Below are 60948 nucleotides of genomic sequence, written 5' to 3' on the forward strand. Positions count from 1 at the left end.
AGCTCTTGACCCCCTCCTGCCAGGCCCCCAAACCACCCACCCACACCAGGAACCTCTGGACACTCCGATACCACCGTGGTGTGCCAACATCCTTCGATGGGAAATAAATGATGGGATAAACGAGGCTTCCTGGGACGCCGCTGAGGTCAGGAGACATGAGCAAGCCTCTGTGGCCCCCCCGGGGCATCCCGTCCCTCCCCACTGGCTTCCTGCTTGGCTGAAATGGGGAAATCATTTCCCTCTTAGAGGAATCCATTTTCACATTGTTGCGTACTCACACCTCAACAGGAAGTGGAGCTAACTGTGGCTAACGATGGCTAACGATGGCTAACGATGCAGAAATAGCACCTGGTCGATGGAGAATGCTGCTTCCACTGAGCTTTGATGATATCGCTGATATTTTAGGGGTCGTTTTCAAAGGAAAGTTCATGCTGATTGAATTATCGGGTTCGCTAATTGATTATTCACTCTTTCCCAGAGTGCTGCCACATTTTCAGAACAGGTTTCAGCTCTTTGGTTATTTCTAATCATTATATTCTATCAACCACAACGTATTTAATTGTGTTTTTTTATGAGATTTGTGACAAAAACACAGGTTTTTTTAAAGGCCGATGAGGACGGATTCATCCAGTGAGAACAGGAGCTGAGAGGAAAGGAGAAATCTGCCCCGCAGACGTCAGCGTTAACGTTTTCATCATCTTTCATCATCGAGAATATTCACCCTCGACCACCACTAACACACACCAGACCTTTAGCCTTGATCTTTTTTAGCTTGTCTCTGTAAAATGCTGCTGGGTTGTTTTTTTTTGTCAATTCCAGTTAAAAACTGAGCAAGACACAATAAAGCAGGATGCAGGAAAACAGTAATTCATTATTTTTCCTTCGTCACATGTAATTCTGAACACAATCACGAGCACCCATGGGTGACAACGGGGAGCTGCTGGAACAGATCTGAGCCGGCTTTGTTGCCTTTGATGTGTTCCCCAGCTCCTGAAGCCTGTTAAAATAATGAGGCCTTGCGTTGAACAATACAGGAGTATTTTTCCTCCCAATCCGGGTCACATTCCCAATTACTCTAAACTGTTGTGATGACACGCTCCCTGTTTTCACTGATAATATTGATCTTATTTCAGATCATGTGTCCTGGTCACTGCGAGCAGCAGCAGAAACGAACCAGAAACCTTCTGCTCGGTAACGAGATCTACTTCCTGTAATCTGGCCGTGCCTCTGGAAGCCAGCGTGCGCATTCACAGGATGGCAGCCAATTACATGGAACCCTCTCCAGTTTTCCCAAATTAAAGAAAGGCTCTCCCTCCACTGTTGACCCTGGATCGGTTTTCCATTTCTTATTATTATTAGGTTATTAACACAAACCCTTGAAAGTATCTTTTAAAAGTCCAAAACAAATTCGATTAGCCCTCTTTACTCACGCCGCTGCAGCCGTATCGTTGTCTAACTCTTTGTCTGCTCCCTATTACCTCCGACACTGGAGTCAGCGAGGGAGTCCGGACCTGAAAGCCTATACCCCCCCGCTCACCGGCTGAGGCGGGTGGGGGGGGGCGGGTTTGCAGCACATTACTGCTTTATTGAATTAATTACGATAAGGATCATAACTTTAAACGTGGGGTGAGGCGCAGGGCGTTTTTGGGTCCACATCGCTCGGAGCGATTTCTCCCCTGAATGACGGCGGACGGGTTATTGGATCTGTCAGGCCTGAACTCTGCGGCTACGTAACGAGCTCCATAAGGCAAGCGGAGGTTGGGCACAGTTCGTTGATCCTTATATGCCTTCGACATTGGGAAATTTGTACTACACACTGAACAAATAACAAGAGAGAAGAGAGCGGAGGGAAACCGCCGCCATGACCTGGTTTTTTTTGGGGGGGGTGGGGGGGGGCGGTTTTCTTTAAAGGTGCCTCATTCTCAGAGCCAGCAGGTCATGCGGGTTATCCCGAGGTCTGGTGCCATACGGAGTTAGACGCAATGAACCGTGTCATTGTACCGGAGGCTGCAGAAACGTGCTGCTCTTGTTTGTGGTTCAGGCGGGTTTTTGATTGGCCCGCGGGGCTCCTCGCACCCCCAGACGTCAGTGGTGAGGGAGGCCAAGGAGGTCTTTTTAGGAAACATCGCCCAAATTTGAAGGAATCAAGGGGAAATAAAGTCGGCCCAACATTTGTGTGGATGAACCTGAAACCCTCCTGGGCGTCGCCGAGGCAACGAGAGGAGGACGTGGGGGCCCAGTTCCCTGTCAGCTGAGCGACGTCTGCTAATGTGCAGATCGTTTTACCGCTCGGAGCCCCGGTAAACACCTGACAGCAGAGCGCGCGCACGTGCCTGCACACCAAACGTGCACAGACGTATCACAATATTTTCACTGTAGCGAAGCGTGTTTGAGAGACAATAACCTGCAGCTGAATCAGCGTGTTGCCGCGCTGCGCGAGTGCCTTTCATATGAGCCACCCAAATATCTGAGGAATGAGCAGCCTCGCTGGGGTGGGGTGGGGGGTGGGGTGGGGGGGGGTCGCTTTCCCTTTGATTTCTATTTTCCGTGCATCATCATGGAACGTTGTGTTTTTTTTAGCAACACACACCGGACCCACCCTCTCCACTCACCTTTTTGGCTCACAAGCTCCCGAATTCACACGTTTAAAAGAAAACAAGCCGATTGGATCCAAGAGAAGATGTCAGGGGCGGGGGGGAGAAGAGGCTGCTGTGAGGGTATTTTGGGGCAAACTGCAGGGAGATGAGATGCAATCACTGGCTTGTACAGCTGCGCCTTGTTTGGCCTGTGGGGGGGGGGGGGGGGGGGGGGGGGGCTAATTCCCAATCAAAATACATCAGCATTACAGAGCCTCCAATAAAGCCCTGAGAAGTTTGAGGCCTAAACCCAACTGAAGTTACGGACTCCTGAGGAGCTGCTATAGTGACTGTAAAGGTGCCTCTGCTTTAGTTTCAGTAGCACAAGAAACACACAAGATAAAGATAAAGATAAATATTTGAAAGTGTCCATAAATATGCTTTGGTTTGAAGGCGATATTTTCGTCTTCTCTTTTTCAAATAAATAAAGATAGTGAGAAACAAAATGTTAAGACGGGAATCTTTGGGAGACACAAGCTGACAGACGGTGCTAATTATAACTGGGGAGGAGCCTTCTCGAGGATAACGATACCTTATCTATAGGAATTGTCCCTCCCTTCTCCCACTCTGCTGTCTTCAATACAGATGTTCATCAAGGCCGATCCACGCACGTACGCATGCACAACAGGCCATTGTATAAAGGTCTAGTGCTCGTTGTATCAGCCAATAACCATTTTGAGCCTTCGGTTCATTCCAAAAGTGCAGTTTTTTTAATCAATATCGTTTGCCACCTTTTTCTATTGACAGTTTTCGTCTCACTGCCTGTTTGGAAAATGTCGCCGTGCTCCCAGATTTCTGCCGCAACCTTGTCGTGCGCCACGATATCGTTGCTGATAGCAACGAGGGCCGACGCTAACCCAAGTATGAGGCCGAGGTTGAGCAACAATAGAAGCCTCCAGGGCCACCGCTGTGTCCTGTCCACGTCCAGATAAGCGGACATGGACAGGACCTGTCAGTCGCTGGAGTAGAAGAAGACCTTTCTGTTGTCCTTGTCCGTCGATGGCGCCCGTGTCTGGACGCCCCTGTTTGGTCTGCCTATCTTCCAAAGGGACGTCTGGTCTCCACGGAGCATCAGGGGACCACTCTCCTGTCCCCTCGCTCGTCCCTCTGTGTGGCTCCGCAGCAGCCGTATTTATGTTTTGCTCACTTGTCACATTATTGTTTGTTGTGGAACGGTACAGTAAATGTCTCAGATGGAGATAAGAGCCGCTGGACAAGCACTCTTTCATTTGTTTGGTGTTTATTTTGTTATCCTTCCCTCACTCTCTCTCTCCCTTCATCTCTGGGAGGCGAGCAGGGCCCGGTCTTTATCTAGTAGCCAAGTTTACACACTGGAAGGGGAGAAAAGCTTCAAACAAACAGCTTCACTACTCTTTGGGCAAACATCAGCTCTTTAACCAGACTAAATATTTACCTTTTGCTCCCTTCGCCCCCACGCATCCCTCTCTTTAGCTTCTCTTTCACCTCGCAGCGGCACACGCCTGCAGATGGATATCACGCAGACAATAATTTCATGTTTTTCTTGAAACCTGATCGTACGATTGATATTATTTTTGCAACAAATGCACTCATTCTCAAAGGTAGGAGCCGTGTTGGAGGCATGCACCCGTGCACGCAGGTTTGGACCAGCTAATTTTACTCTGGTGCTACTCGCGTGCCCGCTCACTTCTCTCAATGCTCATTGTGTGGCCATGTTTTCTCAGGGCTGCGGCTTTTGTTTGGTGCTGTCAGACGCCTCATCACTCACTTCCTGCGCTGTGTGTAGCATGTGCGCGCGCACTGTATCCTCAGGCTTTGGTTTCCTTGCAGTCAGGTGAGAACAGAAGGAGTAAATATACAAAGGTACACAACCTCCAGCTGAACATCACAGAACTGTTTTAAATCAGGGCAAAAATCAAAAAGGGGAAGAAGGGAAGCTCGTTTCTGACTCAATGCTTTAAAAGGATGATGGATTTTAATGTGAATGTGGCATAGAAATGTGGCACCAAACTGGCATGAGCGTGAACAACCCCCCCCCCCCGAGGCGTCACCGTGTACGGCTGTGGCAGCAGGAATCAAAACATGAGGCCTCATGAGCCAAACGGCTGAAGGGCGAGTGAACACCCACGCAGAGGCGGCAGAAAACCGCCACAATGGGCCCATTCTCCCAACATTCCCCGATTAGCTATACTTGACTTCGCACCGTTTTCACGTGGGTGGTGGGGGGGGTGGTTTATACGTGAAGGCCTCGCTGAAGAACAGCTGCGAGTAACAGCAGTTGAACTTGGAGTATTAGTACTAACCGTCACCTCACACTTGACCCCAAAGCCCCCCCCCCCCAGTACAGCTAGTACACTCTTTATGAGCGTGCACAACCTCTGAAACGCTCTCAGACTAAAGACCTGACACAGACATGAGGTCGGGATCATCGCCGTCCACCCAGGAATCCTCCAAACAAAGAAAGAAAACAGCCTTTGCACCATGTTTTTCAATAAGATGAAGATTTTAACGGATGTGGGGATGAACTGCTGCAGTCCGAGGAATCAAGTCAAGTAAAATAGTGCTTTTTTTTCAAACTGCCTCTTTCCTGATTGGAGAGATTAAGCTAGTTGTCAGTTACCACCATTCCCTCTTCCTCCAATCCCGCCCCGGCACTTGGGAGCCTCTCACGAATACCAGCATGGGCGAGCGTGTCCCAGCATTGAACCCCGACTCACCTCGCCGGCACTGTTCACACACGCACACACACACCCCGGCCCTTATCGCCAGCATCGCGCTGCGGAGCACTCTGCTTCCTGCCTCGCTGCCGTGCACACTGGCACTGGCAGAATCAGAACACACACAACGTGCATTCTTGCACCGTCCCACCAACAGCATCATCCCAGGCTGGACTTTATCTCATCTCCTTGGATTCAATCTCTCACAACTTTATGTATCACACCGCAATGGTGTGTGTGTTTGACTGTGTGTGTGTGTGTGTGTGTGTGTGTGTGTGTGAGTGTGTGTGTGTGTGTGTGTGTGGTGATGCCAATCTGGATCCTACAAGATGCAGCAGACACCAGATGAGGAGACAGAAGAAGTTCACGCATGAGTCAGAGATGCTGAGATGTTTTATCTTTAGCAAATTCAGCATTTTGGGGTGTTGACTGGTCCAGAGCATTAGTGCACGTGCGTGCACGTGTGGGGGTTTAGAGCACACATGTGGGGGGTTCCTGGTTAAATCTGACTGAAACCTGTGGGGTGGAGAGCCACCAGTGATGGAGCTCTTTTGAGACTGACCCTCCCCTCCTGGGCAGATGTTCAGCAAGGCCAGTCCATCGTGCGCATCACGTGCACAACAACCCATTTATTAGAATACGATAAATTACAATGAAAGCAGGAATCTGAGGACACGGGGGACTGAGCGCTTCCCTTTGATACAAACGGCCTCTTTTTGACCTGAGTAACAACGTTTGAATTCACTGTTATTGATTCTAAGAGACCTTTTTTTGCTCCTCTGAGCTGGTTTATTTTATAACGGAAAATAAAAAATCCAACCTCAAAGGCTCTAAACTACAGGCTGGAGTTGACTAAATCATGTGTAGATCTTGTTAGAAATCCAAGGCTCTTTCTTTCACAGACGGGGAGACGAACGACAATCAGCAACGGTTTTGCCCGGAGGCGGCGAGGCTCAGTCATAAGTGCTTGTTGATGTTTTCTAAATCTGACTAATAGAAAAAGTAAACAGGGCCTAACCTTTTAATTGAGTGATGACATGATGATGATGGAGAGATTGTTAAGCACTAAAGAGGAGAGTCCTCCTGTTCCCTTCTTTAATTTCACCCCCCCCACTCTGACCGGTTCCTGTTTGTGTTCATTAGCGACTCAACGGCCTGGCCTGGTTCTGTCTGACTCACTGTCACTGTCTCTTTCCTGCATTTGCCTTCAGATTTGGACCTTGATCGTATTTGTCCTGTGTTGATTCTTCGCTGTGCAAAGCTGCTGTCAGCATCAACAATCGATCCCTGCGACCTCCATCTCTTTCTTCTTCTCTTTCTTTGCATTTGGTCCGCTGTGAGTGATGGATTCAGGACCATCTGTGTCGACCATCTTGTGCCCTTTCCAAGGAAAATGAAGCTCTAAAAGTGAACAACAAGAATCTTCTTAGCTTTGTTTCCCTCTGCTGTATGTGTGCTATACGCTAATAATCTGCTCTTGCTAACGTTCAGTTCCATTTCCTCTCAAAGAATAGTTAAAAAAAAAAGAAAGCATTGAAAAGTAATTTGGATGTTATGACAATTTAATTGCTGAAATGTCACAGACATGTAGAGTTGCTGGGAAACCTCAAAGAGATTTGGTTTTAAGAGCTTGCCGAACAAGACGACTTGTTCATGGACCTTTGCAACTCTGTCAACATGCCAACGTGTAGGCAGCAAATCAAGGCGAGCGCCGCCCGCCGGCATGTGTTAGCTTGGGTTATATATAGTGGCTTTGCATTGTTTGACATCCCAAACAATCAATAACTGTGTTTCTCCCTAATACAAATCCGACCGAGGCCGTGCCACATAAAATGAAATTACAGCTTCCAATTAATCCCACATGCACGGCTGCTTTGGGACGGTTGCGTTGCTCAGCATGTTGCTCCCACAGGATGCAACCGTGACCTGAACCAGCCCGGAGCTTCTCCTCAGATCACAACAAGTGCTTTTATTCCATCTCGCTGCCTTTTTTTTTTTTTTCCTGCGTTGGTCTTGACTCAGCTTTTTCAGGGTTTTTTATTTTTTTTAACTTCACATGTGTACGCTCACTTGTGTCTGCATCCGTGCACCCCCATCCCCTCTCCCCCAGGGAATCAATAGCAGGTCAACAGAGCGGGGGAGGGGGGGGGGATCCTGCGTGATCCTGTCGACTGACAGAGACGTACCACAGCTGCGAGGCTCCACCGGCTCCCCCAGCCGGGTTTCTGCATCCTCCAGCCCTTTTCTCCTCCTCGGCCACCTCCAGCACTTCCTCCAGCTGAATCTACTTGGTGAAGCGGTCACTAAGAGGCAACCGCGGACAGATGTTTCTTTTTTTTTCCTTTTGAGGCAAAACTTCCAAAGACAAATGTTTAATTCTTTAATAGATAATGAGAAGCACCCCCACTTTATAAGGTTAGAAAGAGAGGAAACCATGTGAGGTTTGCTCACTCGTCTTTGCCCTGATTCTGACCTACATTCGCTTTTAGTCCTTTTTTAGCCTGAACACGAGTGAAATCCCCAGATTACTACCCCACATGTGTAGATAAAACACACACCCGTCTTTATGTTTCAGCACATCTGGAGGGTTTGGAGGAGTGAGAGGTGTGTATATTGAGAAAAGAGTGTGTCACACACACACCTACTGTTTGTCTTGGCCTCAGAGGAACAGGCACAAGAGGAGGGGACTGAGGCATGGGTGTGTGTGTGTGTGTGTGTGTGTGTGTGTGTGTGTGCGTGTGTGTGTGTGTGTGTGTGTGTGTGCGTGTGTGTGTGTGTGTGTGTGTGAATCCAGACGCCACATTCTCACCCGTGTCCGTCTGTGCTGTGACAGGAAGACGGGACAGATCGGGCCCGTTTAAATCTTCCTCTCATTGGTTTGTCGTGTAAAAAGTGTAAATCTATGTTAGAAATACACCGAACACATAAACACACCGTGACATCGGGTCTCTGGTCGGCACACGGCTTGATTGACAGGCAGGAGAGGAAGGAGAGGAAGGAGAGGAAGGAGAGGAAGGAGAGGAAGCGAGGCTGACGGGGCTCTTGGGGGGGGGGGGGGGGTGAACTCCTGAGTGACAGGCTGCACCTTCACTGAGCCATTAACTCTTGTTTACCCAGACTTGCTCTCTGTTCGTTATTGTTGTTTTCACCTGCAGAAGCGTCACATGTTTGCGCGTTTTTAACACATCCGTGAAAGTTCTGGAAAGATTTAAAGGCGCTTTCGTAACTTAAAGGAGCCGTTTGTGTTGTTGTTGGCTGATGTGACCTCATTTCGTCCTTCTTGAGCAGCTTAACTCTTCTGACATGTTCAACCTTATAATTGCTGCTTATTGATTGTTCCGCTTTTCTACGCCCCCCCCCAGCACCCCCCCCTCCAGCACAGCCCCCCCCCCCCCCAGCACCGCCACCCTCCACCTCCGTGCTTCTCTTTCTGTCTCGTTGAGCACTATCTTGCATCTGGCTCCTTCTGTCTTCTCCTGTTTCTCTGAGTGTTTCTGCTGATCCCTGACTTTCCCTGCAGTTCCCCAGGGTGTGTGTGTGTGTGTGTGTGTGTGTGTGCATGTATGTGCGTGTGTGTGTGCAAAACCAGGTGCCTCTTCTTTGGGCGGTGTCTGTCAGTAGTGCGTGTGTGTGTGTGTGTGTGTGTGTGTGTGTGTGTGTGTGTGTGTGTGTGGGAGCTGCTGGGGCACTGTGACCAGGAGTGTCTGGGAGAAATTCTCCACATTCCCAAGGATCTGCCTGGGATAAAAGCTCTCCAGCAGTGCCATGCACCTGGCAGAGAGGGTAAAACAGAGATAGAGGAGTGCAGCCTGAACCGGGATGGACGTGCACATGCAGAGAAGCGTACGTGCACATGCACGCACACAGGCATCACTTCTCTAACAATTGAGCTTGATCTGTAAAACTACACCACGGGTTGCAAAGGTCAAATAGAAAAATGGAGCCCGAGGAGCACCGGTCATCAGGAGCAGCGAGAAAACCCCCACAGACGCACGGGGAAGAGTGCACGGGGGGCAGATCTGTGCTTTTTGGGGTAAATTACATTCATATCATTAGAGGTCTTCTACTAAAGTCATTAGTCCGGTTCATGGAACTAAAACCAACCTTGGACGTTGTGTTTGGATTTAAAAATAAAAGTGAGTCTATTTTTAGATGCACCTCACTCACATTGATTAATTTGTCTCGAGATGGAAGAACTTTTAAACATAAACAACAACGGTCTCGTCTCTCCTGATGAAGCTCTGGGTGAAGGCTTTCACCTGTCACGGTACAGGTGATTCTGACCGTTTACCTTTAGGTTAATGCAACCTAAACTCGCTCCCATGTTGCTTTGGTGCTGGACAGCCTGCTTTAGCTCACATGTAGCATCTCTTTGATGCAGAACAAGTGTTTACTTGTACTCCCCCCCCCTCACCCCACCCCACCCCTCCCTTCTGTCTCTGTATGTGTTGAAGTTCATGTGTACGCGCTGGAGCATCTTCACGCGCGTGTGCTTGTGTGTGTGCACATGTGTGTGTGTGTGTGTGGGGCTGCAGGAATGTTGACCCACATAGAAAGAAGGTGAAAGACTTCCCAGACATCAAAGGGCAGGTAGCTGACAGGGGGGAGAGGGGCCAGTAGGTCCAGTTGGATGACAATGGACCCCAATGCACACCTGGAGTGTATGGAAAGGCAGCGATGTGAAGAGAGCGTCACACACACACACACACACACACACACAGTCGCTGCTCAACACGTTCTCATTCACTTCCTCCTGGTTGTACCTGAAACCTACACACACACACACACACACACACTTGCGCTTCACGCCTCCGAGCACTTAGCTCGGTTACCAAGCATGTCTCCCTCACATTCATGCGTTCCGTCCATGTTATCCACACACACACACACACACACACACGCCCCATCCCCCCCCCGACCTCTGCACCCACAGGTGTTGGGGCCTTTGTCCTCGGACATGTGCGAGCAGCCCACTGTTGTGACGAGCCCTCAGACGCTCAGCCGTCTCTCAGGTGCGGTGGGGTCTAAGGTGAGCTCTTGTTTTGGGGAGGGGGTGGCAGCAGGCAGACAGATTAAGTTAACTGCCCCTTAAAAGTGGTCGGGTGGAGCTCTGCCGCACTTTTAGACAAGAGCAGAGTTTAAGTCACGCGGCGTTTCGTTATCGTCATAGCAACACATGCATCTTTGCCGAATCTTTGCATGTGTCTTTAATCTTTAATCCCTTTTAGACACAGTTTAATTCCTGTAAATTAGAATTTCCTCCTGAAGGCACCTTTAAACATTACACGTGTCAAATAAGTAACGTTGTTTGTGAATAAGGTCAAGAACTGTGACATTTATCTGGTTTCCCTTCCCAAGTGTGAAGGATTCTTTAGTGGGATCACAAAGAGGAAGAGAAGTGCACAAGTGCACAAGTGTAGGGTGATTAGGGCTCATTGCAAACTCTTGAGCCAATAAATGCTCGTCTTGTGTTTAACACACTGCTCTCATTGTTTGGATTCTTTGGGCTTGATAGACCTTTGAATTTGTCTTCTGGGTGAATGACTAAGAATTTCGCCCGATAACTAGTCCAAGGACTCGGAGGAATTGGGGAGATAACAGTTGGATACATGCGGTCAGATTGATAAAGACCTTCAGTTTTACACCAATGTGGGGGAGGGGGAGGCAAAGGTGAAAGGTCAGTGGGGCTGTGCGCTTAAATCTGAGCATTGTGGACAAATGAGAGCGAATTTTCGATACTCCTGTGCTGGACTCTAGTGATCACAAGCATATTCAGAACAAAAGAAGGAGTCACATATGTCCACCAGCCACGTTCACGTCATGTTTATTTTAAGTGACACGTAACCATTAACACCAGCCACCCAGAATGAAAGAGGGGAAGGGGGCTGCACGCGAGCGAGGAGGGGTCCAATCAGAGTTACTCCTTGCCCACACTTCCTGTTTTTCCTGCCGGGATGTCCCGTCACCTTGGCGACCCAGCGGCACACGCAGCCTTTCAGGACCCCTCTTCTTCAAAGAGGTCCGTGTGGATCAGGAAATTCATTTAAGGTCTCTTAAAGGGAATCGCTCCATTTCCTAATGGGCGCTCATTAGAACAATGGTCCGCTGCCAAGTCTGCTCCGGCTTCGGTGTGACGCGTTTTCCTCCTGGCTGATTTTGTTTGATTTTCCCTGTTTTTAGCTTCCCTTTCCAAAATGTCTGATTAGCAGCAGCATCTTCCGTTGTCAAGCTCTCGGGAGAGTGAATATTCATCTCTTAAATGTGCAAAAACCTGCCACAAACAACACACTTTGTAAAATTTACAAAACTTTCAAATTAGAATAAGTAAAGTAACAACAGCAATGCGTAAAAAGCAGATTTTTACCCTGTTTAATATTCCTTAGCACTGAATAAGCTAATGCTATGCTTGTTACTCCCGCTAAAAGCAGGCATGCCAACTCATTTAGGTCATTTTCTGACACCTTTGTGGCTCTAGATTCTAGATCCATTCAGTCAAAAGGATGGATGAAGGTCAAAGATGTGTCATTTCAGTCCATCATCACACTGAGGACAGATGTTCTTAACATCAAGTATGATTGGCCCCTCCGTACACACTCTGGCTAAAATTATTATTGTTGTAGCTGCTTAAATATTAGTGTGAGCTGACATGCTGACCTCGGGGACTCGGTACCGTCAGGTCCAGTGTTCTGGAGGACTTCCTGTGTGTTAGGTTGCAAGTGCCAGAGCCCAGAACTACAGCTGAAGATTGCATGTAGATAAGAAGTGTGTGTGTGTGTGTGTGTGTGTGTGTGTGTGTGTGTGTGTGTGTGTGTGTGTGTGTTCCTCCACAGGTCAGGATGGAACCTCAGGGAGAAGTCGAGGCACACGTGCACCTTGCACCCCTCTGCCCCCAGTCGCCACATTCCCCTTTCATCTACACAAAGGTTAATTAGATCTGTCACCACCTTGTCCCACGTTTATTATGAGTAGGCTCTTTCCTGTGTCAGGTAAAAATAATCGAGCGCTTCCACGGGGCACGTTTCGTCCACTGGGGTCCGAGACGGCTGATTTGTTTTGCTTGCGGGTCCTCCAGGGGCAGCGTGCTGGATGGAGGGGGAGCCGGAGAGGAAGCGGCGTTCGCTCTGTGCCTGTAGGCAGGAATGCTGCCACCTCTGACTCTTAGTGGCACTGAGAGATTACAGCATAAAACATTTCAGAGGCAGGAATAAAAGATTTTATCAGCAGCAGAAAATGTATCCGGTGCCTGAAACATGGAAAACTAACAGGAGCGGGAGCTAACGAGAGACCCCAGAGGAACTCCTGTAAACTCCTCACAGAAAGGCCAGAGCTGTTGTTGAGCACACACACACACACACACACACACACACACACTGCACAGGAGCTGTTTACGGGGGCAGAGGCGGAGGTGCATCCAGGCCAATGTCAGTGCTACGAGAATGAAAATATTTTGTCATTGCCAGGGTATCTTTCTGTGTCAACAATCTGATACGGCGGTGGGCAGAGATAGGCAGTTCCCAGGAGGCCTGCAGTGGGAGGGGGTGGAGTGGGGGTGGGATTGGTTGTTCCCAGATATCAGGAACATGTTGAGTGTCAACACCTCCGGAGGGGACAGATAAACGGAGGTCAGTTTGTGACAGACGGCTGATAGCTGCTCTGATACCACCAGTTGCACCAAACAGAACTTTCTGTGGTGGCTGCAGAGCCTCCACCAGCATTTCCCTCAATATTCCTCTCTCTCTTATGTTTATAGGAATATTTGGATTCGATGGTGCTGTAGAGAAGAACAAGAACATTCATCGTGTCTTAATCATTTGGATGGAATAAACTTGTTGTTGTGCCCTTCACAACTGTCCTCGTTAGAAGAATCTGGTCTTAAATGACCCAACTGCGTGTATGGAAGGATGAAAAGCAGCCGAATCAGGTGGACGTACATTCCTAACGACATTCCGAACTCTACTCACGCAACGTGGAATAAAAGGGATTGAATGTGCAGATTTGTCTCCCGTTAACTGGAGAACTCTGAAGAGTCTCTTAAACACTTCAGAGTTCTGTCATAATGTTGGTGTTCCGTCTGTCAAAACACACAGTTGTGTTTCCAAGCCGACGTTTCAAAGACTTTTCGCCCGCTGGGTTTAACATTTGGAGTGTGTTTGTTATAAAATAGAGCTAAATGACTAAATTAGGTGTGATTCAACTACCAACAAAGGCATATTTTAAGTTAAACTGTCCAATAACCTGCATTTATTCTGAGTCTGAATTGAAAAAAAGACGATTTAACAGTAATTTCTGAAATAATCACTTATTGGAGCCGGTGCTTTAGTGTAAATAACTTGGGCGTTTATTGTAAAGGCCCCTTTATATTCGTGATACCCTGAACCGGACTAATAAAAAGAAGGTGTTTCAGATGGGAGGGGAAAATGGAAACTGCAGGAAAAGATAGAAAAGGTTAGGAAGGGGTTAGCTGGAGGCAGATGCAGGAAGAAGGAAGTTCATCCACCTGTGTCTGATTTAGAGCAGTCACACAGAATCAGCGCCAGCTCAGAGACACACAACTCTTTTCCAGATCGATATCCTCACACAGGCTCTCAGAAGGGTCCCTGCACGGAAGAGCTAATCAACAATTAGTGATTAGCGATGCCGTGCCACCAACGTAAACCCACCGCAGCGACATTTCCTCCGCTGACTGACGTCCTCCGGTTCTGCCCGCTCCAAGATGAAGCGAACGTGGCCGCTCTTTACACCGTGCGCACGCTCGCCGCGGCCCCTTCCCTCTCCGGACTCTCTAATCATGAACCAGCGAAGCCGAGCTGGGCTCCCACAACAAAGGCGCTGTTTGTTTTCTTCTGGGCTTTTTTACCTCAGGCGTGTTCCTCCTCGTGTGCGTGTGCCGGCCTTTGATGTTGAACACGCCAAGGTTTGCCTCCGCCACCCCGCTACAGAGAGGCGTGAGGAGGGTTGTGGCTCTGGACCGAGCCAGTCACCTCACATCAGGATGACCTTTTGACCTTGGGCAAAGCACACCTTGTCCATTTTGACAATGGTCAGAATAATAATAAGCATTTATTCCTTTATTGCCTAGAAGGCGGACAGGCCCGTGGAATACACGACCATTGGTTGGCAGCGGCCATCTTTGATTTTACTCTACTGTTAAGGCGCGTGCACGTGTGGGTTCTGTTGACAACGTTTCGGGCCGAACCCACAACGACGTGCACTCTCCTGGAATGTGGAGGCGCAGACATCTCCAGGGTTTGATCCTGGAGGTGTTTGATACGTCCCCTCGGTGAGACAGATGGATGATGAAGGGGCAGAAGCTGATAAGGTGGTGCGACATGAATGAGACTCCCCGAACACACACACACACACACACACACACACACACACAGATGCACACTTCTCCATCGTCTGCTGAGCTTCTCGCTTCAGCTGAGACGGAGAATGCCTCCTTTTCATGTGTGTGTGTGAGCAGAGAAGGTGTGAAAAGTCTGACTTCTAATTCACCTTCTTCCACATACGGGTTAATTCTTCTTTTCCATCCGGCCTGCTTAATATTTCAGAACGGAGCGTCTGCGGAGGCAACACAACTGCGCCCGTGTGCATTACAGAAGGACCCCCCTCATTCAGATTTAAAGGATTTTTTTCTACACCCTCCCCTCCCCAGTCTCATGCCCAGAACCTACAACCTCCCACCACCACCACGATGTGTTCTTTTAGAGAAACTGATGGAAATTTCTCCTCTTTCTGTGTGTTTTTTAGGTCTCTCTGAGCAGGTAGAAGCTGTTCAGAATGACTCCTCTACAAAACTAACAAAACATTGCGTAATCAGGCCGGGATCAGTCATCCAGAGCTTCTTTTAAGGCTGCCTGCACCCTGTGAGGCTCCACAAGGGGGCAACATTTGTAGGTCAAAGACATGGATGGCATGTTGGTACAAACTGCTGCTTTACCAGGATGTGAGACGTGCACAGCTGGATGCATCGAGCCCTCCTTTAGCAACGGACCCGAATCAGAACCTTGTTCTAGTTCATTCTCATCAAAATGATTCATGTTCAAACGTTTATTATTCCTCTCGGATTTGGTGATGTCATAATTGATTGGAGCTCTGTTCTCGGTCAGACTGGTGACCATCTGGGCGTGAAGCAACACAAACATCCAACGACCAAAGCTTCTTCTCTACCTTCATCTCTGCTTGCTGGTAGCCGGTGCTGGTAATACCAGACATGCCCCGCAAAGGCTCATAATTGCCAAGCGCTCTTAGATGGCCAAATGGGATTATTTCTTCAAAAGAAACATTAGCTGTCTTTAAGAAGGACTGGGAAAGATTGGGACTTACTTCTCCCCCTTAATCTGGCAAAATATCCCCACAGTCACACTCCTCCACCTGGCTCCCATTACCCTTCCACAAATCCCTAATCCCCCCGTTTGTTTTCCCGGATAGAGACCAAGAAGACTGGAAGGAGGGAAGAGTGAAGAAGGAAAAGGAAGGCAGGAGTTGGGGTCCTGAATGATGCTGATAATGGTGATTTGCCAGTGAAATTCTTTACATTGATAAACATTGAGCAGGAATAATCACGTGCATGTGTGTGTGTGTGTGTGTGTGTGTGTGTGTGTGGCTTGCTTCAGTGGTCTCCGATCTTTAATAAAAAATATTGTTTGTGTTTCTCCTGATTGGTAACACATTGGACCCGGGTAGGGAACCGCCAGGGCTGGGGTCCAGGGTCTTGGACAGACCGGGGGTCCTGTTCTCCAGGGGTCTCTCCTCTGGTCCTTCTTCTTCTCTCCTCAGAAGTCCTGCCTGCTCAGGGGGCCTCGAGGGGTGGCGGGGTCACCCCTGAGAGGTGTCCTGCCGTGGGATGACCCCGCACTGGCTCTATCGGGGGGTAACCTTAGTCCTTTCCTGACGCACCCCCTCCCTTCCCCACAGGGATGTAGTACACGCACACAAGCCAGTCAAAGAACAACCACACAGGACGATGAAATACACGTGCAAACTCAAACTTCCCATACCGCACTACTGCTGGTGGGCGAATCATACTGGTTATAGTGGGAAAGAGAGGCTGCATGAACTGGTCGACATAGCTAGACAATATCGCCGCCCACTTTTTCCGCTATTAGGCTAATGACACCTGGTTATAGTAACACCTGAACTTATGCACACACCTATACAGACGTTACCGAAGAGACCGTCACGCAGGCTCCATCCCAGCTGCGCCTGCCTATTTTCATCTCTGTTGTCTTGACAACACCTCGGATTTGAGACTCGGAAACGCCATCGCGAAGGTGAAAAAATAAGGCAGCGGTGGGGTGGCAACAGGGTGGCAAAGAAATCAGGAATGTTGGGAAAGTGGGACAACAGCGAAGTGAAGGATGAAGAGAGAGCGAGCCAAACCTCCAACACATGGACCTTTTATTAGCTCATGGAGTTAACAGGCAGCAGCGACACTCTGACATGAGCTCATGTGTTTGGACAGATCTGCTGAAGGTTTAAGACCAGTACCGAAGCCTTATCTGATCCAGAGATAAAGCCTCTTGCTAAGAATGAGAGGAAACGCACACACACACACACACACACACACGGAGCAGCAGCTATAGTGTGAATGAACAGCCCAAGGGGAGTCGAGGAGCGACAGAGAGCGAAAAGATGAGAACGAGCGTGTCCGGTCCTGGATGGAGGCTGAAAGAGGCTGAGTGAGTCCTGGGAGAACGTTTAGTCGACATGGGTGTGTGACGGTGGTGATGTCAGCGTGAAGTCAAAACGTGTGGACAGATATGAGCATGAGAGTGACCGCGCGTGCTCGTGGATGTCTCCGTTTTATGAATGGATAGAGCAGAAAGCTTTAGCCATCCCATCAATATATTGTTTCATTTTAATGGTATCAGATGGCAAAATCCAGTCTGGAGCCTCCGACTCAGTGAAGCAGCAGCTCCGATGAGGTTTTAATGGATAAAAATAATATTTTTTTAGTTTTTTACAGAAAGCTACTTTGCTGCACTGTTCATTTAAATACTGTGTTTTGTTTTGAATCTATAATTTGCTTCCGTGTGTGTTTGCAGCTGATTTACTTCATGCGTAGAATATTTCTTTAGCATTTAAATTCTGCCAGCTTGGGAGAATCGGCCCGTCTCTTCATCAGCAAGTCAACGCGGACGCTGGAAAAGGCCGCGGGATTATGTGTTCGGAGAAGTTTTATATATGAGAGAATCCCCGTCGCTGCCGGTGTAATTCCTTCCATCATTTGTTTTTCATCTTCACCTCCCGCACAAGCCGTCGTGTTGTCTGCGCTGGGACGCCGGCGTCCACCGTCAGCGCTGTTTAGAAGCCCCCCTGAGCACTTATGTGTAGTATAATTAAGGTACATTAACACTCATTTGTTGTCCTTGAAGCTACGTGTCTCTTATCTCTTCCGTGAGACGGGTTTCTTCATCCGTGTGGCGGTCCGGCCGTCGGTCCAGTGGATCGCCACAGCTTGCCAAGGATTTGGTGCCCAGCGTGGTGTTGCTTCCTGCAGGAAGAGGGAGAGCAGGGAAAAAGCAAAACAGGACATCTTCAGATCTGTCAGGGGAGCAGCTCCAGTCCTCCTCTCTGCCCTTGGGGGGAAAAGGCTCCAGAGGAAGCGGTCTCTGCGTCCTTTTATCCCCCCTTCTCTGCCCCGGCCCTGCTCTGCTCTCTGTGGGACATGTGCTCCTTTCCAATACTCCTCTTTTCCCTCGTGACATTGAATCAAACGGCGTCTCGATCTGCCGAATTTGGGAAGTTTTTTTTTGTCTTTACGTACAATTTGCAAAAGTAGAAAACTGCCTCGTTTATTATTTATTCCAAGAAACTTTTTACTTCTTCTCATTTTTGACATTTGCGTTCATTTTAAATATTTCCACGCACCTTTGCACAACATGTGCGTTATTCTGGATGTGCTTTGCAAGAGTCCATTTCCTCTTCTCATTTTATTTGCATGGATAATAAATTGGTTCCACTTGGGTTTTACTTTTTCTGCCACCCATTTTCAACTCCAACCATGTGTCGGACCTCCGTGAAGAAGGAAGACGGTGAATTCTTAATTAGATTCTCATCTTTTACGTCAGAAAGAAAGCTTTGTTCAAACACATATACAATTCAAATATATGCAAAAGTATGAAAAAAGGAGGTCTATGGAGTCCAAACATTTTTGAATAGCGAGCTCGGATGTGTCAGTATTCCTCTTCCTCATATCTTCCTGACTGATCCAAGTGCAGCCCGGAGGATTCTGCATCTGCCAGTTGGCAACAGCAACCAAAACCTCCCATCAAACCATCTCATCCTCCGCTGTTAGTTAACCTACTTAGAAACTTCCATCGTGGCTACCAAAACCACCGTGGTGTGTGTGTGTGTGTGTGTGTGTGTGTGTGTGTGTGTGTGTGTGTGTGTGTGTGTGTGTGTGTGTGTGTGCGTGTGCGTGTGTGTGTGTGTGTGTTCCTCCATTTCTTGTTTGTTATTGTGGTCATGCTGGAGGTAAGGAGGCTGGAATTGGGGCGGCTAGCGTGGTGTGTTGTGCGGAGTCGGATCCAGCGGATCTGGAGGAGCAGTGTGTGTTTCTGGTGTGTTTAGGGCTTCAAGATTCCATCTTCAAAACACGTGCGCATCTATCTGAAGTGGCCTCGGACGTCATGGGACAGGTGCAAAGGCAAACTCCCAATCTGTTCACGCTCAGGTGTTGTGTTGTCCTTTTCCTTTCAGATTTTACTTCCATTAACAAAGATCATCTCAGAAGCTGCCGAATTAATCAGTGGAAGTCGTCCGTTCTGCTGCCTAGTGGGGGCTGTAATCCCCCAGGAACCAATCCGTCCCATTGCCATTAGCAAAGTAGCATAGCATAGGCTTTGACCTATACATGCGCTTAATGAATAATAAAAAAGATGTGGAGATAATGGAGCAAAAAATAAAAGAACAATAGACAACGCTGATGAGAGCGAAAGAAAACATGTGAGGATAAAACAGACAGCTGGTGTTCAGCGGCGACCGGCTTCCCGTTGCTCTTTTTCCATGCAGTGTTTAGATAACATCGCTCACCTTATTCACTGCAGCCCACATGCACTCCACTATTGTGGAGGGAGGCTGGCACGTCGGGGAGAGGAAGAATAACCCCGTCCGGTTACCCTAACAACACTGTGGTCGGGTGCAGGCTGTGCAAGAAAGAGTGTTGAGAGACGTAGGCACGAGTAAAAATACAGTCAGCTCGCGCCGTCGTGATGGATGAAACGCTGAAGTCAGACATTTTTCTGAAAGTGCTACACAGAAATGTGAAAATAAAATCCAAAACTGTATGCAAATGTCCAAAAAGTATATAACATCTAGCTGGTAGATAAAGGCTTTTGCACGTGGGGAAAGCCATAGTTTTAATCCCATTATCGGTGTTGTTTTGGCTGCAGACGGTAATAAATGAGTCATGTGACTGAGATACAGGAACTATTCCTGTACACATGGGCAGACATGTGCACTCCTGCTTCAAAAGATCCTATCAAATCTGATTATGTGGGCTTTTTTTTTTAGGAATTTACCTGGAAAGATCCAGGTTACGTGAAATGATGGCTGCGTGTGTCGCCATGGCAGCAGCTGAACTCATGCTGCCACGCTTGAGTTTACTTCCATCTGTTGTACGTCTTATCCTACACGTCAAGTCTTTTTGGCAAAACTACACACAGGAAAGTTTAAAAGACGAGACGACGCCACGATGTGAAGCTGGAAAAAAGGCGAGTGGGGCGCAGACGTGGGTCGGGAATAGAGGCGAGCAGCTCTGAGGGGCAACACATCCTCCTTATCTGATGTTCCTCACCGGGACGGACCACCAGAGCACAGCAGTGCCCCCAGACAGGCGGTGAAACACACCTCTGCTGTTCCGCACCATTAACACACACCTTTCTCACATGCTGCTCAACTGTAAAGGTCAGCGCCCCCCCCCCCCACCCCCCCCACCCCAGAAGACGTGCGTGAAGAAATATGACGCCCGCTGCTCTGAACACATCTATACAGCTACAGGGTGAAATACGCGCGCCAGAGTCGGAGCGCTGCTTGTCAGGGCCACGCTTTGATCTGTCTTCGAGGTGTCAGTCGGCGGCCATGTTTGTTTACCCAGCGAGGTAGGCTACCTGTGTAATTACCTCTAACGAAGTGGCTTGTTTTGATTTGAGCTGAAATCCAACCCCCCCCCCAAGGCGGGATGAAGATGTGGAAATGGGTTTGAGGTTGTGGATTTGGAAGTGTGAGCGTGAGGCTGGGACTAGTTAAGCTCCTTCTGGGGAGGGAGAGCGAGGCTCTGCCAGGGAGTTCTGGGAGTTCAAACCCTGGCGGAGGCTTTGTTTGATGTCCTCTCCTCCTCCTCCCATCAGAGCTCACCTTTTTCCCTCTTTACCCATCATCCGTTCCTTCTCCTCCTCGCACGTAAACGTGCTCCCCGTGCACAAACGTGCAAAACAAAGCCTTATTGACTCAAGCGCTCGCCGTCGCACGATCAGAACGCACAACCGCCGCTGCTGCGAATCATTTAGGCGCTGGCGCCGTTTCAAGAAAAGCTCAAAGCGAATCTTGTTGGCGGGCGGCCGCGGCGCTTCACCTCCGCGCAAAGGTTAGCGCGAACACAATGTGTCTCCGCTCTGCTGCGCCCTCTCGCCTCACCTCTGTCCTCATCATGACTTCCCCTCCGCATTGTTCCTCTTCTCATCCACGACTTTCCGATTCCCCGCTCTTATTGGAATGATTCTTCTCGCCCCCGGGTGTCGTCATGGGCTGGACCGCATGTCGCCCTCGTGATGATGTTCCCATCATAACTGCTCCCTCAATGCAATCCCAACACATATCGTAATTCCCAAATTGTACTTGCACTTCTCTCTTAGCATTTTCATTTTTTGGTGATTTTGTGATAATAATAATAAAAAAAAGGTACTTTATTGTTGCTGTTATTGTGCTATCAGCATAACGATAATGGCGATATTCAAAATACCCAGTCTATGCTCCAGTCTGGTCCTGGTGACAGTCTGTTGTCAAACTGGGACCATGTGTGCATGATCCATGTGTGTTTGTGTTGCTCCATCTGCATCCCTGCTCAGCTTTAATCCATGTGGGCAGGGGGAGCTGGAGAAGATGGGCGGAATCTGGCCGTCACTGTTTATTTGCTCTATCTCTCTCTTCTTTTTGCAAGGAACAAGAGCCATGTTGGAGACGCCACATGAGCGCTGAGGGTACATCCTTCTCCTTCCTCCTCTTTCTTCCCTTTCACCTCACCCCCCCCCCACACACACCCCCCACCAGCCCTCAATCTGCAATCTCTTTCCTGCACCTAGCGCCGATTCCGCTGAAGACACGTCTGCGTTTTTGTTGTTTCATCACCCGAGCTGCTGAAAATGAAGCAGGAATGGGAAGGAGCCTTTTCTCTGGGACAGAGCCTCATCACACCTTAGCGCTCCCAGATGTAAACACGTCGCTATCTTCACTGAATTTAACTGAAAACAACCTAAAGTGCTCAACGTTGCTAATAAATCCTGAAACTTTCTAAACTAGCTACAATCCTTTGACTTTAACCTCATGGTTTAGAATCATTAAAACCACCTCATTTCAGGACTAAAACACAAAAATCATTCATGTACTTTTCCTATAGACTCTCACATTATCCACTCAGAAACTGTTATTACCGATATTACCGAACTAACCCTAATAATAATAATAATAATCATAATAATAATAACAACGCCACTCTCGGTCCAGGCCCGGATGCGTCCGTCGCATTCCAGCCTCACGCGCTATCATAAACATCCCAGCTCCAGCTCCGCGCGGGCAGGAAGTGTGCGAGGACAGGAATTCCACTCTTTCATATTCCATTACGGACTCTACCATGATGGCGCTCCGGTTGGTTCCGCGTGTGAGAACACACAAGTGGGCCTGCGTCAGATTAAACGCGTGTTGTCGAGGCCACAGGTCAGATTCCCGTGTGTGTCCTAACGTGAACGCACACACGCACACACGCACACACGCAAAGCGGCTTGAAAGCGTCTTTTCTTTTTCTTTCTGTGTTTTCTTTTTTACATTCCCAGGTCGCGTCTCATTCTGCACCGAATCTTGTTTGTAATAAAAATCGAATTTATTTCATGTTGCGTGTAAATGACTTTATGTGCGTGTCTCAGAACTCCGATTGGGCCTCGTTTGTTCGGGAGAATACTTTTGGAACTTTACTACAATTGTAACGACGGGCAAGGTGTCACCTCAGGAACGGTAACAGCCACGCGCCTCCGTGCGTGAGGCCGCCAACCGAGCATTCCTTGAGGCCAGTTTGTGTCTCAGCCTCCTGATTTATTTACCGATCTGCGACGTGTTCGTTTGGATTTGGTGGGATGCGCGTGAGTGCGGCTCAGACGAGCACGTGTACGTTGGCTGGAAAATGTTTCACTTTGTTTTTATTTTGCATTTATTGCACATTGAAACTGTATTTTTTTTTTTACAAATATTTATCCTGGGTTCTCGGTGGGATGCGCGATCACACGCACAGTTTTGGTCACATAAATGTCCATCTCACGTTGCCCGTTTCTGAATATCTTTAAATATCTGAATTTATATTAGTTGGGTTTTTTGGTTTTGTTTTGGGGTTGTTTTTTTTTGCTTAAACTGACTTTTAAAACCTCTGATATAGTGAGAAAAACACTACGAGAATGCTGAGATCGACCGATTATTTTTTTTAAATGAAACTTAAAAATAACGGCTGTTAAAAATTGAGTTTCATGCATGTGCGCATGCGAGAGGCCTGTAGAAACCCACCTGCATTTCTACGCAAAAAAAATAAAATAAAATCAAGATCCTTCATGGCAATAGATTAATATTATTTGGTCACTGGATCGTCGCTCTAATGAACGTGTTGAATGATGTAATATTTCCACTGAGTGAAACTGGCCTCTTAAAGAGCTGAGCGGTGCTGAGATTATCAGGAAATTCTCTCCGCCATAAACACGCAGGAACGAGACATTGAAACAAGGAGTTACATCGCGTTGGAAGGCTTGAAGCTGTGGCTCTGGGATAATTGCACGTTGAGAGATGCTTGGCTCTCCCCGAGGCTCAGCTGCCCGGCCAGGCTGCGGACTGGTGCAGGGTGATGACACACACGCCGGTGCTGCTCCACCTGCACGGACCCCCAGAGCACGGAAACACACACCCGCAGAAAGCCGAGGGGACCCGCATGGGTGGCCGGGGAAATGGATACCCCACTTACTTCTAGCAGAGCTAATTAAGCAGCCATCTTTCCAATTTTTTTTTAAAGACAAACGCAGAAATTCTGAAAGGGTTTGTTGTCCGGCTGCACTTTTCTTTTTATTTAATTTGATCAAATTAGAACGAATTTTACGAGGACAGAGGAAAATACAGTATTAACACATGGGGGGGGGGGGGGGGGGGGGGGGGGTGCTAATCAACCTAAAAAAGTATGAAAAGAGAAAAATGATAGACTGAGACGAGGTTAAAACTTCACGTTTCGTCATAATCAGGATGTGTTTGGTTTTACGCTGATTCGAATCATAAGACCGAGTTTTATTTACAGCCTGTGACCAAAAAAAAAGAAAGCTTGTAAATAACAGCAGCATATTTTTTTGATTCACTGCAACACGCACTCATCGCGACGCGCTCGGCTGCCTCGAGGAGAGCAAGAAAGGAGCACGCAGGCTGCCAGCGGGCCTGAAAAAAAGAGAGGAAAGGGTTGGGCTTATGCGCTTATGGTCTGGGAGCACAATTTGGGTTGCGCCTTCACCAGAGAGCACTCAAGAAAATCTCAGCTGAAGAGAGAGAAAGGTCCACTGCCTGTGGGAACAAATCCAAGATTTCTGCGTGCACGGTTTCTCGAGGCACCTTCCAGCTCGCCGTGCATCCTGCGGCTCTGCAGCTTCGTGCTCGCCGAGTTTACGCGAGCGACCTTTAAAATTCGTGGGGTTTTTTTTGGCGTTTGGACCGCTCCTGTTTTGGTGCACGCGATGATGGCCACTTACCAAAACCCGGAGGACGACGCAATGGCCTTAATGGTCCACGACACCAACACGACTAAAGAGAAAGAGCGACCCAAAGAGGAGCCGGTCCAGGACAAGGTTGAGGAGAAACCGGACCCGTCCCAGAAGCCGCCGTACTCCTACGTTGCTCTCATCGCGATGGCCATCAGGGAGAGCTCCGAGAAGCGCCTCACGCTGTCCGGCATTTACCAGTACATCATCAGTAAGTTCCCGTTCTATGAGAAAAATAAAAAGGGCTGGCAGAACAGTATCAGGCACAACCTGAGTCTCAACGAGTGCTTCATCAAAGTCCCGCGGGAAGGCGGCGGCGAAAGGAAGGGGAATTATTGGACCCTCGACCCGGCCTGTGAGGATATGTTTGAGAAGGGCAACTACAGGAGGCGCCGGAGGATGAAGCGGCCGTTCAGACCCCCGCCGACTCACTTCCAACCAGGGAAATCCTTGTTTGGCGGAGACGGCTACGGCTACCTGTCCCCTCCTAAGTACCTCCAGTCTAGCTTCATGAACAACTCCTGGTCCTTGGGCCAGCCGCCCGCTCCAATGTCCTACACGTCCTGTCAGATGGCCAGCGGCAACGTCAGTCCGGTGAACGTCAAAGGGCTGTCAGCTCCCACGTCCTACAACCCCTATTCCCGGGTACAGAGCATGGCGCTGCCCAGCATGGTGAACTCTTACAACGGCATGAGTCACCACCACCACCCGGCGCACCCGCACCACGCGCAGCAGCTGAGCCCGGCCACCGCGGCCCCCCCGCCGGTCTCCTCCAGCAACGGCGCGGGCCTTCAGTTCGCCTGCTCCCGTCAGCCCGCGGAGCTCTCAATGATGCATTGCTCATACTGGGAACACGAAACTAAACACTCGGCGTTACACACGAGGATTGATATTTAAACATTTCCACGCTGCTCTGGGCCGAACGAGGACTTTAATTCGAAAAGCGAAACCATTTCCTGTGATTTCAAACCTGAATCAAGCATCGCGACTGGCTGCTTGGCTCCAGCTGACGCCAGAAATACCTACGTGGAGGTATCACCACGGACACAGTTGACCCAAATGGAACCGGGAGGTAAAGCAGCCATGGAGACCCAACAGGTAGCACAACATCTGGAGCCATTTGGTGCGCCTGCTTTAGGACTCATGGCCGTAATTCTGTATTGCAGTCACCATTGAAAGCAACGCTATTATAGATATGTGGCACGCGTAATGATTTACGCACGGTTTGCCTTGGCCAAATGAAGGCCGCGCTTCAGAGGTCCGAATGAAGCTCGAGCTTTAATTGAGTCCGTGGTCAGTTTTGTCTCACTTGTAGCCAGCGAGGCCTGCAAAGCTCACCTCAAATCCTTCTTCTAACTTTCTGTAGGTTAGAAAGTGAAAGTGTGTTTAAAGACTGTCAAAACAATTCAGGGTTCTTTTCATATTTCTGCATCCAACATGTATGTGTATCATTTCCAATATGACAACAGCCAGCCAGGTTTTCTTAATCTTTCTGATTATTATTTTTGTAAATAACCTGATTAGCCTTTTGTTTCGTTGATCTTGGGGCCATGTTTCATTCTAGCACTTTTTCCTTTTTTCTAGGTTTGAATTTCTTAATAAACTTGTTTTTTTCTTAAAGTGGCACAGCAGTTGTGAAGTTATCTATTTTGCGCTCTAATTTAAAAACAACAACAACAATCGACTAAACAACTGGAATGACGGCCACGCAAAATAAGTTTTTCAGAAACTTTTAATTAAAAAAGACGTTTTTCGTCAGGTTTTCTATTTAACATGCTGCGTGCTAACAGTGTTAATGAGGCATATCTCAATAATATGACCTAATGTTTAATGCTATCTATGATTAACAGGCGATGTGTGGAAATTTAACATCGTTGTATTTTCTGTTTTTAGATATTTACTCTTACAGCTGTATAATCAAAACAAATTGTACGAAAATATATTTAAATTCACATTCACATTAAATATTTGTGACCGATAATAGCCAATAACTTCTGTATTAATATTACGATAAGAAAAAAACAGGTTTAATTGCTCGTTTGTTCAGTTACTCAAGTTACTCGTTTCAATGAAGAAAATTGAAGTAATTCAGGGGAAGAATTAGGAAACCAATGCATGATTTCTTGGCTTAAATCATCGTCAACAAACATAATCAGGTCCGCATTTGATTTGTTGAAGGCCATCGGGTCGCTCTTACGGTTCTCAGCCCCCAGAACATCCCAGCCCCGCCTCGGGTCCGCTTCATCTGGAATAGATTGTGACGATAAAGGGAGGATTTGTACAGTAAACTCACCGTTTTGACAGCACAGAACTAGCGTGCACGGCGAAATATGGTGATGAAACCAGCTATCTGCCAAATATACGGCCCAAGGTTTAGCAGCTTGTAGTGGAGTGAAGTCAGAGGTCATTATGCTGACGCACGTCCAGGGCAAACGTGGAGAAAGTGGAGGTGTGGAGGCCACTGTCAGACGCCATCCCATCACCCTGAAGCACATAGAAACGTTCAAAGCAAGTTCCAAAGACGAGCTCACGTCTAAAGCAATGGAGCCGACCGTCAATGTGTGTGTGTGTGTGTGTGTGTGTGTGCGTGTGTGTGTGTGTGTGTGTGTGTGTGTGTGTGTGTGTGTGTGCGTGTGTGTGTGTGTGTGTGTGTGTCTAAAACGAATCCACTATAATATTCTAAGCCAGTGTTTGTCCCACAGAAATAGGAAAGCGACACAAATATCTCCAACTTTACGCGCTAAGGTTTCGGAACCTTGACCCGTGACGGAGTGACGACGCTTCCGGTCCGATCGCGGCCTGAAAATGTGGCTCTGTATCCTTTCTGCTTCCTCACATTAATGCTTCGTAAACACATTGAAGATCAGGGGGTGTTCGAAGCCAGGTTTACCAAAAGCAACACAGACCAGCCCCGCGGCTGGAGCGACACCACCGATTCACTGGTTCTTCACACAATCTCTGGATTCGGTTTATTATTTGTAACAAAATCGTTGCTGGTAAAATCAGAGCTCCGTGTGTTGTGGGGGACGACGCTCAGGTCTGAATCATTAGCTGATTTTAAGCCTATTTCGGTGCACTTGGGCGCGGCAGGTGCGCGTTTGCGCAGCAAAGTTGTCAGTTGAGTTCCCGGGAACAATGGGCCTGCATACAGGATGTCTCGGAGATAAGAGCAACCTGGGTTCACGGCTCCAGCAGCTTTCAACTATATTCCTCTGTGACAGACGCTATCACGGGTCGCCGTGCTCGTGAATATGCATCAGGGACGCGTTGGTGCCCAGGGTCTCAGCTCAGAACATCGGCGGCTGTTTCAAATGAACCAATTCTTTTCATTTAATCGATTTAGTCGGAGGTGTTGTGGATATTTGAACGGTTGTCTACAAATCATTACAAATATTTTCGACTGTAATTCAGATCTAAATGTCCCACGCCCGCTTTGAATCCCCAGAAGGGCCGATTAGGAGATGTTATTGTCTTATTTCTTCGCCATTTTCTGCTGGAGGTGAAAAGGTTCGGCTTCACTTCCGGGCGCCGTTTCCGCCGAGCGCGCTCCGAATAACCGTGATTGTATCCTTTGTTGTGCTTTCGCGGATGACAGATTATGATCAACAAGACGAATGAGGTCAACTCATTGTGGAAGCAACGCGCTTGGCTCCCTCCGCCTTGCCCCCCCCCCCCGCACGGAGCGCGTACCTGTTGTGTTCCGGGTTTGACGGCCTGCATGCTCCACGGGGCACCGGCGATGCGACCCGGCCGGTCAAGTCACACGCAGGTTGCAGGCTTCCCAGTGCCGACACACAATTGAATTCCTGACATTCCCGCCGATGTTTGAGCCCGAGCAGCAACAGTTTCCACCCGGGAGCGGCGCGCGTCACCCCGAAGCCATTGAAAGCCCGAGTGGGGGTCACAACTGTTTGGGCCACATCTGCTCCAAACAGGAAAATATGCAAAGATTTGATTCGCAGAAAATCCGGGAATTGTTCTGATGGCTGCCGTTGCTTGTGCCGGGTCGGAGCAGAACCGCGGAGGGATCTGATTCTGGGCTATTTCCACTCATTGCGGGAGCAGCTGTTTATTTTCGGGGGCGTCCTCGGGTGAATCTGCGGTGTCATCAACCTGTCACGGTGATCTACGTGATGTTTCCACTCACTCCTGATCGCTATCTTAATGACAACCCAAAGAACAATGGAGGACATGTAATAATTTTCTGTAATAAGCCAAAACAATTTGAATAGAGTGTGTTGATTACATGGTCAGATTTTATAAATACGCCCCCCCCCCCCCCCCCCCCCCCCCCCCCGGTCAGCGGAGGGTCGCCACAAATACTCTGTCTATTAATACGCACAAGTGGCATCTCTTCAACATGTACTGTCATCAGAAAAATCATAACTTACTGACCCCTGGATGCCCTGAACCCTCGCAAGCGTCACGTGCGCACTTACGTTAGAGTTTGAATCCGGTAAAGAAACGAGATTTTTTAAAACGTTCGTTTATTTCGTTCAATAATTTCCAAAAAGTGATCGGCAATCAAATTAAATATATATATATTTAAAATCGTGTTAAAAATGAATAAAACCTATAAAGTTTTTTATTATTATTATTATAAAAGTACCTTCCCGAAACAAACGGTTAAAATGCAGCCAGTGCTTTCACAACAAGAAATCTCTCAAAAAGTAAAGATTAAAACGTAAACCTAAAGCTTATTTTATTATTATTATTATTATTATTATTATTATTACTATTATTATTATTATTACTATTATTATTATTACTATTATTATTATTATTACTATTATTATTATTATTATTATTATTATTATTATTCCGTTCTGTGCACTCAGTCGTCGCTTTCTTTGCATTTGATAAAATAGTTTCCAGCACCGTCGGAATCGCAATATTCAAATGTCAGCAAATTATTATGGAGGCATGAAAAGAGTGACATTATTTCTTATATTTGCACTATTTTTTAATGAGAAAATGAGAGTTGATGGGAGACAAAAACACAAGATAATACAATTTGAATCTAACGCGAGACAGCAATCAGAAGCCACTGTCGTTTAAAGGTGCTGCTGAATCAAATAAAGCAAAATATTTTTGTATAACCGCACAAAATAATCTGGGTTATTTATATTAAAAACCTGCTGTTGCACGAACGCGCACTGTTCTCTTCTGTAACCACTGCCGCCCTGGAATCCAGTGTCCCAACACCCTAAACATTTCTTATATCAGAAGACCTCTCGACCCATGTCTGCGGGCGTCCTACATGAACTGGGGGTCTCCCACAACGCGCCGGGGCGCGCGCGCAGGGCCACAGTTTGGCTGACGTTAATTTCGCCTCTTGTCAGCGGAAAAGCGGCGCTTATACTGCGAAGGGAAACGCGATAAAACGCTTCCGTTCCCTTGATTATGAGCTGCAAATTGCTTTGTCGGGATTTAAACGGCGGCTCTGTTCCCATCGCGCACTGATGGCGTCTATTTTTAAAGCCCTTTCCTTTCGTGCCCCCACTAAAAACTTCCGCAGGCTTGGCAACAAGAGGCTGTTACAATAACGTTTTCTCCTGTTAACATTCCAATTAATCAAAGGTGGAACCCGGTTCCCTCTGGGATCATTAAGAGCCTGCACCTGTTCTTTCCTTACAGTCTCATAAACTGGAACAGCGTATTGGTTGGACTCTGGGGACAGCCAGATATAATCACTGCAACCAATACCACGCACACATTAGCTCCAAAAGACGCACAACATCAACATTAAACACTCACAACTGAGCTTATTCAGAACATTCCCAAACGTCCCCTTTCTTTCTTACAAAAACCGCGCAAGTTTATTTTGACACGGATTTGATCACGAGCTGAAAGAACTATAGGCGGAATTAAGCCCATTATTTTATCCCAGTTTGGAAGCGAGTGTTACATCTTATCCTTCCCTTTGCTCCGCCTCGGCGGCCCATTCCATTTTCATCCATCTATCAAGCAATTACAGAGCTCTTGGCGACGCCACACAATTAAACAAATGATATTTTGATATTCGTAATTACACGCCTCCACGTAAGGGCTCCTTTCATGTTAAACGTGCTTTTTATTACACGGTCATCATCTGTGATAAGATTACGCACAACGTCGCTTTGGAATGAGTTAGGGTACATTTAATCAAATAAGAGGGGCAGTAATGGAAGCATGATGGATCCAGGGCGCGAGGGCCAGACAATTACAGCGTTATGAGGGGAACTTTGAAGGGGAACCTTTAACCCTGTGACACAATTCCAATGGCGCGTCTGCAACGTGGAGCCTGAAGAGAATTGAAATGCACGCGTTTCCGACAGAAGAGTCGGTGGTTTATGGTTTGGATCATGACGCCATGTGTAAACACGGCCGTGTAATCGGGAGATACGACACCGAACAGCGTCACTGGGCCACATTAAAACCAGAGAACCGTTTCAGACGAGCTGGGGAAATCCCAGCGCCGACATGTGCGGGGCGATGCTGCCCTCTCCTGGATTAGCGCCGGAACTGCGCCAACCCATGTTAAATTAACCAAGGATCCTTTGGAATCTGGCAATAATCGAAAACAACAAAGGACGAAGGTTGAGGCCCCTTTTAGATGAAAAGAAGAATCCTGGAGAGGAGCCACAGACGAGGTGTCCACCAGACATGCAATACTGTAGATGTCACATACTCAGAGAACATGACACACACTGACATTAGTGATATATCTGTTAATTATGGAGTAGTTAGTGTCCAAGAAAGTATCACTGGAAGAAGTCCAGTCACAGGTCACAGCTGCACTTTCAGGAGCTCGAGTCAAATTAAATTAAATAACAAAAAGAGCAATACTATGTTTGGACACTAGATGGCAAAGAAGCTCTTTATTTTCTGTTTTTACTCTTTGGACGCGGCTGTGACTTGTACAGGCCATTTATTATTACTGCATATTATTGTCAAGATCAAAAAAGGGGGGGAAAACTCCATCGTTTTAATCGAGAAAATAATTCAAAACTGCCCCGAGGAGTTTGAAAAAGCCAAACTCTAGAAGTAAATGGCAAGAATTTCAATAAAAACAGTTAAAAGTCTCAACTTTTTCTTACTTTACAATTAACATTGTAATTGAATCGAACTGTAGTGACATAATTGTGGAAATTAAGAATAAACAACAGGCAAATGAATTGTGTGACCATCATTTTACTGACATTTGTAACTAAATTCAATGAGTCAACCCGTCTACGTTTATACTTTGAATCTTTTACTCTAGTTAAAATAAAATAAAACTATATATTTATAATTTTTCCCCCGATGGTACTGCTAACCGGAAGCAGAATGCTTTTATTCTGAAGACGCGCAGTTGCGTGGGAACTGTTTTTCCGCTTTTCTCGCTTGACTGTGGTGGCGGAGGAAGCGGGGGGAGAGCCGGCCGGCGGAAGGAAAACGAGCTGCGGCGGCGGTGGTGCACCTTCTGAGACAAACAGGAAGCGACGCGCGCTCCGCTCCGCTCCGCTCCGCGCCACCTGCGAGCCGTGCGCGTCTCCGACGGTCGTGCGAGCAGAACTTCTGTTGAAACAACTCGCAACCGTGCCGCGTTCCTCCTGCGGCCCATCACAGAGAGCGTCCAAAGGTGAGTCCACGCACTTTTAACGCGCTCAACTCCGCGCATCAATCTGTCCGAGTTGTCATCCGAGTCACGGGGGACGAGGCGTTGGAACCTGGCTCGGTGGTCCGGTACCGACCTCCTCCTGCAGGTTCCTGCTGACAAGAACCGAATGAACTTCACTAATCAGTTCTGTCGGCGTGGCCGTGATGGGCAGCGGCCGCGTCGCGGTGCAGAAATGCCCCAAAATCGTCAGGAATGCCCCGATAACGGTCGTTTCTGGCGGTGGGTTCGAATCTCGACCACAACAAAGTTGTTCCATTTCCAAACAGGGTTGTTTTGCTGCTGTGATTCAGAGACAAGGGGGTTCTTTTACAAGCCTGTTAGCCTCGTCACAATTGTGTTTGATGAACGTGTGTGTGTGTGTGTGTGTGTGTGTGTGTGAGTGTGAGTGTGAGAGAGAGAGACAAACGGTAAACTGTTATTTTAAGCATTTCCACCATGGTTGTGTCTCCGAGGGTAGGCTGATCTGCATCATTCCCATTATTCCCGAGGGAATGCTTCTCCTTTTATTCCTGACATGGAGACTTTCCGTGCGTCAGCCCTGACAACTGTGTCCGTTTTATTGAAAGAGGATGTGAAACTTGGAGAAATAGACGATGATCTGTGGCTGCTAACGTTTTGTTTTTAGTCTGTGTGGCGTTCAGGACCAGGCGGCTCCGCTCGGGTTTGGCTCCAAGGTTATTGGACGAGATTCCGTGCAGATTCGGGACCAAATGAAACATTTTTTCCTGGATCTGACAGAGCCGAAGTTCTCTGGCCTCATCGGTGTGTTTGTAATGGCTAACACGAATCTCCTGAGTTAGTTATTGGGTCAGATATTGGGTCAGATATTGGGTCAGGTGGCATCGTCAGCATTCTGTCTGAAACAACCGTGGGCTCAGTTTCTCCCCCCAAACTGCCAGAGGTCCACCTCAGAGGTCTCCTGTCAGAACTGTTGACAGGTCAGAACTTTATGATTGATGGTTGATCCTCTAAGGAGGCTTACGTGCTTCTCCAGAACCTCTTCTCCAGACAATAAACCATATAGTTTGAGTTTCTATCCTGTTCTCCACCATCAGAAGTTGGTGATCTTATTGTCAGTCTTGCTTAACCATTTGACTACCGGTAATTACAGTTTGCCTCTCAGGGCTGTTATCTACCCCCCCATCCCATCCCATCCCATCCCCCAGTGTGATTGAGACCCTTCAGACTTTCCCAATGAGATGAGTCCATTTTTCTGCTGCTAGTTTAGGGCTTGGCGCCTGATTCTGAGCGAGGTGTTTTTGGTCAGGCAGTGCGCTGGACCGCCCTTCTGCTGGGTGGGGACCCCTGACGGGCCTGCGGAGAATTCGACAACATTGATAAGACTAACTGACGTCACTTTACCAACAATGCAGCTATTTAGGCCAAGCGGGCCTCCAGTGAGGCCGGGCCCCCTGGGTGTGGAACCCCTGATACTGTGTCATACGTGCACGTTTCCACAGCTAAACTGACATCCAGTATTTTGTGTTGGCTAATTGTGAGAGCTCATTTTGTCATGTCCCCATTTCCCTCTCCTCCTCTCACTCCCACTATCATTGTCACCGTGCACATCCTGCTGTTGCATTACACACACACACACACACACACACATGCACGCGTCATGGCTCCTACTCATGGAAGGTTTGCGTAACGCTCCGTCACAGGGGAGGATGCTGATTAGTGTGTGTTTACTGCTCACTTGTGCTTTAGTGTGTTTGGATTTCACCCAGAGGACGGACTGCTGCTCCCTGACTCTCTCTTCTGGTGCTCGCTCACTCTTTTGGGGGGAAAATGGCTGTAGTAGAACCCGACTGAGGTGAGAGTGGTTTGCTGGAATTCTTTAGTTTGCAGTCCAGCAGGCTGAGACCTGCTGAGGAATGCAGGGAAGAGAGTGGGAGAGGGATCCGGAGACACGCGTTAACAGGGAAAACTGCTGGAAGTTCATGAAATACATCATTCAGTGTTTATTTAACTGGGGGCCTCGAGGAAACACAAGTCCAAACCAACGCTTCTGAAGCAATTAATGAGTGAAATTGCGATTTGAGTCAAAAATGACGAGGAGCCGGTGTCTGGAATGTAGATTCCTCGATCTCCGGCTGACGTCGGTCTCGGTGGCGACTGAATTGGAAGAGAGCAGAATTTAGGCAAATTAAAGCTAAGCTCAAACCTGTTTGCCTAAACTGTGAAAGTGAACCCTGCCATCGCTGTAGCAGGTCACATTTAAGTCTCATGACCGTCTGTTCTGGTTAATCATGCACAGTCCTGAACCTCAGGCTGTAAAACAATAAATGAGTTCAAACAATAAAGTCACGCTGATGCCGATCATTTTAATATCGCTGTTTTCTATATTTACCTCCGTTAGGTCACGTGACAGTCGGATGTTCTGGGTTCCAGATTGACTTTAGCCTCTGATCATCCCGAGAAACTTGACGTCTGCTGTTATGCTGTCATGGTCACATTTCACAGTTCCCTAAATTAGCAAAGGCTTTAAGGTCACCGTGAGGTCGTGAGGGCAGAGGCGAGGAAATGTCCCCTCCGTCGGAATATCGGACCAAAACTAGCTTGATTTAAAGTCACTTAAAGATCCTGGGACTCATTTCACAGCCCCTGTTTAGAAGCTCCGAATCGAACCCATCTTAGTCTTAATCACATCCTGATCTCGGCTAAGATAGAAAACATGACTCCCGATAGAAGTGCTTGGAATAATTACGAGCAGAACGTCGGCAGAACGTGCAGCGGTAACGTGCAGCGGTAACGTGCAGCGGTAACGTGCGTCTCCTCAGAAACGGGGGGGCCGGCACGTCACCGTCGGTGGAGGCCGTGTTCTCTGCACACGTTGTGATGGAGGCACATGTCGCGCCGCGTGACGCCGCCATCAGCATCTGCTGCGACACGTTTGTGGGCGACAGGCGCCTTTCACACTCGCGTTCATGTGCCGCTCTTCCCAACATTCCTGCTCCCACACTTCCATGTCTCCGTGCCTGTGACTCACCTGAGGAACCCGACGTCGTCGTGTGTTTACTAAAAACTGTGAAAATGGAGGAAAAACGCGGAGATTCGTCGAGAAGGGGGCCGTTAATTTAAGGGAGGTGTTGCGTAATTTCATCACGACTTCATTAGATTTGGAAGTCTGGGCAGGATTTAGACTCGCTCGTCTCTCATCCTCCCTTCTGGCATCCCATAAATCTAATTACAACACTACGTCACCGCTCCCCCTGCGTTCCGTAACGAGGGCGTTGCAGTCCGGTCGGACATGTGGGAGTTCCTCCTCTCGGATACCTTTGCACCATCGGACAGTCTGAGAGTAACTGATTTACAGCATCAGCAGTTTCACACACACACACACACACACACACATACACACACATGCATTTTCACTCCAGCCACTACAGAGTGGCCTAAAAATAGGCACTGAAGTAGTTAAATAAGGGGATGAAGAGGAAGTCCAGAAAGGTCATGGACACATGGAAATAACACACTCATTGAAATTCTTTTTTATTTTTTTTTAATGCAAAGTTAACAGACAGTTTTCCACAAATCCAGAACTCAAAGACGCAGCAAGTTCTGGCTCAGATGGTCCAATACGGGGAGAACATTGTGATAGTGTACGATACTGCGGCCCAAAACTTCCTGCTCTACTCAACGGTGCCCTGCTGTTTAATCCCAGGACCGGGATCCCAAGCTCCTGCTCCCCAGATGATTGACCCACTTATCCAGTTCTGTGGTGTGTGTGTGTGTGTGTGTGTGTGTGTGTGTGTGTGTGTGTGTGTGTGTGTGTGTGTGTGTGTGTGTGTGTGTGTGTGTGTGTGTGTGTGTGTGTGTGTGTGTGTGTGTGTGTGTGTGTGTGTGTGTGTGTGTGTGTGTGTGTGTGTGTGTGTATATGTTCCACGCTTGTCATGAGGCTCATATGCTTAATGAATTTGAACCCTCGCATTCCTCACATTCCGGTTCAGAGCCTGGGTGGAGGCGAGGAAGTGTGTGTTTATGGGTTTTGGCTTTAGAACGCCATCTTTTTGGGCCCTTCGCTCTCTCTTTGATGTTGAGCCCAATCAGTTGTGTTCCATGTAAATGAGAGATTCCGATATATGGAAAATGTGTTGCTCCTGTGGATTTATGGGAGTTTCTAACTCTGGAGAGAGTTCCAGAAGTCCAGACTCACTGGACACACATGGGTGCACGTCAGCGCGCTCGTGCGTGCGTCCTCCTGGAAACGCTTCCTCGTGCTTTTCCCTCACTGTTTCTCCGTATTTGCTGTAGCAAAGACGTGCAGCCATCCATAATCACAGCAAACCTGCTGGTTATTTGTTGCTCAGCATTCGTATTATGGGATGTCACGCCGCGTGTGCCCTTTAGGTGCCTGTCTTTGATGTTCTGATCCACCGGGCCCTTCAGGTCACTTTCATGTTCTCGGTAAGAGACGATCACTCCTTACACATTTGGATTTTCCCCTTCCCTGGAAACTCAATCGGCATGAACGTGAACCTGAGTTTCCAAAGGACTTTATTAAGAAATCAGCCTTTGAGTCACAGCTGCGTTTAAATAAAACCTTCACCTGCTGTCGCGTTCATAATGTTCTGTATATTCTAAAAAAGAACTTTTTTCCCCTCACTAACATGCAGTTGCGTACACACACACACACACGTAGATACACACGCACCCACGCACGCACACACATCCTTGTATTTCAAACTACTGTGTCACACCCTGGTAAACAAGATAAAACATCTTAACCACAGAGGAGCAACAGGAAGCTAACTGATCCTAGTCAGAATGTGTGTCATCAACATGCATGACCTCACCATGTGTTGGGGGCCCACATTATATGTGTTTACTGGATCTATAGAACGACGGACTTCCTATGGATGCCCTCAGCCACAGGAACGTCCTCTTCAAGGTTCTGACCTTCGCTCTCTGATAAGCCCACAAACTGAATGTTCTGGTCCTGTTCTGGTCTGGACTCTGCTGAGGTGACCTCCAGGGAAATGCATCGCTTCTTTTAAGATGAGCTGCACTTTCTAACGACCAGAAACGTCGTTTTAGTTTGACTCTTTGTCTCAGGAAGGACAACAGCTCGTTCTTTTCTTTCTCTTGTTAATACATCATCCATCAGCTCTGCTGAGCAACTTGGTTTTGATTAAATATGTCGGAGTTGTGGGGATGTGACACCGTATTAACGAAATCATTCTTTTTAACGGTGTAACAGTGTTTGTCTTTGTGTGTTTTGTGTTGTTTTTGGACTGCAAGGTTGAGTGAAGAAGGAATTCTGTTTGTTCACTCACAATCTGGAAAAAGTGAATCATAACGTGTTTTTCAATCCCAGTTACTCGTTCAGAAATTGTTGTTGACACATGTGGTTGTTGTTGTTCCAAAGATATTGTCAGTATTCGGGGGAAAAACGAGAGAAAGATCTACCAGATGAGCGTTCTTACACGGGAGTGACACAACGGCTTTTCTGTGAGACGCTCAAATTCCTGTTTTGTTCATCAGATGCAGGATCCCAGCTTCCATCCAGATGCTGTGAGCAAGAGACAGAGGCAACAGCAATAGCAGACAATAGGAAACAGCAGGTAAAGTGTGTGTGTGTGTGTGTGTGTATGGGGGGAGGTGGCCTGACATCCCTGGAATCTGAGAGGGGGGCCCTCGCCCAGGGAATGTGTAGATGTCTGACTGGGTCGTTTTCTGTGCATGTCAGGAATCCAGAGTCCACATCCGTGGCCTTAAAGTCTGCAGGAGGATGGGGAATAAAGTCGGAATACTGCTGGTGTCGTTCCTAAATTCCCCGGCGTTTTATCTGATTTGGGCTGTCGCCGCACTTGGCAGTTGTTTCCTGGTCACGTGTGCTGCTTGTTTTCCCATATTTAGCCAGTCTGTAAAGTCTTGATCGGCCCTTATCAGACGGGGAACTGTGCACGTCGGCGTGCTCTCTGTCCTCTGGAACACGTGTGTTGGGTTCACTTTAACAGGAGATTGGAAATAAAATAAATAGATATATCATTGATTTGGGTGCAACCATCTCTGTATTTGATAGATGCACACACACACACACGCACACACACACACACACACACAGGTGGTGGTTCCTCCGGGCCCTTTGTTTACACCCCTCTTTATCCCGTTGCTCATTATTGGGTATTTGCTGGTCACTTTCCCCACTATTTCTTGAGTAAAGGATGGTTGGACTTCAGATTATTGTCCATAAATCACTCATGCTCGGTGTTCTTTGTTCTTGGTTGTAACCTACTAACCCTCCGAATCACAATCCTCGGAAGCCCTGCCCAGGGGCTCATTAGGGTGGCATTATATGTGTGGCACTGGCCTGTGCGTGTGTGTGTTTGTGTGTGTGGATACGTTACCTTCTGTTTGCAGCTGGACAATAGAAAATGTCATCTAATTATAGACGGAGGGGGGGAAATGTTCTTTCCCCGTATTTCATCTCCCATTGAGTTCCAGAGGTATCGTTGGCTTTATGGGCGACGTTCCAACCGTGTTTGTTAATGTTTAAATAGAAGCGATGAACAAAATGTTTCCTCCCGCACCGTTGCCCAGGTACAAGGTCACAGCTGGACCTTTGAAATGGCGCCTGTGCACATGCGCCGTGCACATGCGCCGTGCACATGCGCCGTGCACATGCGCCGTGCAGTGCCTCTGCATGTACCTTCTGTTTGGGAGGATCCTGAATGACCCCGTGCTTCTGCAGGGCCACCAGACCTTTACGTCAGCCTCGATCTTCCACGGTGTGAAACATGACACAGTGTTGACGGTTTATGTGCGAAACAGTTAGGAAACGTAAATTACCATTTAAATTGTTCCCGTTCTGGGATTTCCAAGTGTTTACACTGTGCTGCTCAAAGGCCTTTTATAGGCGGATGAAACTTGAGCCCTTTGTTCACCTTGAAGAGCAGCTTTGAGGTTCTGAACAAGAGCCCCACCTTCAGTCTGATTCTGCCTAGAACTTTTATTTGTGAAGTACAAGATTTGCTTCCCCCTTATTTTTAGTAAGTGTAAGAGGATGGTCAGCTTTTTCCGTACGTGTTATTTTTCCAAACCTGCGCTCACCTCCCCCCACAGAAGATGAATATTCTCTGTGCTGTCAGGTCTGTGCAATCTAATTTCCTCATTTCCTGTTTCTTAAACTCTGGTCTCGCACTGTGCCTGTGTGGCTGCATTTTTTTTTTTTTTTTTTTGCTCTGTGCCGCCTGTTTAATCTCCCTTTGGGAAAAGAGATGGTAAACAAGCTTGAAGGTCTGTTTGACCAGCTGATATTTACTATAGTTTTTGGCTCGTGGGCTGATAGAAGCAGCATATTTAACTTGGCTTTGACCCTCGCAGGTGTTTGAAGGCTACCTAAGTGGCAAGTAAACCCCCAGAGGAACATATTCTCCAAATACAGTAGGTCACATGACCATGTTTACTGCACAGGGGCCGCTGCATGAGCAGCTCCATGTGACCCCGTTGCCCCCCCCAGCCACAGTGTTCTTAGTGGAGCTCAGTGTGTGTCCTGTCTGTGGGGCTTTGTCTGTGTGTTTTAGAGAGAAATGTTGTTGTGAGGGTTGATGGGGCAAGGGCATGACAAGGCTGGTGTTTGTGCAGTGCACAGGCCCGTCCTCGCTGGCATGTGCACACACACCAACGGGCAGAAACAGAAGCGTATTGTGTCCACGGGCCCAGTTGGGCTGTGTGCTACAGTAACTCATTGTCACCGTCTCCCTCTCAGCCTCTTGCTTGTTCTCATCTTCCTCTCTTTACCCTTCATCTCCTTTTCTCACTTCCTCCCACACCTCTTTAAACATTTAATCCAATTCAGCTGTACGTCGGGAACCTGTCCGAGCCTCACCGTGATCACCTGCTTCGTCGTCATTCCGTTTCTTTCTTCCATTGATCCGTCACCATTGGTTCTCTCGTCCCTCCTGTTACTGGGACAGAGGTGGTCGTATAGATAAATGTGCTGATGTTGCCGTTGAATTGGATGGATGTGGAGCTAGTTTTGGAGTTCTATTTAACCTTTTTGTAAAGTGGATCGGTGTGACAAATCACCTCCCCAACACACACACACACACACACACACACACACACACACACACACACACACACACACACACACACACACACACACACACACAGTGGAAATGTAGCACCTTAGAAAGCAAAACTAACAGACTATACTATAGCAGACTATACTATACTATACTATAACAGACTATACTATACTATACTATAACAGACTAGACTATACTATACTATAGCAGACTATACTATCCGTTCCAGAGCTATTTCAGCCATAAGGGTACATAGAATTATTTTTATACACCACCATAAATGAAGCGTAGCAGCAGTAGGTTAATATTAATATTAACCGCATACATGATTGTACATGACGTAGGCAACCATTGTATGGAGGGATGGAGTGTTGTTGACCACGGGTGAACCTTAACCCTCATCCTATAGACAGACGTATAGACAGACCTGTACTGTAAATACAGACAGAGATGTGTTATTACAGCCAACCAGTGAAAAGACCTCTTTGGCAGGTTGCTGGCAGCGTCTGAGTCAGATGATATTTTAATGAATGACAGACGGGGACTTTTGCTCTGCTTCCTGCTCATCGCTTGTATCCCCAGCATCATGATTTCCTTTCTGAGAAGCAGGCGCGTGTCAGCCAGGTGGTTAGCGCGGCACAGTTTGCTCTCCGGATGCGGTCGGGTCACACACAGTTCTCACCAAATGACACTCCCACGCACACTTCCCCATCTCATTCACTTCATTCATGGTTTCCTCGCATGATTGGTTCTCTGGCGCCTCTCAGAATGTCGCTGCTGAGGGGTTCGGTTACGGAGCACTTCCCAATTCCTGAAGTGGCTCAAGGAAACAACGGCAAGATTATTCGAATCTAAAATCGGTTTGAGCTGATCTTTGTAGAGGAAATAAGATAACCTCAGTGTCTCAGTCATGATGACTCGAAAGTGTGTGTGTGTGTGTGTGTGTGTGTGTGTGTGTCGGTGTGTGTGTCGGTGTGTGTGTGTGTGGCCACCACCTGTATGCCCACTTGTAAATACAGTAAATGCTAGTAATCCCTGCCCACCCCCCCAGACCCCTGGGCGGTGATCCATACACCACTCAGACAAACTCTCACTGTTGAGCTCAACAGCTTTCCTGTTATCTGACACACACACACACACACACATGCAAACATTCATCCAGATCACAGTAGCTTTATTGTACAGGAATGTAAAAGCCCTGTTGGTCTCCTGTTGGCTGGTTTGTGCGCTTCATTTCTGCTCCTGTTAATCTGAGGCTACTCGGGCTGTGCGATGCTGTCTGCACACACTCGACGGGCGCCAGCTAACCAGTTGGATTGGTTAAATGTTGGAGTAGTGTGTTTTCAAGTAGTTACCACTAGGGTTTATGGCTGAAAGTGAAACGAGGTGTGTGGCAGCAGCATCCACACGGAGGATCCGTCTGCAGGTGTCACCACAGCATCTGTCCGACGTTACCGACCCGTCTGAACAGCGAAAACCTTCAAAACAGACCAAAATATTCACAGGATGTGCCGCTCCACCCTCTCTGACAAACCTGTGGTCAAAATAGTTTTCAAACTAGTCTTTCTTTAGTCTTATGGGATGGCTGGTTGATTTGTAGGTCGGCTTGATGCCCCCCCCCAACGATCAGACGCGATTACTCACTGTTCCTGTCTGGCGTTGGAAACACTGACTCAGGCTCTATACTTTATAATTTACTGTTTGTCGTAGGAAGGCTTAGATCCTCTTTGTGAGCTTTATTTTTAGCAGAGGGAAGAAAAAGTGTCACGGGATTCATAACCGGCCGATAGACGCACACGCTGCAACTTATCGGGCTTTTTAACGTGCTGCCTCAGTTGTTGTTCTTGTGGTGACGACACAGAGAGGCTGAGTACGTAACGAGGGCTCCTGCACACGTCCCTTCAGGCCCCTCCGCTCGCCACAATCGTCTCACAGTCCCAGTCGCTGTCCTAACCGAGCTGAAACCCGACCTCCCGGCACACCTCTGGCTTTCTGCCACCATTTCCTCAAAAACGCAGGTCACCTGCGTGTTGTGTAGAGACAGAGGGGCGGCTGTGTGCTGTCTGAAGCTGAAAGTGTTATTGTAGCTGCATGGCGTCAGTGTGTGTTCATGTTCGCACCACAGTTTAGTGGTGCGTCCCTGAACACTCAGACCTGCTGGTATTGTGTTGCCTTGTGTCTGTTGTGAGCTTACAGACACACCATTGTCTGGAAAAGCTGCTTCTTGCCCCATCAAAGTGTGCGTTGGGGCGTAAAGTGTTGTCTTTGTCTGTTGTGCGTTATTCATTTTGCTTGTCACCTTTTTTCACGCGCAGCAACACTGAACCTTCCGTGTGAGACGTTGGGAGGGGAAGAATAGATGCACGTCATGGAAACGAGATAATTTCTGTTTGCAGCACTGAGCTGAGTGGCTGAGTTTGTGGTTCCAAATGCAGCAACAGAAACTGCACCATCACTGGACATGAGGCACAACAACACTCCAGCACTTAACTGGGAGGGAGGACGGACCATTAGAAGCCATCAGGCCTGTCGTTTTTAATGGCTGGATAGCAGCAGAATGCTGATGGACCTGTGGTGGAGGGGAAGAGTTAACGTCTCAATGTCCCCCTCCTGGACTGTGTGATGATACAGCTGGGGTCCAGGTACGAGCTGAGATGGAGACACTTCTCACTGCGCCCCAGTGAAAAAGACACCTTTGCTTTTCCTCAGGCCGACTCATAAATGTGTAAATTTGAATCAACAAGGTGGCGACAGTATACAGATTAAGGCGACTATAGACCAGCATTCGTCCTCCCGTCTGTCCTGATGATCAGGCTTACAGGTGAACGGGGATTTTTCTGATTTTTATAAACATTGACTGCGTTCATGTGCGTGTTTTTCTTTGCCAGGGTGACCAGATTGTTAGATGAGGGAGTGCAGGCTGACCTTTTGTTCTGTTTGCTTAGTGGGCATTCCTCTGAGCACTGGCCATCACCCAAGCTAAAGCCTCTGGGCTCCGCCTGGAGCAGCACACTGCTGCCTCCACGGGGACATGTTGACTTTGAATCACTTGAGCCCGACAGTGTGCGTCAGGTGTGACTCCACGATTCGGAAACGTTCCTCGATTTAAAAAAAAAAAAAAAAAAAAAAAGTGTTTCCTGTTGAGTCCGAAGTCGTGTTTTATCACCGTTTCAGCAGAGTGATTTATTGATATCTAACGCCGTCAAAATAATCCCATCAACTCTGGTTAATCCATCCTCACGATTAATCTGATCAAAAGGAGGATGACCCGGTAGGTCACTGCTAACACATTTTAACACAGTTGAATCAGCAGCTGATCCGCCCAGCTCGTGACAAATCACCTTCCCTTCATTCGTGAGTCATGTAAAACTAAACACCATTAATATAGAGTAAAAATGAACTGTGGGTAATTGTGACTAATCAAAATGATTCCGCAGTAACCCTGTAATTATTGTTAACATGTATCTGTTTTGTTTGAACTCCTCATCAGGTCCCTATGGTTGAGGTGGCTGGCGGTGCCTCTTGCCATGCCTCCTGCCATGACAGACCTCCTGGACATATGGGCCACCCACGCTCCCCTGGCCGGCCACGATCCGGACCAGATCACCATGGATTTCCTGCTGCCTACTGGTATCTACATCCAGTGTGACGTTCCACGCGTGGCTACTATCAAGGAGATCAAACAGGTACGGGGCCAATGTTGGGATTTCTCGCAGTTATTAAGTTGCTGATTAACCATCCAGGAGTTTTGTTCTTACAACAGCGTTGTTGCGTTAACCAGGAGAACCCAGGACCCAAACCCACAATCATGCAGCGGGTCAGACGTGATCTAATGCCTGTTGACAGGCTGCTGTGGCTGGGGGGCGTTCCTGCTTGCAGGTGCTTCTGTGTTGTAGCACAGGTGAACGGGTCATGACATCAGATGCCTATCCATGTGTACGGACTCGGTGGCCAATCAGAAATCCTCTACAATAACCCAACAGCATGTTTACAGTGGTAGATCGAACTGTTGGGTAATAGCCGACACTTCTCAGCATCGATTGCATCAAAAGTGATTCATATCTTTACCGTACTGGGATGTGAGCACGTGAGAAAGAAACTATTCAAGCTGATGTTCCCACAGTTATTCATAAGCATCCGTGTTTAGTAATATATATCATGCCTTTTACAAATGTTTTCACATGTCTTGATTTATTTCTTTGGAATAAGGAAATAAATAACTGGTGACTAGTGACATATTGTCCTGACGTCCTGTAACTTAAACATGTTGTTTTTGGAATACCTTTACAGTCCTTGCAGATTTATTTACACGAGGCTTCTTAGTTATTAAACTGGAGCACGGGTCTTGGATGCCTTTTGCATGTGCTTCATGGACTCATGGAATGACAGGAAGCATTTGTTGGAGTAAAGCTTGTTGTGCTCCAGGCTCCTGGTCTTATTATTCACATCGTAATCAGCTCACCAGGAGCTGTGTCCTGTTTCATCAATAAATTCCTTAAATTAAATAGTTCTGCTCAAACAGTTTAGATTCCAGCTCCGTCTACTACATCCTGATGCTCCGTCCGCCGTCATGGTGCAAACGTCGATACCTTATCACCGTGTTTCCCGTTCACCTCCACAGCTCCTATGGAAAGAAGCTCACTCCTTCCCGATGTTTTCCAAGCTGGGCGAAATGGAAAGCCACATGTTCGAATGTGTCAACCAGGCAGCCGTGCATGAGGAGCTGGAGGATGAAACGCGCCGACTCTGCGACATTCGCCCTTTCCTGCCAGTGCTCAAGCTTGTGACGCGCAACTGTGGTCGAGGAGAGCGGCTCCTCGACTCCAAGATCGGCGTGCTCATTGGCAAAGGTGAGGTGGCGTTCACGGCACATACGTAAACTCCAGCGGCACATTCTCATTCAACAGCTTGTTGTTCAGTTCTGTCCTCATTTCACTTAGCAAAGGCACTTAACTCTCCGTAAGTAGGACAGTAAATCTCCCCTCCACACACACGCACGCACGCACGCACGCACGCACGCACGCACGCACGCACACCAGCCATTTATCTCTTCCTCCTACACACTAAGTAGCTCTTAAACCCAGAACATTGATCTGGACAGTGGAGACACATATGCAGCGGCTGTTATGTGACTGTCGAACAGAGAGGAGAGGGGAACCTCTGGATGCTTCCTGACGTGTTTGTCACCTGTCACTGCGTGCCATCATCATCATCATCTTCTTCATCACTGTGTGGCCTCAGCACAAGTCCTGAGGCCATTAAAAGTTTCTCTATTTCTTGATTCTAACTAAAAGTCTACGAACACAGGTGTTGGTAGCAGAACTGCAGTGTTTTCATCAGGCTCACAGACAAAACAGCCATTTAAATAATGCACAAAATCATTTTCAGGTGAATTCAGACTAAAACTGTTGCTGTTTCCATGGCAGCAATAATTGAGCTGCGCCCATGCTGAGTTCATTTCTCAGTGATGTCATTCAGGGAAGTTGGAAGCACATTTACAACAAAGACGCAACTCTTCCCTGTTGTTCCATAACAACAAGTTGTTCCCTTCAGCCCTAACCCTAACCCTAGCCCTAGCCCTAGCCCCAGCCCCAACCCTAACCCTAACCCTAGCCCTAGCCCTAACCCTAACCCTAACCCTAACCCTAGCCCTAACCCTAACCCTAGCCCCAGCCCCAACCCTAACCCTAACCCTACCCCCCTAACCCTAGCCCTAACCCTAACCCTAACCCTAGCCCTAACCCTAACCCTAGCCCTAACCCTAGCCCTAACCCTAACCCTAACCCTAACCCTACCCCCCTAACCCTAGCCCTAACCCTAACCCTAGCCCTAGCCCTAACCCTAACCCTAGCCCTAGCCCTAACCCTAGCCCTAACCCTAGCCCTAACCCTAGCCCTAGCCCTAACCCTAACCCTGACCCTAACCCTAGCCCTTCAGAGTAGAGGTAAGATCGGGCCTAAAAAATCCAGCCCGACCCGACCCAGGCCCGCGGGCATTAAAGCCCGACCCAGCCCAAGCCCGACCAATTTACTTGATTTGCAGGCCCGAGCCCGAAGCAAACCCGAAATTTAAATTTATCCCATAGTATTTTGGGCAGAAAAAACGCAAGATCTTTTAAGGTTAAAATAATCTACATATTTTTATGATCATGATAAATGAATGGAACACAGAATAAGAGGCCAGACAAAGAGAGTGAAAGAGAAATCTTGATGCGCACTCGCTTAATTACGCGGAGAAATACTGCAGCCCACTAGGCTTTAAATAGAATAACGCAAATCAAATAAATGGTAAAAGATATATGAAATTGTTATTTCTATAGTTTTGTTTCAACGTTTTAGTGTATATTTTTATAAACAAATATTTATTAAAAAAAAGTCAGCGAGAGAGAAGCCCGGCCCGACCCGACCCGAACGTAATGATTGACATTTTACGCATTTTAAGCCCGACCCGAATTTCGGGTTGGGTCGGGCTCGGGCTCGGTCTTAAGATCTTACCTCTACTTCAGAGTGAGATAGCCAAGCTGACTGTTTGCTTTGGGTCAGGCTGGTTTTTGTAAGAGAAGGAAGAAAGGCATTGTCGGACGTGATCTTTTTAGAGGTTTTTGTTGGACCAAACTAGAAGGTTTAAAGGGATGCAGGGGTTGGATACAGTAAATATAGGCTAAATATCTGTGCAGATGAGTCTGTGCTGGTCACATGAATGTGCCATTGTTTTAAATGCCAGTGTTTTCTTCATTAGCTGAAGGGTGTTCAGGTAACACGGAACCAGCTGGTAAAGTTCCCACTTCTGGGAGTGTGAACACACGGAGGTGCTGCTCCAATGAATAATCTGCTGGTTGCCACACTTTCCCTGCATCAAGTGTATCAAGAGTTACTGGATTATATCAACTACTGCTGTAATCTCCCCAGTCATTTTGATGCTTTTCTTATTTATATTACTGAAATAATTCTTCTCCTTCCTCAACACCACCAGGTCTTCATGAGCTCAGCGCCATAAATGACCAGGAAGTGAAGGACTTCCGCAGTAAAATGACTCGTATTAGCGAAGAAAGGATGCAAACGATCGAGAGGATGACGTGCACGGAGTGGCTGCAGGCCAGCTACTCCTCCCAGCTGGACGTCCCAGCCGACACCACCACCATGGACGGCACCGACCGGCCAGCTGACCTGAAAATCATCATCCATTTTGACCAGTCTCTGGTGAGAGCACGTCTCTTCCACTCAAATTAGGTGTTTTAGCAACGGACTAGCGCGAGGTTGCTACCTGCACGTATGAATCAGCCTCAAAACACGCTGATTATTTGTATTCCGGTAAAAAAGTATGATCAAAACTGATGGTTTCCCACATAAATATCAAATATTTGGTCAGGAACAGTTAGATAAGAGGTTAAAAAAGCTTCCTAATAGGAGGAAAATGTGACTGCACATTATGCTTTGATAGTCCGGAGCTCTTCCTGCACAACATTGCATAGCTAATGAGCTGAGAACAGTGTGACTCACTGCACCACTACAGCACACAAAACCACTTTGTTTGAGTAGGAAAACTAGCCATGTGACTCTACCAGCGCGTGCACATGCCTCATAGTTCGGTCACGTGACTGAGTGCTTCATGTGACGGTATTAAATGGGTCAAATCCATCAGCAAAATGATGCCATATTCCCCAACACACATGTAGCAGCTCGAGGGAGCGCAGCCTGATTTAGCAGCACCTTACTGACCTTCTCCCTCTCTCTACCTTCTAGCTGCCTTATTCTCCTACTGCTTTAGATGCTTTTTAATATATTGATTGCAAGTCAGCTTTGAGAAACATCGTCAATGCGCGTGCACAAACGCCGGCCCTCTAAGCCACTGCGCCCAGGTGGACACGGGCAGGAAGTCTTATTTGAGAAGTTAAACACAATGGGCCACTATTTGGCGAGGAAATGAAGTGATGGGGTTTGTTCTTTATCCTCAGTTTGTCAGTATTTTTGTCACACAGTTAAGAGAAAAGTTGCTGTTTGCTTCCAGGGGTCCTCAGTGCTGGCCACTTTTTCCTGCTAATCATTGTCAATCTGTGGGAAATTCAAAATCTAGGCTTATTTCAGTTATCAGGGCAGTGCCTTGCTATTAATAGGATAGAGCCTCGCTGTGGTACCAGCCCTAAACTTGCTCTGAGGCTCTCCTCACCTGTATCCATGCACGATCCATGTGGAGGTTTGGTCAAATAGGTCCCGTTTCTCTTCCACTTCAACTTTTAACACATCACCACTTGACTGGTTTCCCACCAGGACTCGGCCAGCCTGAAGATGGCGTCGACCTGCACCCCCAGAGACTTGATAACACAAGCTGTGAGGAAGTGGCTGACCACCCACGGGCCAGAGGAGGACGCTTTAAGGGGTCAGTATGTGCTGAGAGTCAGCCACTGTCTGGAGTTCCTCTGTGGAGACCATCCACTGATTCAGTACAAGGTCAGTGTCTGCAGCATCTGTCATTGACTGATGATTGACCCTCTTTGGGATTCATCTTTGTTGTCCATCCAGTAGTTTTTGTGGGTCTCCCAGCAGCTTCCGCCACATGTAGGCACTTAGCTATCGTACACCTCTGGAGACCTATAATCTGCTCCCTCCAGATGGATGGAAATGGGCCTCAGTATAAAAACAGCCACATTTAATTACATGAACTAGATAGTTTGATGTCTGAGCAAGTAGAACATGTAACATGCCATAAAGAGAAGCTAATATTGGCGTAGAGCTACGATCCCAGCTAAACAAACTTCAATATGAGTGTGCAGCCAGGCTTTTACAGCCTCGCTCTCAGAGCTAATGTGGTTGCGTGTCTTTTTAGATAGAAATCTCAGTCTTCAGCTGTTTTGCATTTACATTATCTTGTCTTCTCATTCCTAATGCAATGATGAAACCATCAGACGGAAACTAGATATGCACGTAGCTCAACCATTTTTTTTCTGCATGTGGTTTGTTTGCAGTACATCCGCACATGCATGCAAGCTAAGGAGCCCCCCCATGTCACCCTGGTCCACAACAACACCATCAAGACCATGTTTGAACGGGACATCTGTGCTATCAGAGCTGCACTCACTCCTAAATCCTGCAGCCTACCTTTACCACTACCTCCCAAGAAAAGAGCGCCCACGGTCAGTTGACTGTCTCACTTCTGGACACACACACACACACACACACACACACGCGCCTCTCAGATGATCCAGGAGGGGTTTTAGATGGACCCTGATATCTACCCCTGCGTCCTCAATGCTGTGTTCCTTTGAACATATTTGTGAAGGCGCCACGGTTTTCAGGATTCATCTGTGCAGAACCGAGCAGGTGTGGAGGTTTACAGAGTCAACATGGACTTGGCTGCTGCCACCTGTCTTTTATGACGCCGCCTTCTAAATATGGCTAAATAAACCCACGCAGCCCTCTTGTCAGAGCACATTGCTGGCACCTTGCTGATGCCAGATGCACAGTGACATCACTTATAGACACAAGCACACCCTATTTAAGCGCCAGGGTGAATCTAACAGGCCTTCGTGACCAAAGACTTGACTCCTTTTTTTTTTTTTTATTCAGTCAGCAGAGTGTGGGAATATCTGTTTCAGGATGTCTGTCCTGACCCTCCCAATTCATGATTAAAGCCTGATTTACAGTAAAAACAGAAACCATTGACCACACTTCCACATTTCTGAAGGATTACATGCACATTTAGTGTCACAATCTTGGTTTTATGGTAAATGTAAACTGGAAACCTTGTAGTTCAATGATTCTTCATATTGAAGATCACAGATCTAGCAGAGATCTCCAGAACTTCAGCGTGCTTCACCAATCAGGGCTGTTTGGCATCTATACAGGAAAGGAAAGGAAGGGAGAGCACTTAGTGCGTGCTGCTACGGAGGCTTCATCGATTGCTAATTCTCTTTAAATTCTCTTTCAACCGACTCATTATTTGGCCCTAAACCTTATCTCCTCTCCTTTCTGCTGCCAACGTCAGCATAGAAATATTGCAGAGTATTAACTCCATATTTTTGTAAAACCAGGGCTGTTTTCCTGAGTTTGGAGGAAAAATTCCATTTGAACATGAAAATCTTTCACCAATCTTCAAATACCATTCAGTGATTGGGGAGAGTCTCCTCTAACAATACTGATTTATTTATTTTTTAGAATGGGAAGGTGCATGTTCGCTGAGAAGTGAGGTGTTTACTTGGTGGTTATTATTTATTGGCCTTGAATGTACAATCAAAAGTGATGCTCAGCAACTATTAGCTTAGGCTAATGGCCCATTAGCTCATCTGCTACTAACATTCAGATCATCAACGCGAGATATAAACATACTGTACTGCCAATTGCCTGGGAGGTAATATTAAAATAAAGACGATGTTCCAGATTGGTTCCACTCGCAGCCTGTCCCAGGCATGAGTGCTGTTTATTAGTCATGTTCGGAGGCCGAAGAATCATGTGATGGATGTTTTTGCCTCTGACCCCTTGTTTTGCAAGTGTGCAGAAGCTGCCGGGTGTTGTGCATGTGGGAGGAGGTATTTTTACAACATACATTGTGCTCACGCTGTTCTTCCCTCATTCTCCCCCGCAGCAAGTACAGACGTGCGTGTGGGACGTGTCCAGCCCCTTCAAGATTGTCCTGGTGAACGCCAGCAAGGTGAATGCGGAGGAGACGGCTAAGGTAAACGTCCATATCCATGGGACATTCACTCAGGTCCTGACACAGTTACATCTTCAACATGTTGGGCAAAGATGCTGATCCAGGGTCTTCGTTTGTGTCTATGCACGCGTATATATTTAATAAAATGCCGCCTCTTCAGATCTAATTGATTTAAACGGCACGAACGGCATGATGAGATCCTCTCCTGTCGCAGGTCCAGGTGAGGGCTGGGCTCTTCCATGGGACAGAGCTTCTGTGTAAGCCTGCAGTGAGCAGCGAGAGCAGCGGGCGGTCGGACCACGCGTGGAAAGACACCACGCTGGAGTTCGAGCTCCCCGTCTGCGACCTGCCACGCATGACGCGCCTCTGTTTCGCCATCTACGCTGTCATGGATAAAGTAAAGAAGCAGAAATCCACCAAAAACACTCACATAAACAAGTACCAGACCATCCGCAAAGCCGGCAAAGTGGTGAGAAACGCGCTGCTTGTACGTTCCACTGACTCGGATGTTTCTAACCAGGCTAACTATCGTTGCTTCTGGCTTGTGTTGCAGCACTACCCTATAGCCTGGGTCAACACCATGGTGTTTGACTACAAGGGCCAACTGAAGACGGGAGACATCATCTTGCACTGCTGGTCTTCATTTCCTGGTAAGCACACATACAGTTGTGCTTGAGCTATCTGCCGCTGCTCAGGGTTCGAGCTCCTGCTCAGGGTTCAAGCTCCTGCTCAGGGTTCGAGCTCCTGCTCAGGGTTCGAGCTCCTGCTCAGGGTTCGAGCTCCTGCTCAGGGTTTGAGCTCCTGCTCAGGGTTCGAGCTCCTGCTCAGGGTTCAAGCTCCTGCTCAGGGTTCGAGCTCCTGCTCAGGGTTTGAGCTCCTGCTCGGGGGTTTGAGCTCCTGCTCAGGGTTTGAGCTCCTGCTCAGGGTTTGAGCTCCTGCTCGGGGGTTCGAGCTCCTGCTCAGGGTTCGAGCTCCTGCTCGGGGTTTGAGCTCCTGCTCAGGGTTCGAGCTCCTGCTCAGGGTTCGAGCTCCTGCTCGGGGGTTCGAGCTCCTGCTCAGGGTTCGAGCTCCTGCTCAGGGTTCAAGCTCCTGCTCGGGGGTTCGAGCTCCTGCTCAGGGTTCAAGCTCCTGCTCGGGGGTTTGAGCTCCTGCTCAGGGTTCGAGCTCCTGCTCAGGGTTCAAGCTCCTGCTCAGGGTTCGAGCTCCTGCTCGGGGTTTGAGCTCCTGCTCGGGGGTTTGAGCTCCTGCTCGGGGGTTCTAGCTCCTACTCAGGGTTCGAGCTCCTGCTCGGGGGTTTGAGCTCCTGCTCAGGGTTCGAGCTCCTGCTCAGGGTTCAAGCTCCTGCTCAGGGTTCGAGCTCCTGCTCAGGGTTTGAGCTCCTGCTCGGGGGTTTGAGCTCCTGCTCAGGGTTTGAGCTCCTGCTCAGGGTTTGAGCTCCTGCTCAGGGTTCGAGCTCCTGCTCGGGGGTTCGAGCTCCTGCTCAGGGTTCGAGCTCCTGCTCGGGGTTTGAGCTCCTGCTCAGGGTTCGAGCTCCTGCTCAGGGTTCGAGCTCCTGCTCGGGGGTTCGAGCTCCTGCTCAGGGTTCGAGCTCCTGCTCAGGGTTCAAGCTCCTGCTCGGGGGTTCGAGCTCCTGCTCAGGGTTCAAGCTCCTGCTCGGGGGTTTGAGCTCCTGCTCAGGGTTCGAGCTCCTGCTCAGGGTTCAAGCTCCTGCTCAGGGTTCAAGCTCCTGCTCAGGGTTCGAGCTCCTGCTCGGGGTTTGAGCTCCTGCTCGGGGGTTTGAGCTCCTGCTCGGGGGTTCTAGCTCCTACTCAGGGTTCGAGCTCCTGCTCGGGGGTTCGAGCTCCTGCTCAGGGTTCGAGCTCCTGCTCAGGGTTCAAGCTCCTGCTCGGGGGTTCGAGCTCCTGCTCAGGGTTCAAGCTCCTGCTCGGGGGTTTGAGCTCCTGCTCAGGGTTCGAGCTCCTGCTCAGGGTTCAAGCTCCTGCTCAGGGTTCGAGCTCCTGCTCGGGGTTTGAGCTCCTGCTCGGGGGTTTGAGCTCCTGCTCGGGGGTTCTAGCTCCTACTCGGGGTTTGAGCTCCTGCTCGGGGGTTCTAGCTCCTGCTCGGGGGTTTGAGCTCCTGCTCGGGGGTTCTAGCTCCTACTCGGGGTTTGAGCTCCTGCTCAGGGTTTGAGCTCCTGCTCAGGGTTTGAGCTCCTGCTCGGGGGTTTGAGCTCCTGCTCGGGGGTTCGAGCTCCTGCTCACACTCTCTGTCTGTCTGACGCCAGATGAGCTTGAGGAGATGCTGAACCCCATTGGGACGATCCAGACCAACCCTTACACAGAAAATGCTACAGCGCTGCACATCAGCTTTCCTGAGTACTCATCACATCCCATCATCTTCCCTCTGTTTGACAAGGTCATTATTGTCATAATCAGGCCACGATTAATGAGGAATTTAATAAATGTTTCCAGTTTTGCACACAGAGGCTGCCTTCTCTTGCACTTTTACTTTAAAACATGTTATAAACGTATCACGGGGGCTCCTGAATCTGACGCCTGTGACTGGTGAAGCTGATATGAGCGGCTCAGGAGGGGCTCGGCCTCCCTGACGCCTCGTGTCTGCCCCCACCCCCGTTCATGCAGCTCTCGCTCTTTCAGATCCTGGAAAAGGCTGCAGAGATCGCTGGGGCGAGCGACTGTGCCTCCATGGTGAGTGGCTCCTTATGGACCCTCGTATTGTTTACCTGTCCTGCTTTCTGAATGTGCTGTTAGTGTCCGTGGTGTCACACACACCGTTGGTGCACGGGCACAGATGCGCTGCAGCTAAGTTCCTTTTAGTACATTCAGAGCTACGAGAACTCAGATTAGCTGGAGGCTCTCCTGCCTCGCACTCCTGGGCGTGTTGCAGCCAGTTACGTAATCCTGTGTTGAGGATGTGCCCGAGCAGACCTTTCAAAGAAGGTGTGTGAAGGTTCGACTCAACCCAGACCTCCAGCTAATGCTGTTTTAGAGGATTTCCAATTAATGCTGACTCGTTTTCTAGAGCTACTGAAAACATTAGTGCAAACAATGAGCCTTTTTAACGCCTTCATGTGAAAGAAACCTAAACTTATACCTTCCTGTTGCTCCTGGAGTTTGTGTTGTTGAGAACTTTGAGGCTCTCCTGCCATCTTGTGGTTATTAACCACTGTTCCTCATCCACTCATCAGACTCTTTCCTCTTCAGTCTCCTTGATACCTTCATCTTGCCACTCATCCTCCCAACCAACCCTCATTCCATTGACACCGTGTCTTTTAGGGTCGCGGGGGTAAGAAGTTCCACATCGAGCTGAAGGAGATCATGGAGCGAGATGCCCTCTCTCAGCTGTGTGAGAACGAGAAAGATCTGATCTGGACACTACGTTATGACTGCAGAGAGAATTTCCCTCAGTCGCTACCCAAGCTGCTGCTATCTGTGAAGTGGAGCAAACATGAGGATATGGCCCAGGTCAGCCAGCACACCCACGCTCAAAAACACACTTTTACAGATTTTAGAATTCCAGTTCCACTCCAGAGAGGGTTTGCTCTCTTCCCTGACCTGTTATAGTTGCATAAGCTAAGAGGCACGTGGAGAACACGGCCATTATTTGCTGAATCATTTCAGAAAAGTGTTTTAAACGCTAAATGTCCGTTTCATAACCAGGTCATACATGTTTATGTGTGTGTGTGTGTGTGTGTGTGCCTCAGCTTCAGGCACTGCTACAGATCTGGCCCAGACTGTGTCCCAGAGATGCTCTGGAGCTTCTGGACTTCAACTACCCCGACCAGTACGTCAGAGAATATGCTGTGAACTGCCTGCGAGACATGAGGTGAGCGCGCGCTTCCACCCCCGCGGTGACGTGGCCATCTGTTCTCTGTTCTCACCCCCACCTTAGAGGATCCTGGAGTCCCATCTAACCGCGTCTTCCTTTCTCCCTTCATCAGCAATGATGAGCTGTCACAGTACTTGTTACAGTTGGTGCAGGTGTTGCGATACGAGCCCTACTACGACTGCGCCCTCACCCATTTCCTGTTGGAACGCGCCCAGTCCAGCCGCAAAATAGGACACTTCCTCTTCTGGCATCTGCGGTGTGTACTGCGCATGCGCGTCTGCCTGCAGAAAGCAGTTTAAAGTGAACTGTTCTGCTGCCCCCTACAGGTCGGAAATACACATGCCAGCTGTTTCTGTCCAGTTCTCCCTGATCCTGGAAGCCTACTGCAGAGGCAGCATCCCTCATATTGAGGTTTTAAAGAAACAGGTAGGACACACACACACACACGTGCACGCGCACTCTTTAGGAGTTTAGGAGAAGCTGCAGTTTTTCTGCCCAACCACCACAGAAAGGGCTGTAAATCCTTGAGGGATTTGTTTGTGCTCTCAGCTGTGGATCCTGACAGGATAACAATCAGGATATTTTTAGGCCCGTCGCTTCACCCACCTGCCCTCTGACCTTTGCCCTTTTGAAGTCACTCACTTGCTCCTGTTTCCTCGGAGGAAGAGTCATTTATCTGGACTTTTCCTGTTTAGGAGAACCTGCACAGGGCCTTAGAGTTACAATGCTGCCAATATTCCCAGACGTCACTCAGATATTTATGTCCTTGCTCATCGCCAGGTGGAAGCCCTGAATAAACTAAAAGCTGTGAATGAGCTTATTAAACTGGGAACCCTAAAGAATGCCCGAAGCAAGACCAAGGAGGCCATGTTGACCAAGGAAGCCATGATGACCTGCTTAAGACAGACCGGCTTCTCGGAGACTCTGTCCGACCTGCATTCCCCTCTAAATCCAAACATTTTGCTTTCCGGCATTAAGTAAGACGGCACCCAACTGATCACGGTTCGGATTTCAGTCCTGTTTTTGTCGTGTCCTCCTCCCCTTTCACACGCGTTGCTCTTCCCCCCGTCAGTGTGGAAAAGTGTCGCTACATGGACTCGAAGATGAAGCCGCTGTGGATTGTTTACAACAACAAGCTGCTGGTGGGAGACATGTTGGGAATCATCTTCAAGAATGGCGACGGTGAGAGGAACCTTTCACAGCAGCTTTAAAAGTGCCGATCGCTGATGTTTTCCCTTTGTCGTCACGCACTTCAGATCTCAGACAAGACATGTTGACCCTCCAGATTTTGAGGCTTATGGATCGACTATGGAAGGAAGCTAATCTGGACCTCAGGTGAGTTTGTCTTCTTCACATCTGTGCGTCTCCTGTTCCAGTCTTTGGGAGTCGTTTGTTCCTCCTCTCTGTGGGGAAGAGGAAGCAGTCGGAACGCTAAATCACCACATGCTAGTTGGACCTCAGAACCTCTTTGACTTTCACTCCTGACACATAAACTGTCTCCATTTAATCCTAATTAAATCCACACTCTTTGCGCTCTTTCCAAAATTGTTCTCTCCCTCTGTCATGCGCTCACATCTGGAGTCGAGCAGTGGAGAGGATTATTTTGACAGTTGGGTTGGAGGACAGTGCGTCACATCATGGTGACGCAGGTTCAGATAGATGTCAACACATTGATAAAGTTTTAGGGACGCACACACTGGGTGCACGGACGCTGCTGCCACATCTACCTTCTAAATGTTCATGTTCAGTTTCCACTTGGTTAAAATCTAACCTTTTTCTTCTTTCTCTGTGTGTCATGCAGAATCGTGCCCTATGGTTGCCTAGCAACAGGCGACCGTGCAGGTCTAATCGAGGTTGTTTCATCAGCAGACACGATCGCCAACATCCAGCTCACGAGCAGCAACATGGCGGCAGCGGCTGCCTTCAACAAAGACGCTTTGCTCAACTGGCTCAAAGAAAGGAATTCTGGGTAAAACGCTGCCCGCTTTTGAACTTTTTGGACCATTTCTGCGCTCTGAAGCTGCATTAGTTCACTGCACAATCTCTAAAGCAAAGCAATGCATGATGTGTTGGCAGTGACGCTCTCGAACGCGCCATCGAGGAGTTCACGCTGTCCTGCGCGGGTTACTGCGTAGCCACTTATGTTCTGGGGATCGGAGACCGCCACAGTGACAATATCATGGTTCGCAGTAACGGGCAGGTGGGACGGACTCTTCTTTACTCTCCCAGTATCTCCAGCTTCCTCTTTTAACCAGGCTCGGTGATCATCCTCCCTGTCTCGTCTAGCTTTTTCATATAGACTTCGGCCACATCCTGGGTAACTTCAAGTCCAAGTTCGGCATCAAGAGGGAACGCGTTCCGTTTATCCTAACACACGACTTCATCCATGTCATTCAGCAAGGCAAGACAGGACAGGCAGAAAAATTTGGAAGGTTCGTTTTTTCCATTACTTTTCTCTCACCTTTAAATGTATTTGCAGCTAAGGTGTGTAAAAAATTGTGTGTTAAGAAAAAAATAATCCAATAATGAGGCGTCCGGGTTGTCCAGCTAACGGATGCAGTACCCACGTCTACCAGCAGTCGGCAGTAGAAGCTCACTGTTGGAGAACTATACTGTGGAGTTCGTGTTCAATTAGTTTAGTTAAATTAGTTTAGTTAAATTAGCTTTTAAATATTATTCAATTCAGTCACATGTTATGAAACTGTAATATTAGGCTGATGTCTTCAGGATCTCCTGATTAAAATACTTTTAATGGATTAAATGGTGTTCTGGTGTGTCTAAAAAATGACATCTAGAATATTAAAAGCTGTAAGTATTACATATATAAATTATATCTAGACAGGTGAATATTTTATGGTCCAAAACCTACCTTATAAAGTTCCTTTAGACCTTAAATTGAAGTCTAACTATGCATCCAATGCTGATACCGATACTGGTGTGTGGGGAAATTTTGGAGTTACACATTTTGTCTAATCAGACTTTGTTTACTATGTTGGTTTTGTGATAAAAGATGTGGACAAGTCGCTGTGTCCATGAAAATACCAGTCCATCTTCATGGCCTACATTTTTAACTGTACCAGAAGGGGGGAAACCAGCAACGACAGGTCCTGTGTTACATCAACTGCAGCTCGTGTTACCAGTTAATAAATGATCTGATAGTAGTAAAAGAGCCTGAACAGCTGCTTATCATGATGCCAACAGTGTCTACAGGCAATTATTAGCAGCTTATAGCTTTGGATCTTACAAAAGGCAGAACAAAAGCCAATATGAGCGAATCTATGAGGGGATTTCAGGTAAACACTGGTGCTCTGCTGGGATCCTGTTGATCTGTTCTCATCTGTGGGTTCGAGAGAGTCCTGTGTACACAGAGCAAAGACTGGACATATGCAGCAATTTCAGGTCAAACAAAGAACCACTTGTAGGCGCTGTAACCTGCAGGGCTTCTCCTGCCTGCAGGCTTCCCCCTGAGCTCAGAGCTGCCTGGTGGTTGGTGGCTGTTTGGTATTTTACAGGAAGCAACATTGTAAATCATGTGAAATCATTTTTGCACTTGCTTTGATCAGGTTTAGGTGGATGTGTGGATTATTCCTGTCTGTTCACACTGAGATTGTGTCGATTTTCCCTCGCAGTTTCCGTCAGTACTGTGAAAAAGCCTATTTGATCCTGAGGAAGAATGGGAACTTCTTCATCACTCTGTTTGCCCTCATGCTGACTGCTGGGCTGCCTGAACTCACCTCAGTTAAAGATATCCAGTATTTAAAGGTATGGCACGCTTCCATTCACGCCCTCACACCTTCAGTTTGGGCTTTTTCTGCAGTTCCTTCTGGTTCCAGTCAGTTCTGGAAAGAGGTGGAAGACAAGATAAAAGCTAAGAATAGTTTAAAGGTCATAAACAGATGTAGGTGTGGGATAAAGAAGGAGCAAAAAGCTACTTTTGGTGATGGAAATATTGATTCAATCATGAGCAACGTAGATCATATTTAAGGGAAAAGGTGGACAGTTCCCAACAGGATAATCAAGGTTAATTGAGATTAACACTTAATCAAATGTTGTGGGTAAAACCGGTTTAAATTAACCATTAATTTAAACAATTCTCCCAACCGCCACATAATTAGAAGAACATCAGCGCTATATTTTAGGAGTGAGATACAGTATGTGATCCACATGCTTTAAAACACTGCTCTCAACATGTCTCCCTCCTCCTCCCCCTCCTCTTCCTTCCCCTGCTCGTCCTCCTTCTCCTCCTCTCCCCCCCCCCCCCCCCCCCCACCTGCAGGACTCTCTGGCTCTGGGTAAATCGGACGACGAGGCTCTGAAACAGTTCCGGCAGAAGTTTGACGAGGCTCTGAGAGAGAGCTGGACTACCAAAGTCAACTGGATGGCCCACAATGTGGCCAAAGACAACCGCTCCTAGAGCCGCAGAGCCCCCCCACACATAAACACACACACACACACTCTCTCTCTCTCAGTCAAAGGTGGGGCTGCAGTGTGAGTGCATGAGAGGTGTCCATGGAGACGGAGACGGCCACCCTGGGTTAAAGAAGGGAATCGTCATAATATCCCAAAGACGAGCAGATTCAGGAACACCTGGCTTCGACCTCCGCCTTCCTTCACTTCACCTCCGCCTCCTTTAAAACTGATCGTCTTTGACATTTCTATGTAAAATAAAACCACAGCGGGGGGGGGGGGGGGGGATCCTTGCACGTTTTGCACAGGCACATCAGCTGGAGGGAAGTGGAACACCCACCCCGTCCACACTAAAGAGGAGCTGCCCCCCCCCCCCACAGAGAAAGAGGACAACATAAGTGCCGTGTTGGGGCGGAGGAATTTCCATCTTGTATGGGTGGTGATGTGGTTTAACCGCTGCCCTGAACTAGTCTGACATCAGGAAAAAGAGGTACCAGATGGTGAAGATGCTTTGATCTTCTGTCCTGAAACCACGGCGACCACAGGAAGTGCATCTTACCTGTTGGTGCCGCCGCCCCGGTTGCCCCGGTGAGCCTCAGAGCTGTGCCAGACTACTTGACTATGGAAGAGAAGGCCTGACTGGAGGAGAAGATGCCCCGAGCCTCTCGGTCCGTTGGTCAACCGACCGCCAAACACTGGAATGTTTCTAGAGCTGTTAAAAAAATTCTGAACACAAAGATGATTTTTCATGGTTTCTCTTTATTTTGTGATTGCGGTGTGCCTATTCTCCTTTCAAACGTTTCAAATCCAGAACATTATCGGAGAAAGTTGGACTTATTAATGCTTTTAAGCGACTTGGGACCAAAACTAATGGCAACCTGTAATAATTCCGAAGATGATGTCGTTTTTTTTTTTAATGTTTGAGCTGAATGTGACCGTTTGTGCCGCTGTTTTTAAGCCTCTTTGTCTTTGTGGGCCTGGAGGGCGCCGGTGGGCCGGGTTTATCAGTAGGGACGCGACACTGCAATGCAAAGATGTTTTCTCCTTTTCGACATTTGGTGCTCCCAGCATCTGCGTCTGTTTTGGTTTCTGTGCAATATCCGGCGGTGTTCTGTGAAAGCGTAGGCCAGGTCCAAACCGTGGTTCCTCAGCTGGCCCGTCTGCGACTCCGCTGTAATTTTGCACCATTCGCCTTCAAAAGTCTCAGACACTGGATATTGTAAATTGTACATGCTTTTTTTTTGTTTGCTGTTTTTTTTCATAGGAGATTTTATTAAAGTTATTTTCCACTGTTCTGCATGTCCTTGGAACGTCTCTCCATGTTGAGCTCGATAAGATCAGATAAATCGGACATAAATGGGTTTGCAGGAGAGGAAAGACAACAAAAAAACAAGACTTTCAAATATAAATGCTCATTAAGTCCATTTCTACATTTATGTATTAGCTTTAGCTCAAGTTTGCTCTCAACTCTCTTTAAATGTGAACGTTTACCTCCTGAATGAATGAACCCAAATGGGTGAAAGCATCGACTGTCCAACCAAACAGGCCGGACAGTTTTACAACGCCAGGAATTCCAAGGATTTGTTAAAAATGAGACAAACGTCACACTTTCACGCCCTTTAGAAGAGGTTTTTAACGCTCTTGGGTCATTTCATTGATTGAATTTATTGATTCTAAATTCCCAGACCCCACTGACCAGTAACTTTAGAGCAAATCCATAACATTCTGCTCATCTTGCTGGGGGCATCCTGCAACACTGTCCCTTACTGCTTTGACTTACACCTTTTACACACCTTTCACTTGTGTCGTAAGGGTCCATTTTAGGATCTACTGTATCCTCTACTCACTCTATCTGCTTCTATTTGTTAAACTTGGAGGATCTGGCAACCAGGTAAGTCGAATATTACCCCAGTATGAAACAAAAAGCTGCCCCAAAGATCTCCTAACGTCATTATAGCTTCTTGATGTGGCCCCTGTTGCTGTTGGTGACAGTGCTAAAATAAGCAGGACAGCAGGAGGCTTTCAGCGAGCGCATCTCTGCCGAGCAGCGCAGAACTCCAGAAC

The 60948-nt window shown here is 47.9% G+C and overlaps 2 protein-coding genes across 5 annotated transcripts; both read left to right on the forward strand.

Moving 5' to 3' along the window:
* The first annotated feature begins 24043 nt into the window (after window positions 1-24043).
* Window positions 24044-25951, forward strand: foxl2a (forkhead box L2a). The gene has a single exon (XM_003968745.3). It carries the CDS (start codon window positions 24049-24051, stop codon window positions 25222-25224), a length of 1176 nt encoding a protein of 391 aa, XP_003968794.2. The 5' UTR covers window positions 24044-24048; the 3' UTR covers window positions 25225-25951.
* A 5703-nt stretch (window positions 25952-31654) lies between these two features.
* pik3cb (phosphatidylinositol-4,5-bisphosphate 3-kinase, catalytic subunit beta) lies at window positions 31655-60178 on the forward strand. Of its 4 annotated transcripts, none has more exons than XM_011608760.2 (24): window positions 31655-31930; window positions 37454-37533; window positions 43493-43688; window positions 44624-44852; window positions 46975-47201; window positions 48270-48449; window positions 48965-49132; window positions 50581-50670; window positions 50864-51118; window positions 51203-51299; window positions 52913-53043; window positions 53286-53336; window positions 53925-54113; window positions 54353-54474; window positions 54590-54733; window positions 54804-54903; window positions 55258-55454; window positions 55550-55659; window positions 55734-55812; window positions 56279-56446; window positions 56554-56677; window positions 56764-56909; window positions 58107-58239; window positions 58754-60178. In XM_011608760.2, exons 3-24 carry the CDS (start codon window positions 43530-43532, stop codon window positions 58889-58891), a joined length of 3237 nt encoding a protein of 1078 aa, XP_011607062.2. In that variant the 5' UTR covers window positions 31655-31930; window positions 37454-37533; window positions 43493-43529; the 3' UTR covers window positions 58892-60178. The 4 variants fall into 4 exon arrangements, with proteins under 4 accessions (XP_011607062.2, XP_011607063.2, XP_029700347.1 ...); XM_029844488.1 differs by lacking the exon at window positions 31655-31930 and adding an exon at window positions 33604-33782; XM_011608761.2 differs by lacking the exon at window positions 37454-37533.
* The last annotated feature ends 770 nt before the right edge of the window (window positions 60179-60948 follow it).

Source organism: Takifugu rubripes, chromosome 11, assembly GCF_901000725.2.
Source record: "Takifugu rubripes chromosome 11, fTakRub1.2, whole genome shotgun sequence".
Classification (NCBI taxonomy): domain Eukaryota; kingdom Metazoa; phylum Chordata; class Actinopteri; order Tetraodontiformes; family Tetraodontidae; genus Takifugu; species Takifugu rubripes.

Coding starts and splice junctions, on each gene's coding strand:
- pik3cb (XM_029844487.1), top strand. CDS start 33,637: ATGCTGATTAGTGTGTGTTTACTGCTCACTTGTGCTTTAGTGTGTTTG. Junction 53,337..53,924: donor CGAGCGACTGTGCCTCCATG/GTGAGTGGCTCC, acceptor CGTGTCTTTTAG/GGTCGCGGGGGTAAGAAGTT. Junction 54,475..54,589: donor AACTGCCTGCGAGACATGAG/GTGAGCGCGCGC, acceptor TCCCTTCATCAG/CAATGATGAGCTGTCACAGT.
- foxl2a (XM_003968745.3), top strand. CDS start 24,049: ATGGTCTGGGAGCACAATTTGGGTTGCGCCTTCACCAGAGAGCACTCA.